General features: G+C 38.8%; 1 protein-coding gene and 1 pseudogene across 3 annotated transcripts; one reads left to right on the top strand and one right to left on the bottom strand.

Annotated features, from left to right (window-relative positions):
* The first annotated feature begins 24,892 nt into the window (after nt 1–24,892).
* Nucleotides 24,893–65,796, top strand: DNAJC10 (DnaJ heat shock protein family (Hsp40) member C10). Of its 2 annotated transcripts, XM_081095728.1 has the most exons (24): nt 24,893–25,256; nt 25,484–25,813; nt 26,760–27,108; nt 28,935–29,100; nt 31,422–31,472; nt 34,242–34,324; nt 34,562–34,693; nt 35,674–35,767; nt 36,862–36,939; nt 39,223–39,266; nt 39,767–39,904; nt 44,184–44,273; nt 44,853–44,966; nt 45,426–45,540; nt 47,868–47,995; nt 48,279–48,395; nt 50,265–50,366; nt 54,136–54,291; nt 55,501–55,634; nt 56,983–57,036; nt 57,308–57,455; nt 58,701–58,820; nt 62,261–62,365; nt 63,490–65,796. In XM_081095728.1, exons 3-24 carry the CDS (start codon nt 26,905–26,907, stop codon nt 63,499–63,501), a joined length of 2,385 nt encoding a protein of 794 aa, XP_080951854.1. In that variant the 5' UTR covers nt 24,893–25,256; nt 25,484–25,813; nt 26,760–26,904; the 3' UTR covers nt 63,502–65,796. The 2 variants fall into 2 exon arrangements, with proteins under 2 accessions (XP_080951854.1, XP_080951855.1); XM_081095729.1 differs by lacking the exon at nt 25,484–25,813 and having other exon boundaries at nt 25,121–25,256.
* Nucleotides 65,797–66,055: 259 nt separating this feature from the next.
* LOC308522574 (superoxide dismutase [Mn], mitochondrial-like) lies at nt 66,056–66,756 on the bottom strand (annotated as a pseudogene). Its single transcript has one exon. The product of its transcript is annotated as a superoxide dismutase [Mn], mitochondrial-like (transcript).
* Nucleotides 66,757–72,089: the final 5,333 nt, after the last annotated feature.

Raw genomic sequence — 72,089 nt, 5'->3', positions numbered from 1 at the left:
TAAACATCATAGCTAAGCCTGGCCGACCTTAACCACGCTCAGAACACTTACATTAGCCTTGTTAGGCAAACTAATTTTCTTGCCACTGCCCCGCATCACAAGAATATAATACTGCATGTTGCTAACCCAGGAAAAGATCAAAATTCAAACTTTGAAGTATAATATCTGCTGAGTGCATATTGCTTTCACATCATTATAAACTTTAAAACTCAGAAGTTGAACCACTGGAAGTCAGGGGCCATTTCTACATGCATTTTCTCCATCTTTGCTGGTGTAATTTGCCACTTTGCTCTGGTTGTTGTAACTTTTTAAAATGTTCTTCATGACATTTTCTTCATAACCACACACTTTATAACCCCTCCATCACTTCAGCCCCACCTTGACCTCTGCTTGCTAAACCTCTCCTCTAAACTGTTAGCGTATTTATTGTCCAGACTAATCTTTTTCCTGCTTAACAACATAATTACCAAATTACTCAAACACTTTGTGTTTCTCTCGTATTCCTAACTAGTTGTGTTCTGAGTCCATGCTAAGTATATAATAGGTATTTTTAAAATACTGGCTAATTGATTATGGTTAGTATAAGAGCCTTTGTCTTCATCATTATCTGTTGATGGAGAAAATACACATTAAAAGCTGCTTTTATTACTGCTTTTATATAAACTTGTAATGTATTTAACTAAATAGCTTATACATTTGAAAATAATTTTGCACATGAGTGCAGAAGACACAAATTTGGACTGTCAACACGTAACTCCGAAAGAGTTAATATTCACACAAATTGTAACTCATATTAAAGCCAGTTATTAAACACTTTCCAACCAACAATAGCAAAAACAGAGTTTATAAAACAAAGAGGAGACTAAGTTGGAAAAACAAAACACAGACTGAGAGCAGGGCACTTGTTGCACTTTCCTTTGTGGAAGATGATTGGCTGGAGGCCATTGGCAGGCAGCCCTGGAACCCGTTGACAATTTATTAGTAAAATCTATTTTAGTTTCTTCTGGATTCACTGAGAAACCTTGGGAGTTTAGCTGACGGCATTCCTGACAGGCTGCCTCTGTGTGATGTCTGCCAGATCTTTCTGTTAACACATCCACTTTATTTTTTTTAATTTATCTTTATTGTTCAAAGTATTACAGCTGTCCCCCTCCAGACCTTCACCACATTGTCTGTGTCCATGGTTATTGTCTGTGTCCATGGTTATGCATATATGCATATAAGTCAACACATCACTTTCATAAAACTAAATTTGCACCATTTGTCCCCTCAAAATTTCTCAATTCCAGAGGCAATTCAATTTTCACTCTACTTTGTAATGATGATTTTATGGCCCCTCAACTCTTGCTAACCCCAAATTTGGAATCCCCATTCTAAAGCATTGTCCATTTCATCTTCCAATGTCTATTTCCAGTTGTTATCAACTGACTTGCAAAGTTGTCATCCTGCTACTCACAGCACTCCAGGATTGACTTTTAGAAAACATCAGAGTAATTTCCCCAGAGTCAAACAAATAACAGTAGGACAGAAAAAGAATCATAATAACTCATATAATAGCATTGGGATTCAGTTGCTACCAAATATTAATAAAGATATACCATTTTATAATTAGCTACATGCCATTTTAGACATATCATTGTCTAACCCAATATGAAAGCTTCTATAGTTCTGGTTATTCCAGATTTATGTCTTCACAAATGTATTAGGCTGAGCTTAAAATTTCAAGTTTTGACATATCTTTATCTAAACATGTAAGAGTTATTAAAAATTAATCAGAACATGTAAAGTTAGTATCAAGATGTGTAAGTGTTGAGAGACACCTCTCTGTGGGTCGCTCATGTTTCTGCACTTCCTGTGAGCCGAGGCACCCACTGTCTGCTGTTGTAGACTATCTTTTCAAGGATATTTGTATAGCGAACAGCTTAGGTAAACAGAGATAATGTGTCATATGGAGCGAAGAGCAGGTATCGGTATCCTTGTTGTCTATTATAAAAGATTCAGGGTTTCTCTCCCATAACACAGCCCACTATGGACGCAGTTATTATCTAGGCTCAGTCTCATTTCACTGTGGGAACAGAAACTCAGAGAAGCCATACAGAAGTGCTGATATTCTGGCCACCACTACTGCTGTGGTTAAAAACTTGTCCTTTATCTGTGATTTTAAAATTGTCCTTTATCTCTGATGTAAAAGTGCCTTCTGACAGCATTCATGAGACTAAATTATTAGCTTGTCAACAGGGCAAATTTTCAGATCCTGAAAATTTATTGAGAATAAGAAATATTAGACTACTTAAGTCGCTATATTGATTCCTAATAGGTTACAATAAGTAATCTACATTTTTCTACAAATGGAAGTTGTTACCAAATATGTCATTGTAATAAAAGCACTCTTTTCCATAAAATGCTTTGATGGCAAAGTTTGTCAAAGGTAAGAGCAGACAAATGACATAGAGTTACCATATATATTATAAACTAAAATTTAAAACTTAATAAAAACATTTCCATAATTGTAGGAGTATTCAAGAGAACATTTTATATCAATCACATTATTTATTTACATGGCTTGCCTTAAAAAGATCAATACATTTCATTACATTTCTGTATCCATTTACATTAAAAATAGAATGAAGTGTCCTTTGTAAGAAATTTATAAGATTTCAGAATTGGAAGGGATATGTAAGAGATCTAGTATAAATTTCTACTTTTATGAGGTCAGGAAGCCCAAAGAGATAAGTAACATGACCCAGATTTTTTTTACTATAGTCTACCTTCTACCTATCTAGATTTAGACTATAACATGCTAAAATTTTTAAACAATAAAAAAATGATAAGAGAATAGTATTTCAGAAAATGTGTCACAAAAATATTTATCTTTAGTAATTATCTGTTGTATCTTAACTAGAGGCCCGGGGCACGAAATTCATGCACTTGGGAGGGAGGGTCCCTCAGCCCAGATTGCAAGAGGGCGCAGGCCAGGCCAAGGGACCCCACCAGTGCACGATCGGGGCCAGGGAGGGATGCGGGAGGTTGGCCAGCTGGGAGGGACCGTGGGAGGGCTCCAGGGCGTGTCTGGCCCATCTCGCTCAGTCCTGATCAGCCAGACCCCAGCAGCAAGCTAACCTACTGGTCAGAGCGTCTGCCCCCTGGTGGTCAGTGCACATCATAGCGACTGGTCAGTCAACTGTCTGCCCCCTAGTGGTCAGTGCAAGTCTTAGTGAGCGGTTGAGTGGCCTTCGCATATCATTAGCATATTACACTTTGGTTGAACGGACAAACGGACACAGCATATTAGGCTTTTATTATATAGGATAAAGTTTCATTCATGAACACAGGGTGGGCAAAAGCAGGTTTTCAGTTGTTCTTATAAAAATAATACAATAATCCTATACAATAAAAACCTAATATGCTACGTGTCCCACTGATCGACCATTTGACCTGTCGCTGTGACACACACTGACCACCAGGGGGCAGACACTCCAACCGGTAGGTTAGCTTGCCTCTGGGATCCAGCTGATAGGGCTGGGCAAGATGGGCGGAACACGCCCTGGAGCCTTCCCACGGTCGCTCCCCAGCCCCGATTGTGCACCAGTGGGGTCCCTAGGCCTGGCCTGCCCCCTTTCACAATCCGGGACCCCTCGGGGGATGTCAGAGAGCCGGTTTCGGCCCAATCCCTGCAGGCCAGGCTGATTCCCACCAGTGCATGAATCCATGCACTGGGCCTCTAGTTAATAAATAATAGCACATGTAGCCCTGACCAGTTTGGCTCAGTGGATGGAGCGTCGGCCTGCAGACTGAAGGGCCCCAGGTTCGATTCTGGTCAAGGGCATGTACTTTGGTTGCGGGCACATCCCCGGTGGGAGGTGTGCAGGAGGCAGCTGATCGATGTTTCTCTCTCATCAATGTGACTAACTCTCTATCCCTCTCCCTTCCTCTCTGTAAAAAAATCAATAAAAATATTTTTTTAAAAATAATAGCACATGTATAAACTCTTTCACATACTCGCAACTGTAGTCCTACTTTTGCTCACCCTTATACTCCCCACCCACCCTATTTCCACACCCAAATTTGTCCATAATCCATTTAGAATCACCACCTCTCATCATGGTAAAACTGGAAACAGATTCAGTGGTAGATTCAAAGAAGTTCTATTTTCACAACTATTTATTAAAAATTCAAGAAGCCTGCTTTCTAGTTACTATATTTTCTTCTGTACAACCTTAACAGCCTATTTCATCAAACAATGCTCAGTTAGACCCAGGAATTCTCTTCTCCTTCCTAATAAGGGTTACTAATAAAGGTTTAATTACTCATTAAAATGGTAATAGATAGAAACTTGCTTTTAATATATTACAGCCTAAAAGCCAGGAGCTCATATAAGTGGTAAATACTGGAACCATTCTTTTTTAAAGCAAGAGCTACCCGAGAAAAATTGCTGTCACTGCTATTTCACATGTATTGGAAGCATTACGTCTAATGCCATACAGAAAAGGCCTTTAAGGCATGTGAATTGGAAAAGGCCCTAGAAGCTTTCTCTTGCTTAATAACAGAAGAATTATGTCATCTGATGTGATGTATACCTGAAACTCCAAGAAAATCAATGGAACAACAACCACACACAATAACTCAGGTAGCAGGATATAGAAATCAATAGACTTTATCAAAACAACCACCATTTAAATGATATAATGGAAACTAAGATCCCATTTACCATAGCAACAAAAAAACATATGAAATGCTAGAAATATACTTAGTAAGAAATGTAAATATCTTTATGAGAAAAAAATCATTAAAACACTTCTGAAAAGCACAAATATAATAGCCTTGAGCAATGGAAGGCATTTTCTGCAGATATTTCATCAATATTATAAAGATGTCAGTTCTTTCTGTATTAATTCATTAATTTAATGTGACTCCATTTAAATCATCAACATCTTTTCCTAGAGTTCATAAAATTGATTCAAAAGTCCACATGGAAAAACAAGAAAGCAAAGTAGGACAGGAAAACTCTGAAATATAGGAACTATGGGTTGAGGGAGGTGAGTAGAAGGAAGAGGATTAGCTAGCTCTATTAGCTATTAAAATAGTATCAAGCCTTAATAATTAAAATTATGTGGCATTGGCATATGGGTAGTCAGACTAGCCATGAAACAAAATTGGATGTTCAGAAATAGGAACGGCACATACAGAAATTTAATAAAAAATAAAAGCAGTATTTCAAATCACCAGAAAATATGTATAATTATTTCTGCTGTAATGGAATATTTATATTCCTAAAAGTCACTCCATTAGCCCGGCTGGCATGGCTCAGTGGTTGATTGTCAACCTATGAACTAGAAGGTCACTGTTCCATTCCCGGTCCGGGCACATACCTGGGTTGCCGGCTCAATCCCCAGTGTGGGGCGTGCAGGAGGCAGCTGATCAATGATTCTCTCTCATCGTTGATGTTTCTAGCTCGCTCTCTCTCCCACTCTCCTTTTCTGAAATCAATAAAAAAAAATTTTTAAATCACCCCATTAAAGCAAAATTGCCCAATAAAAATCACAAGACTTATAGGAAAAATAGGCTAGGGTTTAAAATTTAAAAACTTCATCAATAACACATTAAAAATGGAAATCTAATTTTTAAAAGTATAGCACAGTTTGATACATGCTAAATGGTTAAGAAATACTTAACATAATAAATTTGGCACTTAACCTTAAAAAAGACCTGAAGTTTGCTCATGGAAGTTGATTTAGGAAGGATTGCAGCCTGTGACTCAATATGAAATAGGTAGAAAAAGGTTGCTGGACTGGACTGGACTGGACTTTAATATGGAGCAAAAGCTGTAGGCAGTAGCCTTTATTCTCTCCCTGCTGAAGACAAGATTGGATTTAAATGGCAAGATGGACAGAGATAGGATCTTGGAGGGGAACCCGCTTAATTTTACATTATCAATAAAACTCTCCACAACCTCCATCCTCCCGTGGGGGCCTCAGGAAATTCTTTTCCTGACAGCACCCCAGGAACCCCACTTCCACCAGTAATACCTGGGGTCTGGCACATCTGAGTTTGAATGTTTATTCAGCCCCTGGTCACTTAGTTATGTGACCTTAAGAAATTGTAGACCATATCTGAACTTCAGGTTCCCTACCCGTAAGTATGGCTCTGATCTTCATAATAATCTTTTTAAAGGCTATTTGTGATAACTTGAGGAAGGATTTCCCTTTCTCGTGTTTCCGTGAGGGCCCCACCCCCCTAGAGCACTCCCCAGGAGAGGAGGACTGGTTGGTCTGACTGGGTTCATGGAGAGGCAGCTCTCCAGTAGCCTGTGTTGACCAAAAGGCAAGGACTGCATGGCCGTGTGGACAGGAGATTGCCTCGTGTCCTCTGGAGCCTACTCTTACATAGCGAACACCGGTAAACACACTCTGTAAACCTACGCTCACACAGTGAACACCTGTGTTTTTAATCCTTATGTGATAAGCAGATCAAAAGGGCATGCTAATCAACTCTGGCTGCTCACCTGTAAGCAGGTAGATATGACAGACAGATGGATTCCGAAGTCTAGGTTTAGAAGGAATTTGGAGACATTTCACCTCCTCAATCCAACTTTACCAGTCATATGGCTGAAATGTTGAGCCCTGTTAAACTCATGTCTCTTGTGCTGTATTTTATTGACCAGAATCTTGGAGGGGAAAAGGCATGAGTGGTACAACTGAGGCAACAACCCTACTATGTAACTCCATCACTGTGCCTGAAGCCAAGTAGGCACTCAACAAGTATTCGTTCCTCTCCCCTTCCTTAAGGAATTTATCAAGTTGAAAATATGTTCAGTTTTCTGTTAAGCTTCTCCTTTACATCAGAAGAGCAGCAAAGAAGGTCCACATTTTCTCCTGGTAGCAGCTGCTAAATGGTTTACAACTCTCATATACAGGAGTACCCCCCCCCCCATTGAGATTTCTATAATATAACGCCTCGGGATAATCTTCAGGCACCAGATTGTAGGGCACCAGTTAGGTTTTTATCCGGAGAAAGTGGTTCTTTGACTCCTACTAAAAATGCCTTGAGGGAACATACCTTATACCCTAAAAACAGGGTGGGCAAAAGTAGGTTTACAGTTCATATGGAAAAATACATGCAGATTATGTTTATTACGATGGCTTTATTAACTCAAAAGAATGTCAGAGTAAAACTGTAAGCCTACTTTTACCCACCCCTGTATACCTAGAACTCTAAAATTCAACTCTGGAGAATCTATCTTAAAGTAAGAAATGTAAAACAGCAAAAGGTTTTATGCAGAACGATACACCAGCATTATTTATATCAGCAAAGCGAAATCTGGAAACAACTTAAAAATCTGGAAATAACAATGGCATGATTACTTAAATTGTGCTAAATCTATTTAGTGAAATATTATACACTATATTATTATTAAATATGTTTATAAAGATGTTAAAACATTTAAAATATATTATAATTTTGAAAAGGAAGAGCAGATTAAAAATATTTCAGTATCTTTACAGATTTGTAAAAACGGAATGATACACAGAAAAGTGCTAGTAGTAATTATATTTGGGTGGCAGATATGAGGTTTTTTTTCTTCTTCTCCTCTTTGTACCTATTCTTACCAAGAAAAATATATATACTTTTTTAAAGCCCAGAAACATTTGAATGCAGTGAGCACTTAACATACCCTGTCACCAAGGCAAAAAGATAAAACTGTCTAGTTATGACTTCATTTCCCCTTTAAGACTGCTAATGTTCATTTCAAACTGATTTCATCTCTAAATATACTCATGTGGGAGAACACGAGAACACAGTGTATTTGGCCATGAGACCTCTAGTTTCCAAGGAATGACTACAGACACTTGGCAGTACTTGTCAACTAACAGGAGGATCAGGCAGTAATCTGTTTCAATATTCTTAAATATTAGAGACAGGCTGCATGTCTATGTCTATCCCTGACAGTCCTTTATGAGTAATAATGTTGGCATCTTGACCCCTGTTTGACTCAACTCTCCACCCCACCATCAACCGTCACAAAGGAAACCAGGCTAGGAATTACATGCATCAGGATAACTAACGCTTCTAGATAAACTCTGTACTAAATAGCTCACTGTCTACTATCAGGAGGCAATTCACTCTATTTCTTTTCCTGGTGATGAAGTAGGTACAATCTACTAATTGTGTTAGGTTGAAAGGTGTTGCCTTTTGGTAGATACACCAAATTTCAGGAGCATACTTTTCTTGATTTTTAGTTTTAGAAAATTGTGTGTGTGTGGTTCGTGTTGTTTTTTGTATTGTAAAAGACAAACAAGCAAGCAAACGTTTGCTTGCTTGTTTGTCTTATATTACCACTTGTGAATGCTTATTATGTACCAAGTTTTTTAAAAACATGGTCTTTTTCAAAACAACCCTCTGAGATCATCATATGACTATTTTACAGAATATAAGAAAGCTTCATTGATTTGTCCAAGTCTAAAATGGCATAGTGGGATTCGAACCCAGGTCCGTCTCACTCTCCTGTGATCCCTGCTCTTGACCATGGTTTTCAGGCTGCTGAACACTGCTGGTCATCTAGTCCTGTTTTTTCCCTAAATAAATAAATAGGCAAGACCTTATTCTCCAATTTTCCATTCTCATGAGGAAAACCACTTTCTCTTTGCCTCTGCCATTATATCACTCTTCTTGACAACACAAATACTTTCATAGTAGGTCACATCTCCCAAGAGTAAAAATTAGTGGTTTCCTCTAGGGTCGGCTGCATTATGAGTACACTTTACTCTCGTGGTTTAACTATCTCCAAAATACAACACATGGCAAATTATTCTGGGGATTTTCCCATTTAAAAAATGTAATCCTTGAAATGCATATTCTTATTGGTTTTCATTAAGGAAAATATCTCTTTCCTGACATGAAGACTTTGTTTTCTTCCTGCCCTGTTTAGTTATATTTTATTTCATCTTAAATCTTAATGTCTGCTTACTTTTTAATATTTCATTTATATTTATTTATATTTTATTTATGTATCTCATTTATATGTCAAAGTTATATGTGAACTTCTTTTGTTTGTTTGCTTGCTCTGTTTCATTTTATTTTATCTTTATAGAACAATGGAAAGAACAATGAATACTGTGCAGCTGTTAAAAAAAAAAAAAGGATCTCTTCCTTTGAGATAGCATGGAGGGAACTGGAGAGTATTTTACTAAGTGAAATAAGCCAGTCAGAGAAAGACAAGTATCACATGATTTCACTTATAGGTGGAATATAATTAACGAAATAAACTGATGAACAAAACAGATCCAGAGACATGGAAGCATGGAAGAGAACAAGGAATCTCAGAGGAAAGGGGGAGAGGGAAGAGATTAACCAAAGAATCTATATGAATATATGCATAACCCATGGACACAGACAATAGTGTGGTAGGAATAGAAACAATCAAAAAATTCAAACACTTGGGGGCTGAATAGTATGCTATTAAACAATGATTGGATTACCAGAGAGATAAAAAAAAATCCTGGAAATGAATGACAATGAAAACACAACAATCCAAAACCTATGGAACACAGTGAAAACAGTCGTGAGAGGGAAGTTCATAGCATTACAGGCCTATCTCAAAAAAAAAAAACACACAAGAAAAACTGGTAATAAATTATCTAACTCTACATCTTAAAGAACTAGAAAGAGAGCAACAAGAAAAGCCCAGAGTGAGCAGAAGAAAGGAGATAATAAAGATCAGGGCAGAAATAAATGGAATAGAGACCAAAACAAAAAAATACAAAAGATCAATGAAACCAAGAGCTGGTTCTTTGAAAGGATAAACAAGATTGACGAACCTCTAGTCAGGCTCACCAAGAAGCAAAGAGAGAGGCCCTAAATAAACAAAATCAGAAATGAAAGAGGCAAAACTACAACAGACCCCACAGAAATACAAAAGATTGTAAAAAAAAAAAAAAAAAAAAAAAAAAAAAGAGGACTATGAACAACTCTACTCCAACAAACTAAACAACCTAGAAGAAATGGACATATTCCTAGAAAAATACGACCTTCCAAAACTCAATCAAGAAGAATCAAAAAAAATCTCAACAGGCCAATAACTAAGGAGGAAATTGAAGCAGCCATCAAAAAGCTTCCAGCAAAACAAAGCCCAGTGCCAGCTGGCTTCACAGGAGAGTTTTACCAAACATTCAAAGAAGAACTATCCTTCTCAGACAATTCCAAAAAAGTCAAGAGGAAGGCACACTTCCAAGCTCCTTCTATGAAACCAGCATTACCCTAATCCAGCGTAACTCAACTTGTGGGTTACAACCCCTTTGGGGGGTCAAACAACCCTTTCACAGGGTCGCTAAGACCATCGGAAAACACATATATAATTACATATTGCTTTTGTGATTAATCACTATGCTTTATGTTTAATTTGTAACATTGAAAATACATCCTGCATTATCAGATATTTACATTACGATTCATAACAGTAGCAAAATTACAGTTATGAAGTAGCAACAAAAATAATTTTATGGTTGGGGGTCACCACAACATGCGGAACTATATTAAAGGGTCGCAGCATTAGGAAGGTTGAGAACCACTGCCCTAATCCCAAAAACAGATAAAGACAACACAATGAAAGAGAATTACAGGCCAATATCCCTGACGAACATAGATGCTAAAATCCTCAACAAAAATTCTAGCAAATCGGATCTAGCATTACATTAGAAAGATCATACACCATGACCAAGTGGGATTTATTCCAGGGATGCAAGGCTTGTACAATATCCACAAATCAATAAATGTGATACATCACATAAACAAACTGAGAGACAAAAATCACATAGTCATATCAACTGATGGAGAAATGCATTTGACAAAATCCAGCACTCTTTCCTGATAAAAACTCAGCAAAGTGGGAATAGAGGGATCATACCTCAGCATAATAAAAGCCGTATGTGACAACCCTACAGCCAACATTATACTCAATGGGCAAAAACTAAAACCATTTCCCCTAAGAACAGGAACAAGAGAGGGATGCCCACTTTCACCACTCCCGTTCGATATAGTACTGGAAGTGCTAGCCATAGTGATCAGACAAGAAGAAGAAATAAAAGGCATCCAAATTGTAAAAGAAGAAGTAAAATTGTCATTATTCACAGATGACATGATATTGGACATAGAAAACCCCAAAGACTCCATCAAAAAACTACTAGAATAAATGAATTTGGCAATATAGCAGGATACAAAATTAAACACCCAGAAATCTATGGCTTTTTTATACACCAATAATGAACTCACAGAAAGAGAAACTAAAAAAAACAATCCCATTTACCATTGCAACAAAAAATTAAAATACCTAGGAATAAATTTAACCAAGGAGGTAAAGGACCTGTACTCAGAAAATTACAGAACCATGAAAAAAAAGATAGAGGAAGACATAAGCAAATGGAAGAACATACCATGTTCATAGAATCAACATCATTAAAATGTCCATACTACCCAAAGCAATCTATAGATTCAATGTCCATACTACCAAAAGCAATCCCCATTAAAATACCAATGGCATACTTCAAAGACCTAGAACAAACTCTCCAAAAATTCATCTGGAATTTTTTAAAAAAGACCCAGTAATCTTAAGAAAGAAGAACAAAGTTGGAGGGATCACAATACCAGATATCAAGCTATGCTACAAAGCCCTATTCTCAAAACTGCCTGGTACTGGCACAAGAACAGACATATAGACCAATGGAACAGAACAGAGAACCCAGAGATCAACCCAAGCCATTATGCTCAATTAATATCTGACAAAGGAGGCAAGAGCATACAATGGAGTCAAGACAGTCTCTTCAATAAACGGTGTTGGGAAAATTGGACAGATACATGCAAAAAAATGAAACTAGATCACCAACTTATACCATACACAAAAATAAACTCAAAATGGTTAAAGGATTTAAATGTAAGACGGGAAACCATAAAAATCCGAGAAGAAGCCATAGGCAGCAAAATAGCAGACATTTGTCATAGCAATATCTTTACGAATACAGCTCCTAGGGCAATGGAAACTAAGGAGAAAATAAACAAATGGGACTACATCAAAATAAAAAGCTGCTGCACAGCAAAAGAAACCATCAACAAAACAACAAGAAAGCCCACTGCATGGGAGAACATATTTGCCAATGCTATTAAACCCAGATAAGGGTTTAATCTCCAACATTTACAGGGAACTCATACAACTTAACAAAAGGAAGATAAACAATCCAATCAAAAAATGGGCAAAGGACTTAAATAGACACTTTATGAAAGAAGACATACAGAAGGCCAAGAGACATATGAAAACATGCTCAAAGTCACTAATCATCTGAGAGATGCAAATCAAAACAACACCTGTCAGAATGGCTATCATCAACAAATCAACAAATGACTAGTGCTGGAGAGGATGCAGAGAAAAAGGAACCCTCTTGCACTGCTGGTGGGAATGCAGACTGGTGCAGCCACTGTGGATAACAGTATAGTGTTTCCTCAAAAAATTAAAAATGGAACTTCCATTGGACCCAGTAATCCCACTTCTAGGAATATATCCCAAGAAAACAGAAAAACCAATCAGAAAGTATATATGCACCCCTGTGTTCATAGCAGCACAACTTACAATAGCTAAGATTTGGAAGCAAGCCTAAGGGCCCATCAGCAGATGAATGGATCAGAAAACTATGAAATACTACACTGCTGTAAAAAGGAAGGAATTCTTACCATTTGCAACAGCATAGATGGAACTGCAGAGCATTATGCTAAGTGAAATAAGCCGGTCAGAGAAAGATAAATATCACATGATCTCACTCATTTGTGGAATATAATGAACAACATAAACTGATGAACAAAAATAGAACCAGAGTCATAGAAGCATGGAATAAACTGTCCAACCTATGAGGGAAGGCGGGTGGTGAGGGGGTAAGAGATCAACCAAGGGACTTGTATGCATGCATATAAGCATAACCAATGGACACAGACATGGGACGGGGAGGGCATGTGCTAGGGGGTGGCGGCAGCCGGGGAGAAGTCAATGGGGGGAAAAGGAGACTTACGTAATACTTTAAACGATAAAGAATTTAAAAAATTTTTAAAATAGTGTGGTAGGCCTGGGGGGGTGGGGGCAGGTGGCACGGGTGCAGGGTGAAAGGGGTCAATGTGGGCGGGGCGGGGGGGGGGTTGGAGGAGACATCTGTAATACTTTCAACAATTAATGTCTGTTTACTTTTAAACCTATGTCCAAATGACTGAGAGTGCTAGATTTGTCCGAAGCTACCTACTGGTTTTACTCTCTTGTGATTCTAGGCCAGTTTTCAAAGACATGACAGAGGAGCTGTGATCTCTCAAGTGTGATCAAAGAACAGGACATTTATTCCAACAAAAGTAACTCACTGAGAAAATGCTAATGAGACCAATTTTAACCATTGTTTAGGTGATTATTGCATTTTATGTGAACACTCTTTTAAAGAATATAAATAAGTAATAAGAAAGACTCGGTTAAATTTGGGCTCTAGTATCTAGGTTCCTCTAAAGAAACCAATATAGATTTGAATTTAAAATTATGAGAGAAACCTTAGCATATGTGATAAGTAATAATTTATGCATGTAAGTATTTATTGGATACACACAATATAAAAAGCACTGTGCTACTTTTGGTGAAGGATACAAGTCTGCACTCTAGTGAGGAGTAAGAGAAATGTTTATAAGGTTATAGGTGATGCACCACATCAAATATGTGCAATGAACTAGCAGATAGGATCAGAGAAAATAAAGATAGACTGTCTTATTTTTCATAATTATAAAAACTATTTTAAAATATATATTTTTGAATAAGAAAATATGTACATAATATTAAATTAGAACAATACTTTTAAAAGCTACTTTCTTAGTTATTTAGATCTCTCTTAACTCATATGCATATTAATAATTTTTGTCTGAAGTCAATCTAACTCTATTAGCAAAGTGGCTGGTAGAGTTCTCTCACCACTGTTGATGTGACTGGTAAAAATTCAAGTCTTTCCTGTTAGAAATAAAATGAGTAAATGGGTAATAGTTAAAATGTAACAGTTCAGATTTGCGTGAATTATTCACTTTCTTCCTTGTGATCTTTCAGATAGAAAAAACACACAAAGTACTTTCTAAAAAAATAACCATTACCTTTTAAAAATTCAAGTTATAATTGCAAATAGAAATGAAAGTTAATGATATGAAACTGTTCATGTATTTTAAATTGATTGCTAAAGTATATTTGAACCAACCAAATTGTTCTGGAGAGACTAATGAAAGCAAGATAGAATATCTTTTTGGGGAGGGAGTGTGGGTAAGAATTTCAAGATATATGTTTCATGTTAAATTAAAAATCCTACTTGGGATTTGATCTTTCTTTCTAATGACTCTTCAGTCCCCAGTAGCAATTTATTTTTGAGTTCCTCTTATATTAATTCCAACTTTACATTCTGGAAAAAAACAAGCCTATCTTCACACATTAATTTTCACAGCTCTTGAAAGGTCAGTGACTCTCCATGCTAAAAGATACCTGAGTATAATGCTTTTATCAACAGAGGGAACAGTTAGAAATTCTGATTCTAATCAGGAAGCAGGAATGATCTCAGAGAAAAGAGAAAGAACCATAAAACAACTAACTAGCACTCAACTCTTGGGTTGGGTCAGATGTATGCCTCCATTCTACATAAATGTATTTATTAAACATCTGTTATGGTCCAGACCTCCCTAAAGAAGAAATATCACAATAGGCATTAAAAGGCACCTCTTGCTCATGTGGCCTGGGAGCTAATCAAGCCAGGCAGGGAATCCCAGCTCTGCCAACTAGCTGCATGGTCTTGACCAAATCACTTGTCTTCTTTGAACCTTGGTTTCCTCATCCATAAAATGAGTCAGGATTAAGAAAATAAAAAAAACATAAAGTAGCTAATAGAATGTCTGACATATATTACAGACCATCATTAATGATAAGGTTCTAGGTCTGGTCAGTTCTTTTGCCTTGGTTATCTATATATACAAAAGCCTAAGCGACCGTTATACCAGTTGATCAGTCACTATGACGCACACTGACCACCAAGGGGCAGACGCTCAACGCAGGAGCTGCCCCTCATGGTTCCTCCCCATGGCCGGCTGCCCCAATGGGCCCTGATCACCGGCCAGGCCCTGGGACCCCACCTGTGCAGGAATTTGTGTACCCGGCCTCTAGTATGAATATAAGGACTATAGGAAAAAATACTATCAGTTCTAAAACCTCGGTTCTTTAAAGCTCACTGTTCCTATTCTTTTTTTTTAATATATTTTATTGATTTTTTACAGAGAGGAAGGGAGAGAGATAGTTAGAAACATCGATGAGAGAGAAACATCGATCAGCTGCCTCCTGCACATCCCCCACTGGGGAAGTGCCTGCAACCCAGGTACATGCCCTTGACCAGAATCAAACCTGGGACCTTTCAGTCCGCAGGCCGACGCTCTATCTGCTGAGTCAAACCGGCTTTGGCTCACTGTTCCTATTCTTATCTCCTTATACCTCTCCATGCAATTTTGTCTCCCAAGTCACCAAGGACTCATAAAATTTAGGAACCAAGGTAATTGATCTGGCAGAATTGATACCTGGGGTTGGAGGAGGTGACAGTGCAAAGAGCAGGGAGGCATAGGATATATGAATTAAAAATGGAGTTGACCATAGCTAAGATTTGGAAACAGCCTAAGGGCCCATCAGCAGGTGAGTGGATTAAAAAACTGTGGTACATCTACACAATGGAATACTACGCTGCGGTAAAAAAGAAAAGAAAAAGGAATTCTTACCATTTGCAACAGCATGGATGGACCTGGAGAGCATTATGCTAAGTGAGATAAGCCCGTCAGAGAAAGGGTCCTGGGATCCTTTTTTAAAATAATGAATCCATTAAATAAGAACACATATTTATGAAAAGTTTCCTAAAAATTGATAAGACAATAGGATTTTACATTTATGCACATTTCTTTAATGTCCAGCTTTACAAAAAAGGGCTAGATTTTCATATTTTATTTCTATATTTAATCTGTGATATGACACATCATGTACTCTCTGGAAAACTTCACTGTACACTTGTGAAAGAATGAGAGTGAACAAAATAATGTCTTATTGTTGTGAAAATAGTTTATAAAACAATTAGCATCTCATTATTAGTATGAAAATAGTTTTGACATAATGGATAGTTGGAAAGAGTTTAGGGGCTCCCGAAAGTCCCTAGCCAGTTTGGCTCAGTGGATAGAGCGTCGGCCTACAGACGAAGGGTCCTGGGATCAATTCCCATCAAGGGCACGTAGTACCTCGGTTGCAGGCTCCTCCCTGCTCCGGGCCCTGTTCAGGGTGCCTGCAGGAGGCAACCAATCGATGTGTTTCTCGCACATCGATATTTCTCTCTGTCTTTCCCTCTCTCTTCCACTCTTTCTGAAAATCAATGGGGGGAAAAATACATCCTCGAGTGAGGATTAGGAAAAAAAAGTACATTCAGTTTTGTTTGATGTTTTTAAATGTTGAGGCGGGAAAAGAAATAACCCCTGGCAACAGCATTTAATAAAGCAATTTCTTTCGGTATATAGTAGTCCCCCCTTGTCTGGGGGGGATACATTTCCAAGACCACGAGTGGATGCCTGAAACCTCAGAAAGTTCTGAAGCGTGTGTGTGTGTGTGTGTGTGTTTTCCTGTGTATACATACCTATGATAAAGTTTAATTTACAAGTTAGAAACAGGAAGGGATTAACAATAATAATTAATAATAGAAAAATTGTAAAAAATATATACTGTAATAAAAGTTACGGAAATGTGCTCTCTCACTCTCAAAATATCTTATTGTACTGAACCCACACCTCTGTGATGATATCCTGCCCATGGCATGAGGTGAAGTGAGGTGGAATTTATTTAATATTTTCAAACTGAAGTTGACCATGGGTAACTGAAACTGTGGAAAATGATATTGTAGAGTAGGAGGAGTACTGGAAAGCAAATTCACCAAGGAGGGAGTCACATAACTTGAACCTGGTTACAATGAGTAATACATTCCAAGGCAGTGAAAATAAACTTTTCTGATTAAAAAAGACAAAGAAGCAGCAAGACTTAAAACACACACACACACACACACACACACACACACACACACACACCATCCATGTTCTTTGTTTTCTTGTTCTGGCCACAAAAATTTAAAGGGCACATGGCTGGTAGAACAAGCAGAAGTTGCAAAAAACAAATAGTGGTTCTCTCTTACCTACAAAGAGCCTGGTTAATTACAGAGACCAATTTCATTTTGGCAACTTAAGAAAGCCGGTGCCCTCAAAGCATTTGATCTCAGACAGGTAGTTACCAAGGGTATAAGAGAGTAAACATTGGTTTAAATGACCCCCAGGGTTTATAGTATCAGGAGTAAGAGAAAATCCAGGTTTCTCCTTAAAGCAGAATAAGGAAACCCAAAGGTAAATTTGGCAGTAAAAATAGTAGCTGATACTGTAGCAATTAGTATGTGTCAGGCTCTGTTCCTAAGCATCTTTTCTGACAATGAACCAATGTCACTTCTACAATGGTTCGCTTACTTTCTCACAATTGTTTGAGGGAAGCACTAGTCTATTCCCTTTGTTAGGTCTAAATCCCCCATTGACCAAAGAAGAATTACAAGGGAAATTAGAAAATATTGTGAACTGAATAAGAATAAAAATACAAGGTATCAAAGTTTATGGGATGCCACTAAAATGGTTCTTAGAAAGAAACTGGTGGAGGAGGAGGGAACAAGATGGTGACAAAGGAGGCTCCTGAACTTTCCTCTTGCCATCAATGCACCAAATGTGCAGCCATGCACGGAGCAATTCCCTCTGAAAGAGATCCAGACCCTAGCTCAGTGACTCCTGCACACGGGCAAATGAGAGAGTGCCACAAGACTGGTAGGAAACGCTGAGACACAGCCTCACCAAAAATCCCTCCCTAGCACAGTACCAAACAATCAGGAAAGAACCCCCCAGCTTCTAGCTTCTTTCTGACAAGTGAAGGGTTAGACCTCACATCTAGCAACTCAACTTTTAAGACTCCCACCCAAGGGACAGGCCCCCAAGACACCTGGCTCTTGAGGGCCAAAAAGGTTAGTGTCCATGACACCCATGGGACTGTGGTGAACAAAGAAGCAGTTCCTAAAGGGTGCATGGACACGGGCCACAGCTATCCTCCCAGGGTTCAGCAGTGGTTCTCAACCTTCCTAATGCTGCGGCCCTTTAATCCAGTTCCTCATGTTGTGGTGACCCCCAACCATAAAATTATTTTCGTTGCTACTTCATCACTGTAATTTTGCTACTGTTATGAATCGTAATGTAAATATCTGATATGCAGGATGTATTTTCATTGTTACAAATTGAACATAATTAAAGCATAGTGATTAATCACAAAAACAATATGTAATTATATATGTGTTTTCCGATGGTCTTAGGCGACCCCTGTGAAAGGGTCGTTCGACCCCCAAAGGGGTCGTGACCCACAGGTTGAGAACCACTGGTCTAAAGCCTCATCTTTTCTGGCTGCTGCCTGAAAAATGGGACCCCTAACTGCCTGGCTGTGAGAGCAAGCATGGCTTGCACTTGCCACGGTTGTCCCCCAGGGCTCAACATAGAAGAAACAGGCAGCCATGGCCAGTGTGTCTCAGTGGGTTGGGCATTATCCCGTGCACCAAAAGATTGCTGGTTCATTTCCTGGTTAGGACACATGCCTGGGTTGAGGGCTCTATCCCTGGTAAGGGCCATGCAGGAGGCAGCAGATCAATGTTTCACTCTCACATTGATGTTTGTCTTTCTCTCTCTCTCTCTCTCTCTCTCTCTCTCTCTCTCTCTCTCTCTCTCCCTCTTTCTTTCTCTCTAAAACCAATAAAAATATTTTTAAAAAAGAAGGAACAGGCAAAAACATTCATCTCCCAGTTTTTCCCTGAACAAGGTCTCATTGCACACTTTACAAGCAGCTGCCTGAGGATCGGCTTCTAATTTAACATGCATCTAGAGGCCGGTTGCAATCCTCCAAAGAGACTGGGAAACCAATGGGCACATCCCTGCTTTCTCCATCTGGCTTATTCCAACAATACAATCACACCCTCAGTGTCTCCCTGAAAGAAACTTACACAACTAAAACGCCAACTTTTATAGATGCCACCCAAATGCCAGGGCCCCAAATCACCTAGTTCTGATAGCCAACAGGGCTTGATCCGTCATTTCAGAATTCTACCAACATTGAGATCCTTAAACACTCAGCTGTAGCTGATTTCCATGGAGCTCAGCAAAAGGCCCAGTCCCTTCTGAGAGGACAACCTACAAGGAATCAGACTCAGACACCTTTATTCTAAAATTTTACCCTGATTTATTCCTTTGTATATTTTCATCATACATATTTGAAGTCATTTTCATATAAAAAGGACTTCATATAAAGTCCTTTTCCATTTCCTCTCATGTAAGATCTTCCCTGTATTGTATCCACTACAGGCCCGGTGCATGAAATTTGTGCACTTGTGGGATGGGGGGTGTCCCTCAGCCCAGCCTGCACTCTCTCCAATATGGCACCCCCCCCCCCAGGGGATCGTGCCTAAATCGGCAAACATCCCTCTCACAATCCAGGACTGCTGGCTCCCAACCGCTCACCTACCTGCCTGCCTGCCTGCCTGATTGCCCCTAACCACTCCCCTGCCAGCCTGATCAATGCCTAACTGCTCCCCTGCTGGCCTGATTGCCCCCAACTGCCCTCCCCTGGCAGCCTCATCACCCCCAACTGCCCTCCCCTGCCAGCCTGGTCCCCCACAACTGCCCTCCCCTGCCAGCCTGGTCGCCCCTAACTGCCCTCCCCTGCAGGCCTGGTCCCCCGCAACTGCCCTCCTCCCCTGCAGACCCGGTTGCCCCCAACTGTCCTCCCCTGCTGGCCTGATCACCCCTAACTGCCCTCCCCCACTGGCCATCTTGTGGTGGCCATCTTTGACCACATGGGGGTAGCCATCTTGTGTGAGGGTGTTGTGGTCAATTTGCATATTACCTCTTTATTATATAGGATTGGCTCAGTCACAAAATATGTTCTTTTTTTTTTTTTTTAATATATTTTATTGATTTTTTACAGAGAGGAAAGGAGAGGGATAGAGAGTTAGAAACATCGATGAGAGAGAAACAGCAATCAGCCGCCTCCTGCACACCCCCTACTGGGGATGTGCCCGCAACCCAGGTACATGCCCTTGACCGGAATCGAACCTGGGACCTTTCAGTCCGCAGGCCGACACTCTATCCACTGAGCCAAACCGGTTTCGGCAAAATATGTTCTTGATTGACAAGAATGGCTCACTATGCCTGAACTCTAAAAAAAATGTGATTTGTGCTAAACATCTACTTTCCTTTGGAGAGTCTAGAATTTTGGTGCCTGCCAAGCAGAGGATGCCTACATATCTTGCTCCCAGTAAGACATGTTCCCTAATAAATTAGTCACTTGTTCACTAATAAATTACCTTGTACACAACCCTGTACACGTATTGTTAAAACTCCAGCATGAGTTGTGTTTCCTGTGTGACTCCACTGGGAGAGGATACTTATAAGCTTCCACCTGATTTCCTCCAGATTCTGTCCACACACCTTTTCCCTTTGCTGCCTTTGTTTCAAATTCTTTCCCTGTAATAAAGCGTAGCCATCAGTACAATTATAGTCTTAGTCTGATGGGCCATTCTAGTAAGTCATCAAATCATGATTGTAGGGACAGTGGGCACAGGGGTCAACCTGTATAGCTACCCTAAATGCAATGCCTCAACCAACCAACATCTCTAATTTCGTCATTCCTGTGTCATTTTGTTCTTAAAAACAACTAGAGCCATCCTCACATTTTGCAGCATTCTTCTTTGGGCTTTGCTCAGTGATTTTGTTTGTCAATTCAACACTTTGTCTTCCATATTTCAGGGTTTCCTCAAATTTCTGGTCCGAGGCTACTTGTTATTCTGGCACATTTTATCAATTAGTAATCTGATCTCCTGGTCTTCTGTTGTTTATCAAGTAAAATGGAAAGAAAAAATATTTCACTAGGACTGTCAATCCATACTTGCTTTGTGTTTGCTATCAATTCATCTTAGCAAATATTTATGTAGGAATTAGTGCCAAAAAAAAAAAACTAAAGTGTTAATTACCACGTAACATTTTTAGTGAAATGTAGTGTCAAAATAATTGGAATGTAAGGAAATAAGCACAAAAGAAAGGTCAGTCACAGCTGGAGGCAGACCTGCTTATTGGAGATAAAAATATAAAATTACAATTATCATAGAAATATGAACAACTACAAATTCAACTGAATTCAACACATATGTTGAATGCCAAGTCCACTAGTTAGTGCTGTAGGTGATTTTAAAACATCAATCAATTTGTCTTTACAAATTAGGTCTGACCTAATAAAATATTACAATTTATCCCCCAAATCAAGCTATGTGATGGGTTATTTTGTTATTAAAAACTCTGTGACAATAACACCTTACTTAGCTTAAATAAATGCTATCAAAAAGTACTTCAATGGCCCTGATCGGTTTGGCTCAGTGGATAGAGCGTCGGCCTGGGGACTGAGGGGTCCCAGGTTCGATTCCAGTCAGGGGCATGTACCTGGGTTGCGGGCACATCCCCAGTGGTGGGTGTGCAGGAGGCAGCTGATCGATGTTTCTCTCTCATTGATGTTTCTAACTCTCTATCCCTCTCCCTTCCTCTCTGTAAAAAATCAATAAAAATATAATAATAAAAGTACTTCAATGAACTGATTGTGGCGTTTCCTTATGGACTCCACATCTGCCCAGGTTGGAATCCAACTTCTACCATTACTAACTGCAATGTTGGGCTAGTAGCTTAACCATTCTTAGCCTCAGATTTCTCATCTCTAAAATTGACATAATAAATGCACTTACTTCATAGAGTTGTTATGACAATTAAAAATTAGGATAAGTAACATGCTTGATATAATACCTGGGAATATATGTAAGTTTCACTTATTATGCTTCTCATTATCATTTCACACTGGCTAAGAAAACAGAAAACAGGTTATATTCCATTTCAATCATTTAGATTTGAGTGTCTTTGGGCAAGTCATACTCATCAACCTTCCTGGACCTGTTTCCTCCCCTATGAGTTTAAGGAACTTTAAAGTTTCTACCTGGTTCTACCATTCCAAGTCTGTTAAGGAAGTCTTTATTTAGAAACACCCATAATGTTCTTTCATTCTACTTTGAGCACTTCAGCTCAAAATTGAGTCCCTATGAAATATATTGTTTAAATCACTCATTCAACATATTACTGTATATTTCTACATGTGAATGGGTGTGTTCTCCACGTCCTCCCCCCTGAGGCCAGACAATAAGGATTTTTAGGAACAAAGAACGATTCTTTCCTCTCTGCATATAATAAATACTGAGTCTTCAGTTTTATTGTAATGCATGTATTGAATAGACGCCAAGCACTGCCCTAACTAGGCATTGATGGAAAAGTAAATAAAATTCGATTGGGGGGGGGGGGGGGGCACGGGGGAAGGTTAGGGGGTAGACAGGTTTCATCAAAGGGACAATGGCCTCTGCCAGCACAGGACAATTCAGTTCCTCCCCACATGCCTCTGGTGCTTTTCAAGCTGCTGCACCTGTGCTGGAACTCAGAGGGAGGGAGTCAGAGTGACTGGGATTCCAGCAGCTGTCTGTCTTCCTCAGCCTCACTGGTTTTTAGAGCCAGAAGTTGTGGGGACTTCTCTTCCTAGCTCTGGAACCCTGGATGGGGGGCCTGGTGTGGGGCTGAGGAAGACAAAAATCCCTCCTGATTTTTATCTGCACACATGGGTGTGGGACCAGCACGTTCTGCATCTCCGCCTCCCCCCCCAACCCCCCGCCACACACACACACACACACACACACACACACACACACACACACGTCTTGATATGGCTTCTTCCTTAATTCCCTAGTGTAGGACTTCCATTCAGCAAGGTTTCAGGTGGTTCTGAATGATGGTTGTTCTGTAGTTTAGTTTTAATTTTGATGTGATTGTGGGAGGAGGCGAGTACCACATTTACCTACATCACCATCTTGACCAGAAGACTTCAGAGGAATGTGTTTGTTTGAAATGGCCCAAATTATAATAACAGAAAATAAGGTCTCATTGTATCATTGTACTTTGAAGCAGATCTTTAATGCACCCAATATTTAGAGTATTGCAAAGCAAAAAAAAAAAAAAAATATTCCTAATCTCAAAGAATTCATTACAGTAGACAAACCAATGAAATGTAATTATATTATGGTATGATAAATGTGATAAGAGAAAATGGTGTGATCAAATCTGTTTGAATGGCTTACAGAAAATCATTTTCAGAAAAAACATGAACTGGGTCTGGAAAGATGAGTAGCAATTCTCCAGCTGGAACTAAAAATGAAACAAAGAAGTCCCTTTGTTATAACATATTTCATGCAGTGTATCAAGTTTTGAATTATTATACTGAGGCTGGCAAGGCTTTGATTTCCCTGAACCAAGTGGACATTCCTAATGTCAAGTATCTGAAGTAGGAATGTGCTTTCAAATATCTTTCTGTTCCCCAGGATGACCAATTCCTCACCAAATCCTATACATATTACCTCCTATTTGTTCTCTTCATTTCTCTGTACATGAACTAACGCCACCCTAGTCCAAGCTCATCATCTATCACCTGGTCCATTACAATGGTCTAATAGCCAGTTTTCTGATATTTGCTACTGCCCTCCCACAGTAGCTTAAATAGGAACCTATATATATAAAAGGCTAATATGCAAAGTGTCCCATCAGGAGTACAACCAGGAGACCCGGAGTTCGATCGCTAGCAATGACGGGCGCTGACCACCAGGGGGCGGCGTGGAACAAAGGAAGGCCCTGGTCAGCAGCCAGAAGGCCCTGATCGGCCCTGATCTCCAACCGGGCCTAGGAACCCTACCGTGCACGAATTTCGTGCACTGAGCCTCTAGTTTAAAAATAATCATAACCCTCCCTCATCCTGAATAATTCAAACCAAAAGCCATTAGGTGGGTGGGCAGTGTCAGAGTCCAACCAAGGCGAGGAGTGTGCCCACATTGGGCAGAGGTAAGGGATGGGGGGGAGGGCAGTGAGTGAGCGTGACTTCATGTTGGAGCCTTTTCATGGTGTCCCTGTGGGAAGGCAGCTTGACATAGATTGGAACCTGAGTGAAGAGCAGCCCAATCTAAAATGTAGGATGAAGAGGGCAGCTGCACAGGAAAGCGGCTAGCACCAGCGGTGGGAGATTGGTTACATATGGGGGAATTGAAAGTTAAGTACATAGAAAGCAAGAATAATGGGAACAGATTTCTCGTTGTCAGGGAAAAGAGCTACACATGAAGGGAGAAAACTGGAATGACTTCTGTGACATTATATTGGAACTGGAAGTTTTGGTGTAAACTCATAGTTTCATATATATGCAAATATGAACCTGTGTATGTGTGAGTGTTAATGTACATATATTCCCTCCCTGCTTTCCTTTTATTTCAAGGGGAAAAAAGAAGGGGCGGGGGGGGGGGGCGGAGAGAGAAATGTCAGTTTGTTCCACTTACTTATGCATTCATTGGTTGATTTTCCCATGTGCCCTGACCAGGGATTGAACCCTCAACCTTGGTGTACAGGGGCAACGCTCTAACCAACTGAGCAACCCGGCCAGGATCCAAGCTTTCCCCTTTTTTTGCAAAATTTCCCTTCTGCCCACCAACCAACAGAACAATCCTCTGTAGCCCTGCCTTCCCTTTAAGAACTGGATCACCGGAAAATCGCCAGCCCCGGGGCCCTTTGGGTTTCCCCGTCACCATAGCAACAGGCGCCGGAAGGGGCGGGCTTCGCTGGCCTGCGTCGGGCCCCCGGCAGCGCCGGTCCCAGAAGTGCGGGGGGAGGCGTGGACTTTGCGGTTAGAGCGTGTCCCTCAGCTCCGGGTTGGAACCGGAGCCGGATTCCGCGCAGACCGCCACGTCAACCTAAACATACGCCGCCCTCCCTACCCGGCCGCTGCCGCCGCCGCCGCCGCCCCAGGCCTGTGCGGGTCCGCCCAGGCCGAGCGGTCCACGCCTTTCCCACAGTGCCCCGCGCCAGGCCCCGCCCCGCTCGCGCTGGAGACCGGCGTGCGGAGCCGACCGGAGGTGGCTGTCGCTGCTGCCCGGGCGGCTCAACCTCCCCATCCCGAGCGCGGCGGCCCGGCGGCCCGAGAGTGCGCGCTTCCCTCCCGCCCGCACCGCGGCGCTCGGCCGGTAGGATCAGCCGAGGGGGAGGCGGAGTGGGGAGGAGCTGTGGCGGCGACCCCGCAGCCCCGAGGTGGGCACAGGCTGGAGCCGGCGGCGCGCGGGCCCGCTGGGAGGGAGGGCGGGACGGCCGTGCGCCTGGACTCGAGCCTTGGTCGCTCGGCGGCCGGTTCGTTGTGTGCTTGCTCCTTCCTTCCCATTACACACAGCGCCTTGCTCCCCGCCTCTTGCTCCAGGTCCTCCCTTTCGCTCGGCTACTCGGGCTCCTTTCTGCCCGTTCTGGCCCGAGACCTCGCCCACCAGCATCCGAGGACCGTCCTGTCGCCCGTTGTCTCCACCTCCCGCTCCTCGCCTGCCGTCCGAGCGGCAGCTGCGGGAGGGTCCGGGTGCACTTACCTGCCGCCTCCACCTGCGCCGCCGCCCCGCGCGGAGCCCGCCGTCACACCCCTGCTGGACCTGCCGGGCTCGGGCCGCGCGAGCGGCGTTTGAGAATATGCTCTGTTTCTTCCTAGTCGTTGTGGTCTAGTGTGGATATTTGTTCACATACATCGCTGTCTTTTGCAAAGGTGCTTTTGGGTGGCATGAAAGGGAGGGGTTAGAAGTGATTCACAGGTCAGGACCACAGTTTTAAATGGACATTTAGGGTTAAATGAAGAAAGAACCCGAGGATGCGTGGGAAGGTTAGCTTTTTCTAAGCATGATGAGGTCTTTGGGAGGAACGTGTACAAGTGTAAATGGTGTCTGACCTTATTTTCCCCCTACACCAGGGAGCATGTCTAAGTAACTGACTCCCTTCTTTTTCTATTTGTGCTTCTACCAAACGTAAGCTTTGCAATAAAGTCACACGGTTAGCTTGTAGTTATTCTTCTTCTACTTTTATGAAATAGTCTCCGTTTCTATGTAATGTAAGCACCTTCTGAGAAAACTCGGGAGAAGACGGCCTCCTATGGAAGTTGTCTATTAGAACAATAAAAATTCGCTGCCATATTTGGAAGTGTTGTATAACAAAACAGACCCCCTGGAAGGTACCTGTCCTTTCTGGTCCCCACCCCCCAAAGGATATTCCGCACAAGTGAAATCTGATTAAAATGAAAACTGGGTAGCGTTAAAGAGGTGAAGCAGTAGCCAAAAAGGAAGTGGTATTACAAAAGGGCAAGGCTTAGAGCAGGGGAGAAAAAGGAAGGAACAGTCCCCCCCGCCCCCCCCCCTTGTTTGCTGCTGCTGAACAGAACAATTTGCTGAGCTTATAAAATGTTCTGGCTAGCCACAACCACGCACTAGCTTTCACCGTGTACCTGCCATCTCTTGGGTGATTTCACAAATCTGCATACCTGGATGTGGAAGCAGCGAAAGGGGCCCCAAAATAAGAGAGCCCGGGGCACTCACTCTGATTCACTATTTAATGGAGATTGTATTGCTGACCATGTTATTTAATAAGTAGTATTATTGCTGGGTTTGGGGTGTTTTGTTTTGTTTTTAATGTATTTTAACTACTTGGTTTCCTCTCTTTAGATTAACATTTGGGAGACAATTTTGTGATCTTTGAGTCACCCGTGGAGTAATGTGGACAGAAGTTCTCAACCTTGCATGTTACATCACCCGGAACCAGCGGTGTATATTAATGTTCACTTAAATCAGAGCTTGTATAAGAAAAAGAATGGGAGTCTGGTTAAATAGAGATGACTATGTCGGAGACTTGAAAAGGGTCGTTCTCTGCTTTCTAATAGTGTCTATGGCCGTTGTAGTGGACGCAGATCAGGATTTTTACAGTTTACTTGGAGTATCCAAAACTGCAAGCAGTAGAGAAATAAGACAAGCTTTCAAGAAGTTAGCATTGAAGCTTCATCCTGATAAAAACCCGGTAGGTAAAAATTTCTTTTTAAACGTATCTCATTAGTGCATGTTAGTAACTTTGAGTCTCTACTTAAATTAGTTTAAAGAATATGTGCTCAAAATGCTTAAGAACATTCACATGTCAAAAATTGTAATTCAACTTAAGTATTAAAAACATAATAAGCAAAAGTGTCTGTTTAGAACAATATAAAGACATGTCAGTACCAATACTGCAATTACCTCTTAATTTGAAAACTAAATTTCCAACAGTTCTACAGATGTTAATCCCAACGCAGGCAATGTCTGTGAAGTAGTTTTCTTAGTAAAGTAGGTTAAGATCAAGTATTTTAAAGCAGTAAAAAAAATTATTTTCTTAGAAGTTAGAGAGTATGTCTTGGTAAAAATGGCATGCTATTAATAGCATGCTATTACTATTTCACTATTTTCTCCCATGCACAAGTTTAAGACCAGAGTCAGAAAGTATTTTAAGTAAAACGTGAGAACAGCCAAATCGAGTTAATTCTAATCATAAATATTTGATTATGTGTCCCATAATGTAATCTTTCAAAACTGAATTAATTTTAATTCTTTTGATATGTTTATAATTCACCTAATTAATTTTTTATTGAGATTTGATCATCAAGGAGAAAGATAGGTTCTAATTTTCTACTTTCTAGATAGAATTTTTTAAAAGATTATTTTATTTTGATTGCATTAAGCTGAGCACTAGAATCAGTATTTTTCTAAAACTCTCATTACTTGGTAATCTTTCCCCAGAATCTATATTCTGCTGTTTTAACATTTTTATTGATTTTTAGATAGAGACAAAGGGAGAGGGAAAGAAACATCTATCAGCTGCTTCCTGTACACCCCACCTGGGGATCAGTCTGAAAGCCAATCCTGGCATGTGCCCTGACAGGGAGTCAAACGTGACTTCCCAGAGCGCAGGCTAATGCTAAATCCACGGAGCTGCCCTGACCAGTTGGCTCAGTGGCTAGAGCGTCGGCCTGCGGACTCAAGGGTCTCAGGTTCGGTTCCAGTCAAGGGCATGTACCTTGGTTGTGGGCACATCCCCAGTAGGGGGTGTGCAGGAGGCAGCTGATCAATGTTTCTCTCTCATCGATGTTTCTAACTTTCTATCCCTCTCCCTTCCTCTCTGTAAAAAATCAACAAAATATATTTTTTTAAAAAATCCACTGAGCCACACTGGCTGGGCTGTATTCTATTTATAGGATTTTTCTTTTTCTTTGAAATTTCAGAATTCGATTTATTTTGTTTCCATATGAAAAATGGTGGACCTACAACTAAGTATTATTTGGATGAAAGCATTCTTCAAAAACCAATTGAACCAGTAACAAATAAGGACTATTTCCAATCCAGTTTTAAGTTGTTATTCTGATATTAGTTTTTATTTACTAGTAATTATCTGATGGATTGGGGCACATACTTTTTATTTAGTTAATATATTAGTTTTGCCTCAAATAGCAAAGTAACCTACAAATTTCTTTGTAATTGTTTTAGGGGCAACAGATAATGCTTAACAAATACAAAGGCTTTTCAAGGGTTCATAAGTTGCCCTTTTCTCAGTTGCATTTCTTAGAAGGAATCACATTGTATAAACACATCTATCAATCAGACTTTTGAGGCATCAGTTCTCATTTTTTTAAGATTGCCGTTCTTTAAAAATCCTTTTTTATTTCAACGCATGATAGCTCACTTCATATTGTTCTACTGCTCCTGACTTGGATATCTATTCTCCCCAAAATCTCAGGATTAAATTAAATCAAAATACAGGTTCTGAAGATACTTGATTATGTATCTGAAATAAATGTTATATCTAATGTTTTTTAATAGAATAACCCAAATGCACATAGTGATTTTTTAAAAATAAATAGAGCGTATGAAGTACTCAAAGATGAAGATCTTCGAAAAAAGTATGACAAATACGGAGAAAAGGGACTTGCAGATAATCAAGAAGGAGGCCAGTATGAAAGCTGGAATTATTATCGTTATGATTTTGGTAAGATGATATACCTTATGAAATGATTGTTATTTATTTGGATAAATTCAGAAAATTAATTTTGTTTCACCACTTAGCTTATGTAGTTAATACGTTTCACCTTGACTCTTTTTAATGTAACATAAGAGTGTTATTCAAAAGGAAAATCAGGTGGTAGCTATTATCTGAACAGATATGAAGGTATTTGGGTCATAATCTTGTTAAATGCTTGTAAAATAAGGTTTGCTGTTTAATTTAAAAATACTTACATTAGAAGTTAAATATTGAAGCTTTTCAAGATTTTTACAGCATTATATTTTCCAAGAAAAGCTAGTTTCTTTTAAGTTTAATAGTGGTCACTTCAGTAGAAATGCCATCTTTAATAATTGTTTACAGTGTTGATAGGAATAAGAAATAAGGTAAGAGCAGAGATGGTAAACAAGTTTAAAAAATCAAGGGAAAGCGCAGCTGGCATGACCCAGTGGTTGAGTGTCGACCTATGAACCAGGGGGTCACAGTTTGATTCCTGGTCATACATAGCACATGCCTGGTTGTGGGCTCAATCCCCAACTAGGGGTGTATAGGAGGCAGGCAGTCAGTGACTCTCTCATCATTGATGTTTCTCTCCCTCTCCATTCCTCTCTGAAATCAATAAAAATATGTATTTTTTAAAAATCAAGGGAAAGGGAGAGTAAGCAGGTATCACGGCAAGAGGGAGCATTCAAGTACCTAATGTCTCTTAGATCAGCGGTTCTCAACCTGTGGGTCACTACCCCTTTGGTGGTTGAACGACCCTTTCACAGGGGTCGCCTAAGACCATCCTGCATATCAGATATTTACATTACGATTCATAACAGTAGCAACATTACAGTTATGAAGTAGCAACGAAAATAATTTTATGGTTGGGTCATAACATGAGGAACTTTATTTAAAGGGCCAGAAGGTTGAGAACCACTGTCTTAGGTCATTAATTAACCTCAAATGTAGGCTAAGAATTGAAGTATGCCTTTATATTCAACTAAAATATTTTCAATTTATAGCTATTATATATGTTTCTTAAGTGTCTTTTTTAAGTATTATTTTCAGGTATATTCACTACAGCATGATAGCTATTTCAGGTGTTAGCAATTCACATTTCACAGTCTAAATCTAGCCTGCCACCTATTTTTGTAAAGTTTTATTGGATACAGGCATACCTCATCTCATTGGGATTCACAGGTCTTGCATTTTTTACAAATTGAAAGCAAGACCCTCCACCAGCAAAAAGATTACAACTACCTTTGATACTACCTTCATTGTGGTGGTCTGGAGCCAAACTGCAATTTTCTGAGTTATGCCCAAACAGTTATGTTCATTTATTTACATATTGTCTATGGCTGCTTTCACACTTGAGTAGTTGTGACAGAAATTATATTTCCCACAAAGCCTGAAATAGTTACTAACTGGTCTCTAGAGAAAAAGTTTGCTGAACCTTGATCTATATTCATCACTAATATTATTTGGATGTTTCATAATAGTAATGAGAAATTTTCACATTGGTTTTAATTATTATGGTAAATAAAATTTATATTTACTTAATAAGTTTGTCTCTACCTCTGTAAGTATTTTAATTATAAAACTTTAAGCCATAGAATATAATTTTAAATGATGCCACTTATTAAAAACATGATTGAAAAATAAATGAGGTCTGTAGTCTAGTTAACAGTAATGTACCAGTGCTAATTTCCTGGTTTGGATATTGTTCTAAAACTATGTAACATATCACCTAGGGCAGTGGTTGGCAAACTCATTAGTCAACAGAGCCAAATACAACAATTGAAATTTCTTTTGAGAGCCAAATTTTTTTTAAACTTAAACTATATAGGTAGGTACATTGTTATTAACTTAATTAGGGTACTCCTAAGGCTTAGGAAGAGCCACACTCAAGGGGCCAAAGAGCCGCATGTGGCTCATGAGCCACAGTTTGCCAACCACGGACCTAGGGGAAGCTTGGGGAAAAGGTAAATGAGAGTCTGTACAACTATTTCAAAAGAAAAAGTTTAAAAAAACATAGTAGGAATTTTTTTGAAGATAAAATTTTGTGAATATTAGGAATCCCACAAACACACACACCTATGACAATCCATATCAGAAACTAGTATCTCGATCATTCTTTAAAGGTACCAGCAGCGGTTTTGTGTACTCTAGGTCTCCCTCTTAGTTTGTCGCATATTTTTCAACTTCGAGGTTTAGTGATCTGATTTTGATGATTAAAACAAGAGTAAATAACCTATTTTAAATGTGGCAATTTACTTTTATGATGAAGTTTTAATTTTATAATTTTTATGGACTTTTAAAATTAGGTATTTATGATGATGATCCTGAAATCATAACATTGGATAGAAGAGAATTTGGTAAGTTTATGGGTATACAGTTATCATCAACTTTCCTTCCATTGTCTTAATGAACTTTAATGACTTCCCTGTGCAGTAGCTACAATTATTCCTCACATTTTACAGCATCACATGAATTGAAATCTTGGAAGGGGTACTAAGCAATATCCTCAACATCTATGCATGTGTGTTTGTGTCTGATTGGCACATTTGAAATTATAATGAACCAAGATCATTCCTTTTTCTACATCATTATTTTCCACATTACTAAAATATTTTTACAACGTTTCAGATTATGGTAAGTGAAAAAAAGCCTAAAACAAAATTTTATATGCAGTGCAGTACAAATCATGCAAAAGGTCAAAGAACAGCTGATAAAATTCTAAATTATACACCTTGTCTATAATGTATGGGTTAACTGTTCTTCCCATAGGCTTGTGTGTTTTGTAATTGAAATGTAGGTGAATACTGAGTCTTAACACATGTTACTAATTAACCTGAATCAGTTACACATACTTAGAATAGTATGTATGTTTTCATGTTACTATACTTCCTATAATTAAGAAACTTTATTTAAAAATTCACTGATTTTGATGTGAAATTATATGGAAACTTTAGCCAAAAGCAAATTGTCTTCACCTTTTTATCTTAAATGTTACATTGTTAAAATTTTTAAATGAATAAATTTTGTTGACTTATATAAGATTATTTTATCTACACTAATAAAAGAGAAACATGCAAATTGGTGTCACTCCGCTACGGCCACCAGCCAATCAGAGCAACTATGCAAATTAACCCAACAAAGATGGCGGTTAATTTGCATACACAGGCACTGAGCGAAGACTGAAGACGGCGGTGGCCATGGAGCTGGAGCGAGCAGGAGGCTTGGGTTGCTCCCAGCAACAGAGGAAGCCAAGCTTCCCGCCAGCCCTGGACTCCGCTCAAGGAGTAGCTGGGGGTCTGGGTCGCCGGGGACAACCCAGGCTTCCAGCCTGCCCTGGGCTCTGCTCAAGGAGGGGCTGGGGGCCTGGGCTCCACTTGAGGAGCTGGAAAAATAAAGAGAAGGAGGGGCTGGGAGCAGCCAGAGTGGAGAAGCCAATCCTCGCTGCTGCGGCTGGACCAAAGGCCTGGGTCCCGGGTGCTAGAGGAAAACCCGTGCCAGCAGCCAGGGGAAGGAAGGCCTATTGTGTGAATCTTCGTGTAACGGGCCACTAGTCCTTTATAATAAAAGCCTAATATGCTAAGTGTCCAGTCATCCAGTTGACCGTTCAACCAATCAAAGCGTAATATGCTAATGATACGCTAAGGCTGCCCAACTCTTTGCTATGACGTGCACTAACCACCAGGTGGCAGATGCTCCGACCGGTAGGTTAGCTTGCTGCTGGGGTCCGGCTGATCAGGACTGAGCAAGATGGGCCGGACAAGCCCTGAAGCCCTCCCACAGTCCCTCCTGCTGGCCAACCACCCGCATCCCACCCCAACGCCGATCATGCCTGAGTGGGGTCCCTCGGCCTGGCCTGTGCCCTCTTGCAATCTGGGACCCCTCAGGAGATGTCAGAGAGCTGGTTTTGGCCTGACAGTGGAACAGCCAGTCGCTATGACTCACACTCACCACCAGGGGGCAGACACTCAATGTAGGAGCTGCCCCCTGGTGGTCAGTGTGCTCCCACAGGGAGTGCTGTTCAGCCAGAAGCTGGGCTCACGGCTGGCAAGCGCAGCAGCGGTGGCGGGAGCCTTTCCTTCCACTGCCGCAGCGCTAAGGATGACCGACTGACGGCTAAGGCCTGCTCCCTGTGGCTTAGGCCCTAAGCCAGCGGTTCTCAACCTGTGGGTCGTGACCCCTGAAAATACATCCTGCATATCAGATATTTACATTACGATTCATAACAGTAGCAAAATTACAGTTATGAAGTAGCAACAAAAATAATTTTATGGTTGGGGGTCACCACAACATGAGGAACTGTATTAAAGGGTCACGGCATTAGGAAGGTTGAGAACCACACCCATCAGACATCCCCCGAGAGCTCCTGGACTGCGAGAGGGAGCAGGCCAGGCTGAGGGCCCCCTTCCCCCTCCCCCCCCCCCCCAGTGGACAAATTTTGTACAATGGGCCTCCAGTAGATTATAATGTATAATGTATTGTTGGCTAGACATTATGTGGTGTTCAGTTTATTATTTTACAAAATAGGTATTTCTGTTTTGAATTGTTAAAAGTGTTATAGGTATTTATGTCTTGAATTGTTAAAAATCTTGATACTTTTCAAATAATGCAGTTTTCCAAGGGAAATGTCTTAAGGCAAAGATTAAATTGAATCCCAGAGTCCTTATTACATTGTATAGGCCTCTTATTTCATTCTTTCAGAATTTGAAATAACTGTCAGAATTGATTGACTCCATGTTTAACTTACGCTGCAGATAGTAGAAGAACTTAAATCTCAGCTCAGTCTCTTACTGTTTTTTTTTCTTCATTTCTCTCATCCACACAAACTCTTCCATGAGCTTTGGCTGTTGCTGCCTTTCTTTTTACAGCTTCATGGTGAGATGGTATTAAGCAGTTTAAGGCTGCTGCTTGTATAAGTATGGGCTTCGAAGAGTTTCTTTAAAAAGGTATTATTTGACAGTTGAAGTACATTTTTTTTATAGAAAATTTTGCACAGAAAATTATTGATAAAGGCAGTACGAAAGGTGTATGACTTTTTTTCTTTCTGATCACAACAAAATTTTTTTAACCAAACTATGCACAAACCTCAGCAAATAGTTCTAAGTTATTTTGGTTTCATGTACTTTTAGATGCTGCTGTTAATTCTGGAGAACTGTGGTTTGTGAACTTTTACTCTGCAGGATGTTCACACTGTCATGATTTAGCTCCCACAGTACGTATTTTTTACATCCTGATTATTAAAGTTTTATTATTTCTAATTTATCTGTTATTTGAGTTTTTTAATATATTGGGATTTTCCTATTAACAGCAATTATAGCTATCAGTAATAATTATGTATTTTCACATATTTATGGTTTATTTGCTAAAAATAGTCTTTAAGTATGTATAGCTTGAAGAATGTTCAAGGGAAGTGTTCAGAGAAATACTTATGTTTCCTTTTTTCTCATAGTGGAGAGACTTTGCTAAAGAAGTGGATGGATTACTTCGAATTGGAGCCGTTAACTGTGGCGATGATAGAATGCTTTGCCGAATGAAAGGAGTGAACAGTTATCCCAGCCTCTTCATATTTAGGTCTGGAATGGTAAGGGATAAAGTTAGCAGTTTTTAAATTTGGGGAACTTTATGATAAAGAAAATACTAGAGAAAACACAAGATGAGAATTAGTAGAATGCTTTGGTATTTACGTTTTACTTTAGGTACTAACTCATCTCTAGTCATAATAAACATTTTTAGTATTACGAATACTTTTAGATGCCTTTACAGTTCACCTTGGAATAATAACATAGAGGTTAGTGGCGCCTATAGAAAAATGCATAGCCCTGCCGCTGTGGCTCAGTGGTTGAGTGCCGACCTATGAACTAGAGGTCATGGTTTGATTCCTGGTTAGGGTACATGCCCATCCCCAGTAGGAGATGTGCAGGAGGCAGCTGGTCAATGATTCTCATCATTGATGTTTCTCTCTCCCTCTCCCTTCCTCTCTGATACCAATAAAAAAAACAAAATTTTTTTTTTAAATGTGTGTAACTCAAGTGAGCGCTCATTGCATGCACGGATTCCCAATCTCCAATTGACCCTTCACAGGAGTTTGAACTGCAGACAGTTAAAAACTAAGTGGACCAATTGAAAAATTCCAAGTATAAGTGGACCCGTGCAGTTCAACCCACATCATTCAATGGTCAAATGATGACTTTCAAAATTAAATGATTGCCGATTTGTTTCTGTCTTAAAGAACATAGTATAACCAATATGCGCATATTCTACTTTATAGTTTACAAAGTATTTTCAGGTATTGTCTCATTGAAGATAAAATTTTGATGTCCCTTTTTTCCCAGTTTTAAGTGATAAAACTGAAACAAAAATTATGAATAGTATTATTAAAATGTCTTCCTTGAAATCTATACAATCAAGATTTTCAGTATATTATTTGGAAATACATTGTACATTTAAGGGGCAGATCTTACTGTATTTTTCAAAATAATGTAGAATCAAAAGTATTATTTTTAGTGGTGTTTTTAAAAGAAAAAGTAAAATATGTTTCCCTTTTTATTAAAAAACCAATAGGCTGCAGTGAAATACCATGGTGACAGATCAAAGGACAGTTTGGTGAGCTTCGCCATGCAGCATGTCAGAAGCTCAGTGACAGAACTGTGGGCAGGTAATTTTATTTTCTTAATTTGCTTGATTTTTAAGGCTCCTTTGAAATTTATATTTTGTTTTTCAGTGGCAGTATTAATATTTTGGTCATCATATTGAAATTTTAAAATACTTTTTTGATGCTTTTCGAAGGGAATTGTGTCTTTTGTTCTGACCACTACTAAATAGTAGGCATTTAACAAATGAATTATATGTGTACAGAAACAAAACAATTAAAATATGGGAAATAGATATGAGGTGGGACTAGAGGAAAAGGCAAATTTCAAAGTGCAACTAAATATTTAGCAAACCAAGTGTTTTATTGCTTTCATAAGTATACTATATCTGGCAGTAAATTCATGCCTATCCAGTTTAATTTTAAAGTTTAAAAACTCTTCTGATATTAGGCTTTTAATTCTTCAATGTCTTTAGATGGGCTATTTTAACTACTCTGTATTACCCATGAAATGATGGTGTTCACATCTAAAGGGTATTCATTGAATACCATTTATTGTCTCTGAAACTATGTTCAATACTAGGGCTGTAGTAATAAAATAAATAGCCCCTGCCTTCAAGGCTGCTGCTTGTACATTTCTTATTTTAGCAAGAGACACTAGTAAACCATTAAAATTCAGCATAGTAACTATTATGGTAAAGGTAAGCTTATGGAAGCATGAAGGATAAGGAAACTCAGGTAGGGAATGGGAAAAGGTTAGTAAATACTTCTGGAATGAGGTCAGACCCAATCTGTCATGAAAATGAAGAGGAAGCCTTAAAGGCTCATTGTGTTATTTGGGGAACTGGCAGTATTTCATGACTCTAACAGAAGGATATGTAATGCATTAGTGGCTTGGGGAGAAATATGGCTGGCTGCAAGGGTAGATCTTACCAATTTGAGTTTCCTAATGAAATAATGAATTTAGATTTTATGTGATGGAAAAAAAAAATGGAAAGCTGGTGAATGAATTTTACATACTCAAAAGGATTTTTAGAAATTCCTGACTACTAAGAGTGGATTGGAAGAGGGTGAAATTAGGAGAGAAAAAAAAAAATTTAGAAAACTGTTTTCATTATCAAGTAACAAGTGATCAGAAATTTGCTTTATTTTCTTTTAAGGAAATTTTGTTAACGCAATACAAACTGCTTTTGCCTCTGGTATTGGCTGGCTGATAACATTCTGTTCCGAAGGAGGAGGTAATTTATTCATTATTTTGTTATGAAGAGACCATGACATACAATTTTTAATGACAATATTTTTTACTTTTTCAGCTTTATTAAGATATAATTAAATAGCATTGTGTAACTTGAAGGGGTCAACATGTTGATTTGATACTCTTCCAAAATGATTACCACCATAGCATTAGCTACCATCTCCATCCTGTCAAATAATTGCCATTTCTTTTTTGTAGTGAGAACATTTAAGATGTACTCTCTTAGCAACTTTTAAGCATATAATATACTATTATTAGCTATAATCACTATATGTTGTACATTAGATCCCCAGGACTTGCTAATCTTTTTTTTTTTTTTTTAATATATTTTATTGATTTTTTACAGAGAGGAAGGGAGAGAGATAGTCAGAAACATCGATGAGAGAGAAACAGCGATCAGCTGCCTCCTGCACATCTCCCACTGGGGATGTGCCCGCAACCCAGGTACATGCCCTTGACCAGAATCGAACCTGGGACCCTTCAGTCCGCAGGCGGACGCTCTGTCCACTGGCTAAGGACTTGCTAATCTTATAACTGGAAGTATGTATCCTTAGGCTAGGTGACCATCTTGAGTAAGCTACTATAATTGATTGTTCAGTACTCCAAACTACAATTTATATACAAGGTTATAACTTTTTACTTAATAAATATTTTTCTTTCTATTATTTTTCACATAGGAGGTTTTAAAATTATTAATTTTTTAAAGTATCGTTTATGGTTTCTGTTCAATGGGCAAGTTTTTCAGCCTAATTATATTCACAGTAAATGGTATGTTCAGATAGTCACAGATGTACATATTTATCAGTTTGCAAAAGCAGTCATTTACAGATACAGTCCTCCCAAAATAATTTTTGGAGTTATTGGCATTGCCTCATACTTATGCATATAAATATGTATACATGTTTACCTCAAAACATTATATATATTTTTTTAAAAAATATATTATATTGATTTTTTACAGAGAAGAAGGGAGAGGGATAGAGAGCTAGAAACATCGATGAGAGAGAAACATCGATCAGCTGCCTTCTGCATGCCCCCCAGTGGGGATGTGCCTGCAACCAAGGTACATGCCCTTGACCGGAATCGAACCTGGGACCCTTGAGTTCGCAGGCCGACGCTCCATCCACTGAGCCAAACCGGTTCGGCAAAACATTATATATTTGAAGATGACAACTTTCTATTTCTAGGAACCTTTCCCTCAGTAGGTTAAGTTGAAAATACCCTACCTGTCAAACCACGAACTATAAACTGTATTTAAGCAATGTGATTGCTTACATATTGGTCCCAGTATTACAGAATATTCTAATTCAGCCTAGCTGGCATGGCTCAGTGGGAGCATCGACTTATGAACCAGGAGGTCACAGTTCAATTCCGGGTCAGGGCACATGCCCAGGTTGCTGGCTTGATCCCCAGTAGGGGGTATGCAGGAGGCAGCCAATCAATCTCTCATCATTGATGTTTCTATCTCTTTCTCCCTCTCCCTTTCTCTCTGGAATCAATAAAAATATTTTAAAAGAAAGAAATATTCTAATTCATTAATATCTTTTCATATGTTTTTATCCCAACATGAATCTTTTCCTGAAACTTCACCTCACAGCCTTTATGCTGCCATGTTGAGGAGATATTGCCTTGAAAATAAAATCACCCTTAAATTTAATCTATCCTTGAGGAGTTTATTCATTTTGGCCTAATGCACAAATTTTTGTCCATTTACACATGAAAAAACTTTTGAAACTAGAGATTTTACATATCTCTCTAGGCTCTGTGATGCTACAGCTCCCTTTCTTCAAAGTTATCTCATTTAGTGTTAGTATTCATATTTACAGAACTTTTATAAAAATAATGAAGAGGCTATTTTATCTTATTTTAAGGATCTTTTGCATATTTTTATCAAAAAGAATTCATTACATGTTATTTCTCCAAAATTGTGAGATATCTTAGATAAAGGGGATTATTGATCAGAGAAATTTGAGAGTAAGATCCTAAAGGAATGCTTGAGAGAAAATTACTCATTTTCTCTTTAGCTGGAAATCCTGGGATTCTAAGGGGAAGGAATAAAAGAATTAGTGAGTGAGTGAGAGAGGTAATGTGTTGTGTGTGGAGAATGAGACTTTGACCACAGTAGTTACCTAGTAAATAAAGATTTCAGTATTTACCAGTAGAGCTCAAATGATTGTCTTAGAATCAGCATGATAGCTTCGTGAAAAGGCAAATGAAAGTATACACTCAGTAGAACTGAAATTGCTTGCTATTGTTTTCGTTCCAGATTGTTTGACTTCACAGACACGTCTCAGGCTTAGTGGCATGTTGGTAAGCATCAATTATTTTCTAAGACTACTAGTATATAGCCATGTAAAAAAAACACACACAAAAAAAAAACACCACACACATATACACATTTAAAAAAAGATTTCAGATATTGTCTTTGGTAGTTTTTTGAACATTTAACTTGCTTATTTGTAATCTTTCTTACTTTCTGATAAATGTAGTCATAGTTGTAGGTTTCTAATAATGAACTGTGTTCAGTAAATTTTGGCATGTGGTGCTTTCATTGTCATTCACTGCTAAGTATTCTTTAATTTAATTATGAAGTCCTTTTTAACCAAAGAGTTATATATTAGTGTTTTTGTCATTTCCAAACTTTATTGTTTTGTTTGTTATTTTTGTTATTTAGTTAGCTCTCATCATATAATGGTTGGGGAGTAGTCTTTGTTTTTGATACTTTGTTGTTGAAGCTCCCTTTGGGGGGAAACTTGGTCTTCCACTTGCAACAGGACCTATGTTTTCATTGTTGTTTCTTTCTATTTTAGGATGGTCTTGTTAATGTGGGATGGATGGACTGTGCCACGCAGGCCAACCTTTGTACAAGTTTGGATATAACAACAAGTTCTACTGCCTATTTTCCTCCTGGAGCCACTTTAAATAACAAAGAGAAAAGCAATGTTTTGGTATGAATCATTTTCATTTCTTTGAATGCACACACTTAAATATGTTTTTTTAATCAAAGAGTAAGAAAATGAATCAGTTTATATCATCTGAATGTGGAACATTTAATAATCTAGAACAAATTTAATTTCTGGGATTCTGTTTAATACATTATTTAGTTTGTAAAGTCTGCTATAAGAATTATTTTTAACTGGCATAAACTATTATACTTTCAAACCTCAAAGGTATGGAATACATTTTTAGGTTAAATGAGTTTCATTAGTTTCCTTTATTTGTATGTTTTCTGATGTTAAAATACAGATCATTGGTCGGTTTGACTGAAACCCGGTATCTATTTTTTTTTTAAGCACACTGTTAGATTCTGGTATAAACTCAGTGTGGAGATCTGCTGGTATGGTTCACCTCCCTAATTTTAGGAATGAGGAAACTGAGTGTCAAGCTAGTTATCAAGGAGTTGGGATAAACAGTGGGATATCAGACAAGTTTCTAAGGAACTCCAAAAGAAAAGAAAGACTCTAAGAAGAACAAACTTCCTTTAGTTTTCTGTAAAAATTTTTTTTTATGTTGATAAACAGACATATTCATTACAGAAATTCATATATAGTAAAGAAATGCTTAAAGAAAGGTGCAAAATTTACTGAAACCGAATCACCAATAGACCAGCACCATCATATTTTGGTAAATATCCTTCCAGAACTCTGCGTAGGTGTGCATACTATTAGGACTTGGTTTTATCTGTGGCCTAGGTCTCTGCCCTCCACTCCAGACTGCATTCTACTACCTATTCAACATCCCTCCTGGGATATTAATTAAGGTCTCAAACTTGGATATCTGCAACTATACTCCTGATAGTCCATAATAAATCTGCTCTACCCACAGTTTTCCCCATCTCAGTTGATGAACTATAAATGTAATATACATGCCATGCACACAAACACAGGTGGGCAAAAGTAGGTTTACAGTTGTAATGCAAATAATACCAAATAATATTAAGAGTAAACAAGTTGTGACTTGTTTTGCATAGTCACAACTGTAAACCTAGTTTTGCCCACCCCTGTGTATATATAATCATTATCAACAACCCCTGAATACTAATTCATTGGCTAAAGGTGACATACTTAGATTAATCATTACTCTCTTAATAGATATTTAAGTTGTTTCTACTTTTGATGATTATAAGCAGTGTAATGAACAATCTTATTCATCTTTTTGTTCTTCTTCAATTATCTGTTTAGAATGAGATAGCTGCGGCAAGTTAAATTCCATTCATGTTGCCAAACTGCCCTACAGAAATTTGTTTAACTCTGTGCCATCATTTCATGACATTTGCCTATACCCTGGCCAACAGTTAATATAGGGTCTTACCTTTAGTCACATGCAACTTCATATTTTAGTGAGCCTTTGGGATTTTTTATATAAACTGCAAGCTCAGAATCAATCTTAGAAAACATAAATAAGTCATACTGGAAATGTAATAACCAGGAGTGATGGATTAAAGTCCTTATCCCTCCTAAAAGCATTTACGTTTTAAAAAATATAAGACACTATGCCAGCTAAATATGTCTGGAAGGTGAAATTTAGACTGGACAGTATCCTCTTATATATACAACTACCAAGTTTTACACCGAGACAGACAGGTTTATAATGAGTTTCTAGTGTATTCTTCACTTATATATTTACTAGAGGCCCACTGCACGAAATTCGTGCCTGGGTAGGGTCCCTAATAGCTGCCAGCCGCTGGCTGGGGCCTTCCTTCATTCTGCGCCGCCCCCTGGTGGTCCACGCATGTCATGGCAAGCGATGGAACTCCCAGTCGGTCAAACTCCCAAGGGGACACTTTCCATATTAGTCTTTTATATATATACTAGAGGCCTGGTGCATAAAATTAGTGTATGTGGGGGGTTCCCTCAGCCCAGCCTGCACCCTCTCCAATCTAGGATCTCTCTTGCAATCCGGGACTGCTGGCTCCTAACCGCTCTCGTGCCTGCCTGATCACCCCTAACCCCTCTGCCTGATTGCCCCTAACTGCCTCTGCCTGCCAGCCTCATCGCCCCTACCTTGCCCCCCTGCTGGCCTCATCGCCCCTAACCACCTCTGCCTCGGACCCCGGCCTAAGCCGCAGTCTGGCCTACCTCTGCAGGAGGCAACCTGGGGGATCAGGGGAAGGCATTGCCCTAATTACCCGCTTCTGCTGCTCTGCCGGCCTGAGCCTGGGCCCTTTGCAGCCGTGCCTTGGCCCTCACAGCTACTGCGGTTTTGTCTGGAAGGTTGTCCAGAAGACATCTGCCCTAATTAGCATATTACCCTTTTACTGGTATAGACTTAGGGGCCCAGTGCATGAATTTATGCACCTTGAAAGGAACTGTGGGCCACCAGGCTGCGGTGGGCACAGGGGCGGGTCTCAGCCCATCCTCTGCACCCCCGCCCAGTCCCTCCAGTCGCTGCCCCCAGTCCCCTGTCTGTCGTCAGCCCCTCTCCTGCCACCGCTGCTAACAGCACTGGCCCTGCTCGCACCCACTGATGGTGCGGAGCCATTGGGGCCAGCGCCAGCAGTGGGTGCGAGCAGGGCCGGCACTGTAAGCAGGTGCAAGTGGTGGCTGCTGCCCTGATCGCCCCTCAGGAGCAGGGGGAAGTGGAGAAACCCTCAGTGGCGATTGGGGCCAGCAGCTACCACCTGCATCCGCTGACGTCGCTGAGCGATCAAGGACATTGCTGAGCGATCGAGACCAGCTCTGGGTGCCAGCAGCGGGTGCGAGCGGTGGCTCTAGCGCCGGCAGTGGGTGTGAGCGGGGCCAGTGCCGGTGGAGGTGTGACTGCCGGGCAGGACCGCAGCACATGGGAGCAAAGAATTTTCAGTAACCACCAGAGGCTTGCCCCGATGACAGTGACTGGCGCCCCACCTTGGTCTGGCACCCCTGCTCACCTGCTCCACCATCCCACGACGGCCGATGCCCACCATGTTCCGCGCGCATGCCCCCTGGTGGTCAGTGCACATCACAGCAACTGGTTGTTTGGTTGTTCTGCCGTTTAGTCTATTTGCATATTAGGGTTTTATATATATATATAGATAAGATAAGCTGCTATAGGAGTATTTTTAGCAAAATCTTCATAATGAATGTGACTAAAGTGAATAAGCTGTAGTACAGAGGCATGAAAGAATTCTGTTTTGACCTCTTAAGGCCTTTGGTAACAAAATATTTCATAGAGAGCTTTAAGAATATTTATGCTATAGATCAAAAAAAACAGAAAAACAAATTTCCAGGGGGAAAAACTGACTTTGCTGTTCTTATTCCCATTGTTTCTATCCATTGTTTCATATCAAGCACAATTAAGCTGTGAATACAGTGGTAGTTCTTACAAGTTTTAATGGAGTTTTAGATCTTTCAAGTAGTATTTGAATTGTCAAACATGGATGGTTTTTAATTAAATATATATTAAACTGTTTTTTCAACCCATATACATTTTCTTGATATAACCACTGCTGCACTCTTTGTAGTAATAGCTGCTTCATTGAGAATTAGACCACCAGATAGTTCTGTGAGAAAAATATGCTGAGGATGAAATATGGGCAGAAGTAAAGGTGATGTGTTAGAAGGGAGGTGTGCCTTCTTCAGTTATTTGTTTGTGTTTTAAATGAGACCTAGATGTAAAACATATTAAAAATAAGACCTTTACCAGTATAGTTTATTCTGCAAAACTCATAGGTAGTTTGGTTTTTGGACATTATTTCTGAAAACCTCTATAGTAAGGTGCCTTTTCATTTTCTAGTTATAAGTTCTTATCTTAATTCCTATTAATTATTGGTTGGGGTATGAAGTGTCTTGGGTCATCAAATACTCTAGTGTTTTAACAATTCTTAAATAATGGGTAAAGCATTGTCATTCTGTGTGAAACATGGTTAGCATTAACATTGAACTGAACGTAAGATAGCACTTTCCTCGTGATGCAGTCACTCCAGTGTGTTGTGAGGATTATTGTAGGACACACAGAACAGTTAATAGGCAATTCCAGGTAACGAAACACCTAATAAGGAAATTTGTTTTACATCACTTTTTTAAAAAACAGCCCAGTTATACAATTTTTAATAATTGCCAAAATATGATAATACTTTTTTTTTGGGGGGGGGGGGAATTAAAATTTAGAATAAATAGCTTGAAAACTATTTAACTTCTGTGACTTTTTTCCTTAAAAGTTCTTCTGTGGAAACAACAACAACAAAAAAGACACTAAAGTAAATGGATATTGACTTAAAAAAATTACAATATAATTCTCTTATTCTAGTTTCTTAATTCATTGGATGCTAAAGAAATATATTTGGAAATAATGCATAATCTTCCAGATTTTGAACTACTTTCAGCAGACACACTAGAGGTAATATTTTTATAATGATAAATAATGTTGCTAACATTTTAAGTCTTAATATTTTAGCCAACATTTGGTTTATTCATCACTAGAGAGAAAGTAGCAGTTTCAAAGGATTATATATCAGTCAATTTTAGGTTAAACTCTAATTGACAGAGCTGCTGGTGGTATGGGGAGGATCTGTAGTTTTGTAAAACGTAACCAGGCCTAAAGGGCTTCAGGAATGTCATAAAAGCAAGATTTTGATCACAAAGCCGCTTTGGATCTAATGGGAAACTTTGTTCTTGATTACAGAACTATTTATATTTTTCAATGAGTAATTAAGCAGCTTCAGAAATATTTATAGTAGAATTAGTTGTCTACTTTAATATTTTATAATGTAGTGACTTTTATCCTTCTGTAATTTTATATAATTGATTTACAGAGCATTATCCCAAATAAACTACAAAATAAGAATATGGATGTGCCTGAATTTTTGACATTATTTTAGGATTATTAAAATTAACTCTAAGAGAATAAAAAGAAAGATTAGAACTCAGAATTTCCTGTCTTTCACATTTCTTTTTAACTTTTTTAATCACTTTTAAGGATCGTTTGGCTCATCATCGATGGCTCTTATTTTTTCATTTTGGAAAAAATGGAAATTCAAATGATCCTGAGTTGAAGAAACTAAAGACTCTACTTAAAAATGAACATATTCAAGTAAGAAAAATGTATTCTGCCCAACTCTCTGCTACTATGCTTTCTTATTAATACATAAAGTTACATTTTAAATAACTAGTTTTCTTCTACAATGTATGAAAATGTCAATCTTTTTCTTTATTATCTGCTTCTGGGGTCTCACATGAAAAGGTTTCTTTCTCCCCCACCCCAAGATTATATAAATATTCTTTACATTTTTAGAAGGGTGGCTTTCTTAAACAACTTTATATTATCTTGGAGATTTCTTCTCAGGTTTCTTAACTTTCTAGGAGCTTTTGTTTTTAAATTGCGTTTTAGTGTTAAATGTAAATTAATTATTTCTATCTCTTGTATTTATAACCTATTAACTTCTGTTTAGAAACTGTTGTTAGAGCAATGTCATTTTGTGGTTACCCTTATGAATACTTGATTGGATAAGATTTCATTTTCATCTAATTAAACCTTCTCTTTCTGCTTTAGATTGGCAAGTTTGACTGTTCCTCTGCACCAGATATCTGTAGTAATCTGTATGTTTTTCAACCATGTCTAGCAGTATTTAAAGGACAAGGAACCAAAGAATATGAAATTCATCATGGTAAGGAGAAAAAATGTATCTTCATTTTCAAATAGTACAGGCATACTTCAGAGATATTGTGGGTTGGGTTCCAGATCACCACAATAAAACGAATCGTAATCTTATTGACTGGTGAAGTTTCTTGCCTTCATTTTTAAAAAATGCAACATCTGTGCCTGGCCAGCATGGCTCAGTGGTTGAGCATAGACCTATCCCAAATAGCATTATCCCAAATAAACTACAAAATAAGAATATGGATGTGCCTGAATTTTTGACATGATTTTGAAGTAATGGTTATGATTATTAAAATTAGACCTATGCTCAACCACTGATCCAGGAGGTCACGGTTCGATTCCCGGTCAGGGCACATGCCTGGGTTGCGGCCTTAAATCCCCAGTGTGGGGTGTGCAAGAGGCAGCCAATCGATGATTCTCTCTCATCATTAATGTTTCTATCTCCCTTTTCTCTGAAATCAATAAATTAATATATATACTTTTAAAACAACATCTGTGATGTGCATTAAAGCAAAGCACAATAAAACAAGGTTTGACTATAATTTTTAATTTTACTTTTTACCTTATATTATATGGACATATGTATAAATAATTTGCTCTTATTTATTAATAAATTTGTTTCTTGTAAGGAAAAACATTTTTATATTTAGTTATTTTATATTCTTAACTCTTGATCAGTGTTTCAGCAAGAACTGTGGTGACATATTAGGCTAGGGAGGAATTTAAGGATCTTGCTTGTTGACCAAAGTAGCACCTATAGTGTTCATTCCAGTTTGCCAAATGTAGCATCTCAACCATTATGAGTAATTTTCAGACATTCTTTTAGATGTTTCCTCCACTAGACTACCAAGCATCTCCATTAACTGCTTTGTCATCTTCCTTGAATTTATAATCACATTTCTACATTACAGCTTGTTAGGGATTGCAACTCTGCATTCATGTAAGCAAAGTTCCAGTTCCGAGGGTTTGGGATGCATCATAGTCTCTCTCCTGAAAAGGTGAAATGTAGCAAGAGTCAAGTGAACTACTACCTATCACAGTAAATAACAGATATTAACATTGTGCCTGTTAAGCCCTGTGTTAGGTGTTAGGAATGCAAAGTTGTAAGACATGGACTTGACTCTCAAGAATCTTAAAATATCTAGTACAGGTGAGAGGAAGGAGATCTATAAGCAAACATGAAAACCAATGTAATAGCCATTATGTATAAATTAATAAAATCAAAGAGACTTTTGCACAGTATAAGTCAGGAGGTGATATTTGAATTCAGGTGACATTGCATGCTCAGTTTCCCAAAGCAAATACAGAAGAATGAGAAGTGAGTTCCTTTAGGCCATAGGAACTATGTGAACAAAGGCTTGCTTGGCAAGGTAATTCCAATAGTAACGACTGTTTATTCTGTACTTTTTCGAAGGCAAACATTTTTCTAAAGGTTTTGCATACTTTGGTATTTCCATTTTGTATCTTCACCACAGTCCTGCAAGGGAGAAAATTGAGGCTCAGAAAGGCTAAGTAACTTTGCCAATGACAAAAACCAGTAACTGGTCAAGTAGATTTTGTATCCAAATATATCTGACTCCAAAGTCTAGGCTTACAGTTCAGTAAATGCTACCTCCTTCAAGTGACCAGGAATGACCAGGTTATATATTGGAGTTCTGTTCTTTTTTTACCTCTGAAATATTTCTGACTCCTCTTCATTTCTGTGCTTGCTGCCTTATTTCAGATCCATCGTGTACTGAATCATCCTCTGATACAGTTTTCCATCTCATAGCCTTTCTTTTTTATTGTTGGTTTTTTGTTCTATTTGCATTTATTGCCCTAGAACATCTAGGAACATTCTCATGTCACTTTTCTGGCTTGACTGCTGATTTCTTTTAAAATAAAGTTCAGATTTCTTAGCATAAGAGCAATGACTTTATCTGTTTTGCTCACCACTCTATCTCCAGCACCTAGAATGGTGTCTGGTGTATAGTAGGAACTCAGTATATAGTTATTAACGGTATACATTCACAATCTGCCTCTGATGGCTCTTTCAGCCTCATCTCTACCCTTCCAAATAATTATAGCTCCAGCTACTTGTGGATCTGTGAAAATATGATGCTCTTTCACTCCTCTGTGCCTTCATATGAAATTTTTCTTCCTCCTGCATTGTAATCATTCCTTCTTGCCCCTCTAAATACAGAGGTGGCCAAAAGTAGGTTTATACTTGTGAGTACACAAAATAGAGTTTATTCTTATATTATTATTTATTAATATATTACTTTCCATACATATATGTTTTTATAGATAAAGGCAGAATATGGATTTTAACTTTTCTCTTACTCAATTTCAAAGGAAAGAAGATTCTCTATGATATACTTGCCTTTGCCAAAGAAAGTGTTCATTCTCATGTTACCACACTTGGACCTCAAAATTTTCCTGCCAATGACAAAGAACCATGGCTTGTTGATTTTTTTGCCCCTGTAAGTTTTTATCTGTCAAAATTCAATATTGTCAGATTTTCTCTTGTTACAGCAAAAAGGCATTTTCTAGATAACCTTGAACCATGGGTACAGTTTGGCTACAACCACATATTGTATCTAAGAGAGAACTGATGTACTTTCCTCTAAGGATTAAGCATATACAAGCATAAGATTCACAACTAAGTGTGGTTTGTCTTACTTATATTGCTTGTTGCAAAAATTATGTGGGTTTTGTTGTACATTTTATTTGGCTCAGTGCTTATGAATATTTTTTCTTTTGTAGTGGTGTCCACCATGTCGAGCTTTATTGCCAGAGTTACGAAAAGCATCAAAGCATCTTTATGGTCAGCTTAAATTTGGTACACTAGATTGTACAGTTCATGAGGGACTTTGTAACATGGTAAGGCAAAGTATTAAAAGTGTTTTCTAATTAATCTGATATTAAAATAACTTTTTCAAAAATACATCTACATTTAGAGTGTAACAAATATTTTAAACCAATAATTTCAATAAATTATGATGGATTAAAATATGATAATATATGTAGTTAAGTGTAGATATAGTCTTATTTATTAAACTCAGGAAAATATTTAGTTGACTTGATAAAATATTTGATTTTTCAATTATTTAAGATCTTCATATTTTTTTAACTTAATATTTCCTTTTGGAGGTCTATAGCTTTTTTCTTTGGCTTTCCTTGTAATTGTATAGCTAATAGAAGGAAATTAAAATGAATGCGATATGGGGTTAATTAATATTCACTCTTCAGTTTTAAGAAGTACTAGAAATTATATACCTCATGATGAAAGTATGCAATGCCCCCTATAAAATATTCTTGGAAAAATTTTAAATCAAATCGTCAGCTCTATTAGTGTATTGAAGAACAGGTTAAGTGACAACATGGGCGTGCAATTTGCAAATCCCAGCATGTAGAGGACTTTATAGACAAACAACCAGTTTATTGGACACAGTTATTAAAAGGGGAGAAGATTAAAGACTTAGAAGACATGCCATTCAAATGTAAGTAGTCTTCCTGGGGATGCAGTTTAAACAGTCCGACTGCAAAAACAGCAAATTGGGAGAATTTGACCTCTGATAGGATACCTAATTATTTTCAGGAATTGTTAATTTTTAGATATGAAAATGATAGTGTGGTTATATTTGGGGGAAATACATGTATTTAATATACTGAAATATTTATGAATGAAATGATAAGTTATCTGGAATTATCTTTAAAATAACCTTGGGATAGGGTAGAGTGGAAGAAGTACAGTGGGGCCTTGACTTACGAGTGTCCCGACTAACGAGTGTATAAAGGAATTAAGAATAGCCATGGCCCTGGCCACAGTGGCTCAGTGGTTGAGTGTTGATTCATGAACCAAGACAGCACAGTTTGATTCCTGGTCAGGGCAAATGCTTAGGTTTTGGCCTTTATCCCCAGTAGGGATCATGCAGAAGGCAGGCGATCAGTGCTTCTCTCTCCTCAATGCTTCTGTCTCCATCCCTCTCCCTTCCCTCTCTAAAAAATCAATGAAAACATATTTTTTAAAAAAAGCGATGAGTAAATGATTGCTGTAGTCCCGAGAGTACATGAGACTTTATTGTTCTCTTTTTGTGTGTATTTTAAGTCAAAATTCATAAAAACTCAAACTTTTTTAAAAAGATAAGTGGAAGTGAATATAGGATGAAATGTTTATGGCATCTGTGTGAGGACTAATTTCTCCACACACAAAAACTAAATATAAAAATCGATGAATATGAACGAATTTGACTACGTTAAATGTAAAAACTATTACCAAAGAGACACTATAAAGTTAAGGGAACAGGCTGCACATATAACTGACAAAGCCTTATAGTCCAGAATATTTAAAGACTATAAATTAATTTTTTAAAAAAATTTTGAAAAAAAGTTTACAGACATATCGCAAAAGAGGAAATACAACAAACGTAGAAAATGTTCAACTTAAACTAAGTTCAAGGGAGTAAAAAGGGACCAAGCTCAATTATCCATGATCACTTCCCTGCATTTCATGCTTATGGGTTTTATGTCTTATGTAGTATCTGTAAGTAAGGGTTAGGTATTCATCAGTACAACTGTGAATCCAATTCTTTTGCAAATTTTGTCCAGGCTAAAATTTTTCAGTCACTAGAAATTTAGCAATGGGTCTTCTAAATCCTGTTACTTAAATAAAGACAAACTGGTTATAAATTTGAAACAAATAGGTTAAATGTATAAAATCATGTTTAATTTGTCTTCTCATTCTATCAGTATAACATTCAGGCTTATCCAACTACAGTGGTGTTCAACCAGTCCAATGTTCATGAATATGAAGGCCATCACTCTGCTGAACAGATCTTGGAGTTCATAGAGGTATTTAAGTTAAGTTAATTCTGTAGTATTATAAATTATAGAGGTAATGTAAGTTATTTTAAGTTCGTGGCTGTAAATCCTTCTGTGTGTGTGTACTCTTTGTATAAATATTTAATCATCTATACTAATAAAAGGGTAATATGCTAATTAGACCGGGAGACCTTCCTGACAAAGCCATGGGGGCAGGGCCGAGGCAGAGGCAATTAGGGGCAATCAGACCAGGAGGGGAGGGCAGTTGGGGGTGATCAGGCCTGCGGCAGGGGAGGGGGTGCAGTTGAGGCGAGCAGGCCGGCGGGGGGAGGGAGGCAATTGGGGGCAAGCAGGCCGGCAGGGGAGGGCATTTGGGGGCAAGCAGGCCAGCCAGGGGGAGGCCGTTGGGGGCAAGCAGACCGACAGTGGGGGGCAGTTGGGGACAATCAGGCCAGCAGTTGGGGGGGGGGCCATTGGGGGCAAGCAGGCCAGCTGGGGTGGGGGCAGTTGGGGGCAAGCAGGCCAGCAGGCAGAGTGGTTAGGGGCGATCAGGCAGGCAGGCAGTTGAGCAGTTAGGAGCCAGAGGTCCCAGATTGCGAGAGGGATCCCCACAGGGATCGGGCCTAAACTGGCAGTCAGACATCCCCTGAGGGGTCCCCAATTGGAGAGGATGCAGGCCAGGCTGAGGGACACCCTCCTCCTCTCCCCTCCCCTTCCTGTGCATGAATTTCGTGCACCGGGCCACTAGTGTTTAATAACAGGATTTATTCTTCTCATACCAACACATTATTTTCTGGCAAGAAAATGAATTTCTTATATTTTTCTAATGTTTTACTCCTATTATGTACTTACTATAAACTCTAATAATAAGTCTGTGTTTTATTTATTATCTAGTTCAGTGCCTTGTACTTAGTGGGCACAATTATTTCTTGAATACATTGAAATTATATTTTCACATAAAGCTTTGCCCCACCCCCTCTCCATGTTGTCTCAGCTAGAACCACCATGGCTTCTTTTAGGTCCATCCATATAGATGAGGTAGGAGTAAACTCAGTATCATCCAAGAAATGTGTGGGTGAGTAAGGGCAGTCTAGCCCAACCCCCAATGGAGGGCCTCTTTCAAGCCTGGGCAGCTGTGCCACTCCCATTATCAGCACAGCAGTACCCTATATCTATAGCATCTCCTTTTTTTTCCACTAATACTAATTGACTAAAATAGTTAAATAGGGGTTTCTTAAGAATGAAAAATTTTAGCGTATTATTTATGTAGTGACCATTCTGTGTCCTTTTCTCTCCCTCCTCCTCAGGAATAATAGTTTTTGGTTTTGTGTTGTTTTGATTTTTGAGGTTTCCCCAGTGAAGCTAACATCTTCATTAATATAAAACTTTGTTAAAATAGCATTTGGAGCGAGTGATCTGTAGGGAATAGACAAATAGATTTTCCGTTAATTAAAGGGCCGTTTTCAAACCAATCATTGGTTCCAAAACAGAACTACATCTTATGTAGACAATAGAGCAGCCGTGGGCAAACTACAGCCCACGGGCCGGATCCGGCCTGTTTGAAATGAATAAAACTAAAAAAAAAAAAAAGACCGTACCCTTTTATGTAATGATGTTTACTTTGAATTTATATTAGTTCACACAAACACTCCGTCCATGCTTTTGTTCCGGCCCTCCGGTCCAGTTTAAGAACCCATTGTGGCCCTCGAGTCAAAAAGTTTGCCCACCCCTGCGCTAGAGGCACAGCACGTGAAATCATGCAAGACCAAGAATAGGCATATAGATCAATGGAATAGAATAGAGAGCCCAGAAATCGGCCCGAACCAATATGCTCAATTAATATTTGACAAAGGAGGCAAGAACATACAATGGAGCCAAGATAGTCTCTTCAATAAATGGTGTTGGGAAAATTGGACAGATATATGCAAGAATATGAAACTAGACCACCAACTTACACCATACACAAAAATAAACTCTAAATGGATAAAGGACTTAAATGTACGACAGGAAACCATAAAAATTCTAGAAGAATCCAAAGGCAACAAAATCTCAGACATATGCCGAAGCAATTTCTTCACTGATACAGCTCCTAGGGCACTTGAAACTAAAGAGAAAATGAACAAATGGGACTACATCAAAATAAAAAGCTTCTGCACAGCAAAAGAAACCATCAACAAAACAACGAGAAAACCCACTGTGTGGGAAAACATATTTGCCAATGTCATATCTGATAAGGGCCTAATCTCCAAAATCTATAGGGAACTCATACAACTTAACAAAAGGAAGATAAACAATCCAATCAAAAAATGGGCAAAGGACCTAAATAGACACCTTTCAAAAGAGGACATTCAGAAAGCCAAGAGACATATGAAAACATGCTCAAAGTCACTAATCATCCGAGAGATGCAAATCAAAACAACAATGAGGTACCATCTCACACCTGTCAGACTGGCTATCATCAACAAATCAGCAAACGACAAGTGCTGGAGAGGATGTGGAGAAAAAGGAACACTTGTGCACTGCTGGTGGGAATGCAGACTGGTGCAGCCACTATGGAAGACAGTATGGAGTTTCCTTAAAAAACTGAAAATGGAACTCCCATTTGACCCTGTGATCCCACTTCTAGGAATATATCCCAAGAAACCAGAAACACCAATCAGAAAAGATATATGCACCCCTATGTTCATAGCAGCACAATTCACCATAGCTAAGATTTGGAAACAGCCTAAGTGCCCATCAGTAGATGAATGGATTAGAAAACTGTGGTACATCTACACGATGGAATACTATGCTGCTCTAAAAAGGAAGGAACTCTTACCATTTGCAACGTCATGGATGGAACTGGAGAGCATTATGCTAAGTGAAATAAGCCAGTCAATGAAGGAAAAATACCACATGATCTCACTCATTCATGGATAATAGAGACCATTATAAACTTTTGAACAATAATAGATTCAGAGGCAGAGCTGCCTCAAACAGATTGTCAAACTGCAGTGGGAAGGCCGGGGAGGGTTGGGGGGCAGGAGGTAGGGGGGTAAGAGATCAACTAAAGGACTTGTATGCATGCGTATAAGCATAACCAATGGACATAAGACACTGGGGGATAGGGGAGGCTGGGGGACTGTCTAGGGCGGGGGGATAAAATGGACACATATGTAATACCCTTTGTAATACTTTAAGCAATAAAAAAATTAAAAAAAAAAAAAAAAAATCATGCAAGACCCAAACCTGCTGTGCCGGCAAGACCCCAGATCTGCCCCGAGCAAACCGCAGGCCCCGCCTCCACCGCGCCAGCCCCGTGCGAGCCCCAGCCTGGAGAGGTGCTCTCTGCACCTCCCGGTGAATGGTGGTGTGGTCATTCCGCCGTTATGGCATCATGGCCGCAGGCCTTTTATGATATAGATCTGGGGCAGCTCTTGAAAATCTTGCCTCATCTGCTCATAATCTTAAAGTTGCCTATTTATTTTAATGATACATAGAAATAGGAACAAAATATATCTTAATTTAAGAAGACAAAGGTCAGAGGGGGGGAGAAAAGGAGAACATATGTACTACTCTTTGTAATACTTTAAGCAATAAAATAAAATTTTTAAAAAACGGATAGGAAATAATCCAAACTTCATAAAAAGTTTGGGATCATTTCTTCCTTTTTAAATTAATTCACTATAAATACTCTTTAAATATCCTTAAGTATCTTTTTATTCAAAAACAAATTTTTCTAAATGACTGATACCAACAATTTGCCAAGAATATATGAACAACTCTATATCTGTTATAATGAAAGTTGTGTTGTCTTTAGGATCTTATGAATCCTTCAGTGATCTCCCTGTCACCCACCACTTTCAATGAACTAGTTAAACAAAGAAAACATGATGAAGTCTGGATGGTTGATTTCTATTCTCCATGGTGTCATCCATGTCAAGTTTTAATGCCAGAATGGAAAAGAATGGCCCGGGTATAGTAAAATCGTTTATCTTTAATGTAAACATTTACTAAGAACGTCTATTTAACAGAATTATTTTGAAACTAGCATGAGTAAACCCACCTCTAGATTATAACTTAACAGTTCTGATCACACCACTTGGATTTCAACTCAGCTTCTGTCTGGTATATGAATGGTATAGAATAATTTACCTTTTTTTGTGTTACACTTCATATTGTATTTGACCAAATTTCTGCCAAAGTCAACCCAAAGGTCTCCTTTATTTTACTTTTAGAGCTCAAATATAGTTTCTTCACAATATTGTAGGACTTAAAAATAGCTTTGACCTATAATACTATTTGGATTTTTTAAATTTCATACAAATAGACATAGTGTTATATAAATTATGAAAGATTGGGAAAAATAGATTTAAATACCAGAATGGAAAATACAGTAACTACTTTATTTCTAAGATAAAACATGAACAAACCTGAGTTAAAGTGATTTCTGGTATCTGAACATTTGAGATAATACAACTTTGTGTCCTTTTCATTAAAATTTTTAAATTTAACTATGAGTCCATGTGCTGACCACAGCCCATGTCTCCATTTGAAAAAATAACTCTGAAATTCCATTGCCAAGACCTGTATTCGTTCTTGGTTTCTAATTCTTTGAATTTTAGAAAAAATTTCATTTTCCCACCCTGGCCTGTTTGGCTCAGTGGATATAGTGTTGGCCTGCAGACTGAAGAGTCGCAGGTTCGATTCCAGTCAAGTGCATGTACTCCAGTTGCAGGCTCCTTCCTGGCCAGACCTAATCAGGGCATGTACAGGAGGAAACCAGTCGATGTGTTTCTCTCACATCAATATTTCTGTTTTTCCCTCTCTGTTCCACTCTCTCTAAAAATCAATGGAAAAACATTCTTGAGTGAGGATTAAAAAAATACATTGTTTTTAGAAAAAAATTAATTTTCTCTGTATAATAGGTGAATGAAATCAATTGTTTAATATGCAATAATTGTAGTGAGTTCTTAACTACAAAATTAAATTTTCAGTTTATTACTCTAAATGTTCTATTATATTTAAGCCCTTACTTTTTTATTTGATGAAAATCACTGATAAATAATATAATAATTGTCTCACAGTGGTAGTTTCTCTATGCAAATATATATAAAGTAGTTGTGGAGGTTATTTTTTTCTAATCACTTTGATATATTTGTCTCCTCTTTTTTTTCTTTTCCAGACATTAACTGGACTAATCAATGTGGGCAGCATAGACTGCCAACAGTATCATTCTTTTTGTGCTGAAGAAAATGTTCGAAGATACCCTGAGATAAGATTTTTCCCCCCAAAATCAAATAAAGCTTATCAATATCAGTAAGTATTATCTAAAATTTTAAGGCACTTACTATAATCATTTATACAGTTAACACTTAAAAGTTATTCTAACTAAATAAAAGTTAACCCAACAAGTATTTTTTGGGAACTCACCATGCTTAAGATAGTGTGCTAATGAGAACTTCAGAAAATGAAAAGAGAACGGAACAGTTACACTGTTCATGAAGCTGACAATCTAGTAAAGAAGAAATAAGGAGAGAAAGAACTAACCTTTATTAAGTCCCTGGTTACTTTCAGGTACTATACTAGATCTTTGCTCGTATTATCTCCACTAGTCCTCACATATACCCTGAAAAAACAAACCAAAGTTATTACCCTTCCTATACTATTACTTATCAGATAAGTAAACAGATTCAAAGACCTTAGATTAATTTAGGTAACAGCTGCTAAGGTTTAAGGTTGGAACTTGAAACCAGGTCTCTCTCATTGTCCATGTTTTCACAACACCACATGGTTTTTCAGATAGAAAACTGGAAAACACAAGGCAAAATATAATAAATATTATTTAAGAAGTAAAAATGAACCATGGATTTCAAAGGAGGAAGGAATCACAACTATGAGAAAAATCATGAAATACTGCATTTGTGAAGTGGCTCTTACAAATGGGTATGAATTTTACAGACAGTAGTAACTGGAGTAAAGGTTCAGAAACTGAAGCCTTGGACATGTTCACTTTTGTCACTGCCATGGGTTTGTAGGTGTCCAGCAAGCAGCTACACATTCAGGTCTGTCTGGAACACAAAAAGACATTAAGACTAGTGAAAAATGTATTTGGGAAGCCATGTAAGTAGTGTTTATAGCTAGGTGTATCTGAGAAGAGAGATGCTAGATAAAGTCATTGGACTAAACTTATCTTTAAACTAGAGGCCTGGTGTATGAAATTCATGTACTTGGGGGCAAAGTGGGGAGTCCCCCAGCCCAGCCTGTGCCCTCTCACAATCTGGGAGCCCTCGGGGATGTCTGACTGATAGTTTAGGCCCACTTCCCACAGGGAGCAGGTCTAAGCCTGCAGTTGGACATCCTTAGCGCTGCTGCGGAGGCGGGAGAGGTTCCCACCACCTCCGCTGTGCTTGCCAGCTGTGAGCCGGCTTCTGGCTGAGCGGTGCTCCCCCTGTGGGAGCACACTGACCACCAGAGGGCAGCTCCTGCATTGAGCGTCTGCCCCCTGGTGGTCAGTGTGCATCATCACCACTGGTTGTTCTGCCATTTGGTCGATTTGCATGTTAGCCTTTTGTTGTATAGGATTTCTACAATGAGATAGTTTTCTGAACATATCCAATAATTAAAAATTCTATTTACAACTGACATATATTTTTCTTTTTTTCAGTAGTTACAATGGTTGGAATAGGGATGCCTATTCCCTAAGAATTTGGGGTCTAGGGTGAGTAACTAAAATATATATTATTGTACAAAATGGATTTAATATTATTTACCTTCCTCTTACGTCTATAATTAAATTTACTGTGAGTTGTTTAAAATTCTAGCATTTTAAAGCACTTAGTAAAAAATTATAACTTACCAAAGATAAGGTTGTGGTTTATTACACTGTCATTCTTTAAAGTCACTTTAAACTTAAAAACTTTTGCAGCATTATATTTTAGAAGTTTGCTTTGGTTTTGTATAATGAAAAATAATTGTGATTTTTGCCTCAGATTTTTGCCTCAAGCATCCATAGATCTTACACCTCAGGCCTTCAGTGAAAAAGTTTTACAAGGGAAAAACCATTGGGTGGTTGACTTCTATGCTCCTTGGTGTGGACCTTGCCAAAATTTTGCCCCAGAGTTTGAGCTCTTGGCCAGGGTAAGTCTTGTCTACCTACTTAAATAAATTGTAATCACATGCATGTTTTAATAATTAGCTGAAACATTTTAAATACAATTTTTATTCTTTCTTAAAAGTTTCCTCTGAATTTTAAAAACCATTTCATTTCTACAACTATAATCTTTGCAGTAGGCTTCATTCTTTATTTAAAAAGTTAGCCAGCATCTCTACCTAATTGTTTTTGGGTCAGTGACTTTTTTTTTTTCTTCAACAAGAAACTAAGCATCTAACCCAGCCGTGGGCAAACTATGGCCCGCAGGCCGGATCCGGCCCATTTGAAATGAATAAAACTAAAAAAAAAAAAAAGACCGTACCTTTTTATGTAATGATGTTTACTTTGAATTTATATTAGTTCACACAAACACTTCATCCATGCTTTTGTTCCGGCCCTCCGGTCCAGTTTAAGAACCCATTGTGGCCCTCGAGTCAAAAAGTTTGCCCACCCCTGAACCACTGGGTCTTCAAATTCAAATTTAGGTGATAACTTCTATGATTATTAATACAAAAGCATATATCTGGCCCTGGCTAGGTTGCTCAATTAGTCAGAGCATTGTCCCAATATGCCAAGGTTGTAGGTTCAGTCTCTGGTCAGAGCACATTCAAGAATTCGCCAATAATGCATAAATAAGTGGGACAACAAATCAATGTTTTTCTCTCTCTTCCCCTCTTTAGATGACATCATCATCTACCTAACCTTAATAGCCAGAAGCCTCACTTCTGCTTGTTCCCTTTTTCCTTCAATTAATTCCTTCCCTGCAATTAAGAAAGGAATCCTTTTTTTGATCGGATGTGTACACGCTAGAGAAGTAAGAGATCTGATAGTGAGACAACTGGAGAGTGTAGCTGGAGTAGTCAGCCTTCCACAAGATGGGTGCTACCTCCGCACATGAGATCAGAGAAAGACGGGAAGGAGACCGGCTGGGATGTTTATGCTGTGACATACCGGTGTAGGTACCAAGAAGTTGAGGTCATTTAGAGCAAAGCTCAATTTTCTTGGTAAGGCAAAGAGAAATTATTGCTATTGGAGACGTGCTGGACAAATAGGAATGCAAAGCACCAGTAAGAATTTGGAAGCAATCTTATTTGAATGGGGAGAATTGAAATGTTTTAAATAACAAATCCTTAGGTTTATAAAGATTTGAAATTTTTAGTATCACATTTCTTTGTGGTTGCCAAAATACTTCATTCCAAAGAGAATGGTAAACCATATTTGTCTTTTTTCAGATGATTAAAGGAAAAGTGAAAGCTGGAAAAGTAGACTGTCAGGCCAATGCTCAAACATGCCAGAAAGCTGGTATCAGAGCCTATCCAACTGTTAAATTCTTTCCCTACGAAAGATCAAAGGTACGTACAGGTTTTTCCTCCATGTTCCTTTCCTTTAGCAGGCCAAGCTCAAAAGATTTTTTGTTTAGACTGAGTAATGCTCTTTTCTAGTTTCTTTTCCCTTTGTCATTATCTTATTGCATATTATTGAAACACGGTCCTTCCTTTTTATATATACACTAAATGATTTTAAAAGGTTTTGTGTCTCAAAATTGATATGATCTCCATTGCCTTAAAATTTTTACACTCATTAATAGGAAAATTACTCAAGAGACAAACCAAAATACTAATAATGGTTTTCTATGGGTGATAGAATTCAAGATAATTATTTACTTTCTGTGAAGTTTTATATTTCCTACTTTTATAGAATTAACATATAGTACCTTTATGATTAACTAGAGGCCCGGTGCATGAAATTCGGGCAGGGGGGGTCCCTCAGCCTGTCCTGCACCCTCTCCAATCTGGGACCCCTCAGGGGATGTCCGACTGCCCTGTAGGATCGGACCTAAACCAACAGTCAGACATCCCTCTCACAATCCAGAACTGCTAGCTCCTAACCACTCACATGCCTGCCTTCCTGATTGCCCCTAATCACTTCTACCTGCCAGCCTGATCGCTCCCAACTGCCCTCCCCTGCCAGCCATCTTGTGGCGGCACGAGGACCACCTAGGTTTTTATTAGTATAGATTTTTTTCCAGGAAAGGATAGTATACTATTGTAATACTTTTGAAATAACCAGAGTATTTATCTTATGGAATCTTTTTTTTTTTAATGTATTTTACTGATTTTTTACAGAGAGGAAGGGAGAGAGATAGAGAATTAGAAACATCGATGAGAGAGAAACATCGATCAGCTGCCTCCTGCACATCTCCTACTGGGGATGTGCCTGCAACCCAGGTACATGCCCTTGACCGGAGTCGAACCCGGGACCTTTCAGTCCGCAGGCCGACGCTCTATCCACCGAGCCAAACCGGTGTTGGCTATCTTATGGAATCTTTATTAATGAATGATTTAGGCTATAAAAGTTGGTGCGGCTCAAACCGGTTTGGCTCAGTGGATAGAGCGTCAGCCTGCGGACTGAAAGGTCCCAGGTTCGATTCCGGTCAAGGGCATGTACCTGGGTTGCGGGCACATCCCCAGTAGGAGATGTGCAGGAGGCAGCTGATTGATGTTTCTCTCTCATCGATGTTTCTAACTCTCTATCTCTCTCCCTTCTTCTCTGTAAAAAAATCAATAAAACATATTTAAAAAAAAAAAAAAAGATCATTTAAAAAAAAAAAAAGTTGGTGCGGTCATAATTCCTTTTTTATAGGTCTGTAACTTTTTTTTTCCCCCCGGCAAGAAACTAGACATCTAACCAATGGGTCTTAAAATTCAAATTCAGGTGATAACTTTTATGATTACTAATACAAAAGCATATGTCTGGCCCTAGCCAGGTTGCTCAATTGTTAGAATGTGGTAACAATATGCCAAGGTTGCAGGTTCAGTCTCTGGTTATGGCACGTACAAGAACAAGCCAATGAATGCATAAACAACAAATCAATGTTTGTTTTTCTCTCTCTTCCCCTCCCACCCCCTCCTTTCTCTAAAAAAATAAATAAATAAAAATTTTTAAGTATATGTGTATCAGCCAGTATAATTGCTAACTGAAAGTACTCATGACCTTTGCCGTCTTCCCAAGTAAAAGAATGACATTATTGGCACTAGAACTATGATAAAATATTTTCTTTTTACTATATTCATGTTTTCTGATAAAACATGAAATTAATAATTTCAAATATTTTAATATAAACTTTTTGAGAAAGAATATCTGATTAAGGTCTCATGTTATTTATTGGTAATTATAATACATTTTTAAATAGAGCTAAATATTTAAATAGATAAATTAAATGGTGAATTTCAGAAATCTAGAATTGTCAGACATTTAGATTTTTCAGCAAAGGATTTTGATTAGTCCAAGAGGCTGTTTTAAGAACAGCATAGGGTCAGCATAACTTGAGAGAGAAAACGTTTTATACCTGAGGCTGAATCTTCATTCCTTTGGAATCACTAGCTTTGCTTCCCAATTCTCAGAACAGCTGAGAAGTGGGTGACATCATGTCAAATGATGTTAGAGAAATATCAATAAAATGACCAATCATAGAAATGATCAGGCCATAGAGGGAGCTCTTTGAAAATATTGCCCGGCTTAGGTGGCTCAGTGGTTGAACAGCGACCTATGAACCAGGAGGTCACAGTTCCATTCCCGATCAGGGCACATGCTCCAGTTGCAGGCTTGATCCCCAGTGTAAGGCGTGTAGGAGGCAGCCAATCAATGATTCTCTCTCATCATTGATGTTTCTTTCTCTTTCTCTCTCCCTCTCTCTCTCCCTGAAAATAAGTAAAAAATATATATTTTTTGGAATATAATGAACAACATAAACTGATGAACAAAAATAGAACCAGAGACATAGAAGCATCGAATAGACTGTCCAACCTATGAGGGAAGGTGGGGGGTGAGGGGCTAAGAGATCTAAGGACTTGTATGCATGCATATGAGCACAACCAATGGACACAGACAATAGGCGGGTGAGGGCATGTGCTGTGGGGTGGGAGCGGCCGGGGAAAGGTCAATGGGGGAAAAAGGAGTCTCATGTAATACTTTTAACAATAAAGAATTTAAATTAACATATGTATATATGTGTGTGTGTGTGTGTGTATACACACACACACACATATACATATGTTAATTTAAATTCTTTATTGTTAAAAGAATTATACACACACACACACACATATTTAAAAAAAAGAAAATATGATGTTATCATATGTCTAAAGGAGTCCAGAGGACAGATTAGGACCCAGAATATCCCTGTCCAAACTGAAAGGCAGGGTTGGCATCCAGAAGTCCAGGCTAGAGGAAGAGGCCAAAGTAGAATGATGATTGGAATAAACAGAAATGCAAACCCAGATGGGCAGTTAAATGACGAAACAAAATCCTAACACATAATAGTGGGGTTCTCTCCAGGAGGAATGAAACAGGTGGCTCCAGATCCCAAGTGAGCAGAGTTGGTCATCTTCACCTGTCCCCTCCCAGCCAGCCGCCTTCCTGCTGTGGGCAGAGGAGAGCCAGGAGATAGGCATTGCTTTCCCAATGGTTAGTTAGTCATGGTTTTGTCTGTGTCAGAGATTGTATTAGATTAGAATGATTTTAGTCCTCTGGGCATATCTTTTCTTACACAGTTTAAATGTTTTCAGGCATTTGGAGTTAATGCATATTTCCCATGTTCTCATAACAGTATCAGTATTTATTTCAGGTGAGTAATGGGTTAACTGTGCTTTTGTAGCATTCTTTCCTTGAAGAAATTTGAGTTTCGAGCACTTAGAATTTTAAGGACTATTTTATTCAAGTTTCTGCGGTACAAATGTCATGTTTTGATTAGATACTTAAAAGATTATAAGAAAAGTGTTTTTAATTGTAGAGAAATATTGGGGGAGAGCAAATAGACTCCAGAGATGCAAAAGAGATTGCTGCTTTAATATATGAAAAATTGGAAAATCTCCAAAAACATGGACTGAGAAATAAGGTAAGGACTAAGTCTAGAGCTGACTGCGACCATTATCTGAAGTTACTCTTCCTGTATTTTATGTGTATGAGTAAGCCGGGAAAATGAAGCTTCAAAAACAGTAAGTAGTTGGAAATTCTTCTTTGGAAAATATGAGAATCAGAATGTAGCCTATAAACACTGAAATGCTTAGAAATTTGGACAAGTAAAATCACTTAAGAAATTATGGCTATAAATTATTTACATTTTGTTCAAATGTAAGTAAAGCAGTGACTTGTTAGGAAAGGAATACATATCCTGGAGCCTCCTGACAGACACATTTGGATAGCAAATACTCTTTTGTTCTTATTTAGTCGGGATGTGTTGGAACCCATGAACCTCCTGGCCTCTCCTGGATTTTTTAACCCATCAAGCAGTTGCGGCCTTTCTCCAGCTCTTCTTTGCAAGGGCTGTTTATTATTTTTCTTCTTTAAATCATGTCATTCTAGGACAGACTTAGACCAAACAGTCCATGAATGCTAGAGTGCCTTCTGAATGGAAGTTAATACACTCACAGGAGGGTTCTTGGATTCCTTTCCTATACAGTGAAAGGGCAGAAGAACAGCACAGCGTTGGGAAAGGGCTAGGGACATCTGGCTCCGTAGAATCATTAGAACTACAGACCCCAACATAGAAAGTCTGACAGCCTGCTTCGGGAATTATGTTTTCTCCAAATCTAACAGGAAAGAGATAGTTATGAATCTTTATTTTCTTGGTTTCAGTAAACAAAAATGTTTTTCTGATAGTTTGTTCAGCTGTTTTCTCAAGATGTTTTGTGACTTTCTCATTAAACATTTGAGATAGCAAACACTGTTACTCATAAATCAAATATCATAACTGAAATTAAGTTAAAGAGCACATCAAAATATGACTTCAAATGTGTAAAGCTATAATTGGTAGTATCGGCCTGGGTAAGAACTATGTGATACCCTTTCCTCTACCATTGTTATAGGTAGGAGAGGTTCTTATGTGGTGGGCTCATTAAATAAGAAATATAGAGTAATTATTTCTGAGAAGGTAAGTTTGGTTAGCTTATACTATTTTACCTTGTTTTTAATATAATCTCATGTTTGTTTTCTCTTTCAATTACTTTTATATTGTTGAAGGATGAACTTTAATGATAGTGAAGATGAAGAAAAAGTTGGAAATTCTGACAAATGACATCAGAAGATATCTTTTTAGACTGTTACTACATTCATGGTGGGAATAAGTGAGCATTATATTGGACTTGTAATTGCACTGTCTAAATTCTATACAACATTGGTATGAATGAAAGGTCTGCAATGTGCCAGGTCATAAATATTTTAGGCTTTGTAGACCATATGCAGTTCTTTGTCACATATGCTGTTTTGCTTTGTTTACAACTCTTTGAAAAATATAAAAACCACTCTTAACTGAGGGCCATCCACAAATAGACCACAAGTCACATTCAGCCATGAGCCATAGATTGCTGACTACTGGAAATGATGTTTGGGCTGGCTGGCTTGAACATGATTTTGCTCTGCTCGTGTATATGTCTAAGTGAACTCTATCACTTAATGTGTTGTGGCTCACCTGAAAAAAGAGAACTTGGTTTTCAATCACCTGTTCTTCTAAAAATTCTCTGAAATTGATTCTCTAATCATATATTTCATTTAAAAAAAAAGGTGATGTGGCAAAATAAACAGATACCCTATTTTCATGATGTATTATAGTGAAGTGATTCTTCATTCTTTTCTTTCTTAAAGGTTAAAGAATTAATTTTAATTTTCTACAGTTGAGAAAAATTTTTGTAACAGTGAGTAAGCAAATTCTATAGATTTCTACAGGATCCAGAAATACCTGAAAAAAAAAATATGTACAGCAATTAACAGGTCACTGTAGAGTATCCCAAACATATGGAGCACTTAGAGTTCTATATTTTAAAGATACGTGTTAATTTATTTTCTAAATATTTTTCATAAAGGTTTTCCCTGTGATACTAATTAACTTTTGAAGCATCTTTCTAATATTTATGTTTTTGCCTTTTGGGCTCTTTTGTTGTGTATCCTTTATTTCCATTTGCCTGTTTTTCTTCATAGTTGTTGTTTTTCACTATTGTCTATTCTTTTCATTTTTCAAACAGGAAAAATAACTGCAGTTTCACTATAACTCATACTGATAATGTGGTCGCTCCAGTTACTGATTGGAGGCTATCATGTTCAGATAAATATTGGCACAATGACAGGTTATTTTTGTAAGAAAAGTATGTAAATCTAAGAATGAGATCTTTTAGTTTCTCAGTTGTTCAGAATCAAATAATTATAATTCAGGGTATGTGCGATGGTAAAAATTCCAGTTGAGCAAACAAGAGGTCATTGAATTTAAAAAATAAGTTTTCCCAAAAACCTATTAGGATTATGCTTTATTATATTGGAAGAGATTTGTTTTTTTAAATATCATTTTACCTCCTTCCCCAAAATGTCCTCATATTTTATAGCTCCAATTGATAGAAAAATATATTTTTTTTATTTTCAAGTGTAACCCTATTCTTCATAGTCTCTCCCATGTTGTTTTTAGTGTATTCCTTAATTCCCTATCTTAGACCTCATTTTACACATGTAGGCTCATACAGAATAATTACCACTTTTAGCCTTAATTTACCACCATCTTTTTGAATTATGATCAGTAATGGCAAGTGCCTTTCATTTATTAAATTTTCAAAGCCTAGAAAATGTTTTGAATTGGCTTGTTTCTATAAGAAGCCTAAAATGGAATCCTAAAGAGGTCCTGGTAAATATTTACTGATTGCTGTGCCAGGTATATGAATGCCAATGTGCTGGACACTGAGGAGTGGACGAACGGCCCAGTGTGTGAGTCACAGTGCTGACGCTGAGTCCATAAACAAGGATGCAGGCACCTGTGTACTACTGCCTATAAGTATCATCCAAATTTAATTGAAAAACATCTTAAGCAGTAAATAAAATAGGAAAAATTATATATCCTGTAACTTGGCCTAAGCCTGTGCCTGTGGAATCAGCTGTAAAGCCAGCGCTGTCTGGGAGTCATGTTAAGTAATGTGAATCCTGCAGTCACGTCAGTAGCATTGGTATTTAAAAGACCGCTGACAGAATGAAAGGCTTTAATGGCCACATTCGTGCAGGAGAGGGCCTCTAAAGATGCCATTTCTCTCAGCAACCTTTGTTGTGTGCAGGTGGCCTCCGGTACCACCCCATTCATTTCTAGCAGACCAGAGTGCACCTGTCAGGCAGTTGGATTTGAAAATGAGATACGTTTAAATATGTGACGATGTGAAACCATTTTGAATGTCTGTTTTTGGTATTAATGATGCTTGCCTATCTCAGTTGTCCAGTTTTTAACATCTTTCATATCTTTTTTACTTAAAATATGTGATTAAGATAAAGGGAAAATAAAATGAAATTATTGTATAATGACTTTTATATTGTAAAAGTTTTCTTTAAATTGGTTCTTTTTTAGTTTTGTTTCCCTTGGGGGAAAGAAATTAATATTGTTAAACAACTAGGGTAAAAATCTAGATTATCTATAAATGCAATAGAACAGGATCAGAAAGGCTTCCATACAGGCCTCAGTAGTAAAGTGATGTGATACTTTTGAGGGCTTTATGATGATATAACCTCCTGGGTATTTTAGCTCTCTGAAGAAAATGTTTACTCAAATGTTTACTCTGCACTACTACAGAATCAGCCATAACGAGCTTTCTGTAATGCTGATATACTTTTTGCAAGCCATGTATCTCTCAGTTACATTTTCCCAGTTGATTACATTCCAAATAGCTTTCAGATAATCAGGTCTGACATTTTTATACTGAAAGTAATAAGCATGCTCCCGCACATCATTCCCCAAAAGTAGAATGAGATGAGACCTGTTCATTGAAGGGGATCCTGGTTAGAACAAGCAGCAATCTAGAAGCATCCTTGCTCCTTATGGAAACCAAGCCAGCTCCCACCTGAGTGAGCCTTGAACGCCAGCAGAAACAGCTAAATGCAGTGAAGGAACTAGTCATGTTGATGACTTCCAGCAATTCCCCTTTGGGTTCTCCACCACCACGAGGGCTCAGGTCTGACGAGAAAATGCTGGTTGATGTGGCCTCCACTGTTGAACTTCAGGCAGGCTGAAGAGGTATTTGAGTGGCATTGTCACCCTTCTCCGCGCCTCCCCGTGCTTGTCCTCGCCTCCCTGGTGTTCAGGTTGTTCACATGAGCATTGTGGTGCTTGCTGTGGTGCAGCTGCATGATCCGGGCGTTGGTGTGAGGTTCTGGGGCACCGTAGTCATAGGGCAAGTCCGGGGGGTGGTGTGCTGACAGCCCGGAGTGAACCAGTCGATTCTTTGTTTTCTGACAGCATTCAAAGCAGAAATTTTCTTTGCAGTACATTCATCAGAAAAGAAATACTGCATGGTTTCCTATGGCGCACATTTACAAAGCTGCTTATATATGAGAAAGTGTTTAATGAGGAAGTAGTATTTTTAAACCATTTTAACGGAAGTTTTGTATAATAATTAGTCTAGTTTTAATCTTTATGTCTACCAACAAACTCAGATAAAGGTCTTAAATTATACATATTCAGTGAAATAATACAAAGGTTAAATTAGCCCTGGCCGGTTTGGCTCAGGGGATAGAGCATCAGCCTACAGACTAAAGGATCCCAGGTTTAATTCCGGTCAAGAGCACAGGCCCAGGTTGCAGACTCATCCCCAGTAGGGGGTGTGCAGGAGGCAGCCAATCAATGATTATCTCTCATCATTGATGTTTCTCTCTCTCCCTCTGTCTTCCTCTCTGAAGTCAATAAAAATATTTTTAAAAAACAAAGGTTAAATTAACCTAATGTATATTAAATATTCTATAATACCTAAAGAAAATTTATTCTGAAGATGAAAAGGAAATAATATATCTGTAAGTATACACTTTACTCAGTGCCATAGAATAAAACTTAAATATACCCAAAATCTGGTGAATAAGCTTGTTTTCAAAATGAATAATAACAAAATTTAGGTCAACCACCAAGGTAAGTATAAATGTATTATATCTATATATATATCTATATATCTATGCCTATAGATGTATAGATATATATATAAAAGGTTAATAATATGCTAAGTGTTCAACCGGTCACTATGATGCTCACTGATCACCAGGGGGCAGACACTCCATGCAGGAGCTGCGGAGCTGCAGTGACTTGGCAGTGGCGGTTATCAGGAGATGCACCCCAAAACCAGAGAGGAGAGAGTCCAATTCCTTGTGGGGTGACGTGATTCCACCTTTGGTCTTGGGTTATGTTGTTGCTGGGGCACTGTCGGCCCCGAATCTGGTTTACTGCACACTTGCATTTGTGTTCCACATCCTGTATGACAGCAACTTTGCAGAATGCCCTCTCGCACTCCAGGACCCCTTGGGGGACGTAGGAGAGCCGGTTTTGGCCCCATCCCCACAGGCCAGGCCAAGGGACCCCACCTACCAGAGGGATCTCGTTCACTCCACAGACGCCTTTGGAGATACCACAGCACCATCACAGGTGCTGTCGGCAGGGGGAGGGACTGAGGGAAGTTGGCTCCAGGGCATGTTGGGCCATCTTGCCCAGTCCCGCCCCACCGGCCACCTTCTAATTAATTTCCTTTCAACGTACACAAATCCATGCACCGGGTCACTAGTGTAAATATAAATTTGTTAGGGACTCACTGGCTCAAGTCATTTCTTTTAATGCTTAACGGTGGGTTTGCACTCATACTATGACCCAATCCTCATATTAGATATATTTTGAGAGGTAACTAACCAAAATTATGGTTGGGGCTGATGCCAAACTGGCCAATATCAATAATGAATCCAAGACTGTATTATTTAGTAGCCTGCTGTTCTGATATTTAGTAATCATTCAAAAAGGTCTGTGCTAATGTCCACACACAAAAAATACATATGCCATATTAATTAACTACTGAAGAAGTGAAAAAAAGTTTTTTTTAAAAAGAATGAATAGGTTCTAGTATAAGATGGCAACGTAGGGGGTTCCTGAACTCGCCTCCTCTCATGAACACACAAAAACTACCTACATACAGAACAATTTTCTCTTAAAGGAGTGCAGAAACTAGAGTGACTACTGGGAACAAGAAAAAACCCACAATGAAATGGTTAGGAGAGACAGACACACAGGGTATTAAACCCACCTCTGGTGTAAAGACACAACTAGAACAAAATTCATGACTTCCAATTTCTCAGAGGAGCAAAGGTTTGAACCTCACATCTGGTGCCCCAACTTTCTGTGTGATAAGCCTATTTGCAATCTCCAGTGCTTCAACCCAAGGGGCTGGCTTTTAATTTAACACACATCTAGGAGCTGCCTGCAATGCTGTGCAGAGGGCACAGAGGGCAGCACTATCTCTGTGCTGTCCCTCTGCCTCGCTCCAGGTGGCTGTACTTTCCAGAAAAACTTTTGGACATACCTAGCACCCCAGCATCTGTGACCACCATACAGGGGACATCCTTTGATCACCTGGTGACCAAGTGGTGTTTAGATTTGCTGATCCCACAGGTCTGTAGCAAATAAAGACAGTTCTTAACTGGTTATCCCCCAGGGCTTGGTGCAGAGAGAGCAGACAGGAAGCACCCATCTCCCACTCTTCCCTGACAGCAGCATAGGTATATTTGCATACTTTAAAAGCTGCAGCCAGCCCTGGCCGGTTTGGCTCAGTGGATAGTGTGTCGGCCTGTGGACTGAAGGGTGGTGGGTTTGATTCCAGTCAGGGGCATATGCCAGGGTTGCAGGCTCGATCCCCAGTGGAGGGCGTGAAGTAGGTAGCCAATCAATGACTCCCTCTTATCATTGATGTTTCTATCTCTCCTCTGAAATCAATAAATTTACATTTTATATATATATGCAAGCTGCTGCCAGAGGGTATGGCTTCCAATCAGCTTGTATCTAGGTGCTGAGATCCTGCCCTTTGGAACAGTGGCAGGTTTTGGCACATCCTCAGCTACGGGGAGCCTATTAGAACAATGAAAGCTGCATGGACAATCACAAAGTTTGAGAGATAGCCAAGAACTACGTACGGTAGGGTTGAACAATAAAGTTCATCTCCTACACCACTCCTTCAAGACAGAAAAGTAGCCTGTTTTTGTTTGTTTGTTTTAATATATTTTATTGACTTTTTACAGAGAGAAAGGGAAAGGGATAGAGAGTTAGAAACATCGATGAGAGAGAAACATCAATCAACTGCCTCCTGCACACCTACTGGGGATGTGCCCGCAACTAAGGTACATGCCCGTGACCAGAATCAAACCTAGGACCTTTCAGTCCTCAGGCCGATGCTCCATCCACTGAGCCAAACCAATTAGGGCAGTCAGTGGTCGGCAAACTGTGGCTCACGAGCCACATGTGGCTCTTTGGCCCCTTGAGTGTGGCCACGAAGTTTCAATTGCACTGTATGTGCACACCCACACGTATTTTGTGGAAGAGCCACACTCAAGGGGCCGCAGTTTGCCGACCACTGGGTTAGGGCATCATGTTGTTTAATCTCAATATATGTGTGATTTTTCTAGTTTTCTTCTTGTAATTGATTTCTGACCATAATTGTGTGAAATTAGAAAAGATGCTTGATGTGATTTAAAACTTCTTAAATTTATTAACACTTGTTTTGTGCCCTAACATATAATCTATTTTAGAAAATCTCCCCTGTGCACTTGAGAAGAATGTATATTCTGCTGCTTTTGGAGGGAATATTTTGTGTCTCTTTCCCTTTGCGACAGCACAGAGGGACCTGGAGAGTATTACGCTAAGTGAAATAAGCTGACAGAGAAAGACAAATATCACGTGATCTTACTTATATGTAGAATCTAATCAACAAAATAAACTGACAGACAAAATAGGTCCAGAGACATGGATTTATAGAACAGGCTGACAGACCTCAGAGCAGGGGAAGGTGGGTGGGAAGAGATTATCCAAAGAACATGTATGCAAATACGCATAACCCATGGACACAGACAATAGTGTGGTGAAGGCCTGGGAAAGTGGGAACTGGGTGGAGAGGTGCAAAGAGGGGGAGGAATGGGGGATATCCGTAATATTGTCAACAATTCCACTTCAAGATATTTATCCAAAGAAATAAAAAACACCAATTCAAAAATATACATGCACTTCTATGTTCATTGTAGCATTATTTACTTACAACAGCCAAGATATGGAAGCAACCTAGGTGCCCATTGGTAGATGAATAAAGAAGATTTAGCGGTATACGTATAGAATGGAATATTAGCAATAAAAAAAATGAAATCTTGCCTTTTGCTCAGATACAGAGAACATTTTGATGGTTGTTAAATAGGGAGGGGTTGGGGGATGGGTGAAAAAAGGGAAGGAATTAAGATCTACAAGTGAGGGTTATAAAAACAGTCACGGGGTTGTAAAGTACAGCACAGGGTATATAGTCAATATAATAATTATGTAAGTTATGTAAATGTCTAATCAGTATGTTGTACAGCTGAAAATAATATAATGATAAATGTCAGCTACAATTGAAAAGTAAATTTTGTTAATCCTTCAGTAATTCATTCTCTCTCAAGTCACCAAAAAATATAAGACTCAATAACATGGTATATCAAAAGGCTTAAATCTAAGTCACCCTGTCATGGCTTTAGAAAGATAATTTAATGTGCATTCACTATAATAAGTTTGAAATGCAGAAAAATACCTATTTTACTGCAGAGATTACATAAGTTTTAGATTTTATTTTGCTGATGTGTCTTATATAAACTTAGAAAAAGCCTAAATAATAAGAAATTTCCCAGTACAGGGCTGGGAAAAAGTAGGTTCACAGTTGTGAGTACATGAAACGAGAGGCCCGGTCACAAAAATTTGTGCACTCAGGGGGAAGGGGGTCCCTCAGCCCGGCCTGTGCCCTCTCGCAGTCTGGGACCCCTCAGGGGATGACCACCTGCTGGCTTAGGCCCGCTCCCCGGGGGATTGGGCCTAAGATGGCAATCAGACATCCCTCTGGCAGCCTGGCCAGTCTGGGTGAGGGGCTGAGAGCCGTTTTCAGGCTGGTGGTTGACTGAAGCTCCCAACCTCTCCTTTTTTGCTTTTTTTTTTATTCTGGGATTTATTTACCTTCTCTGGCTGTCACTGGAGCTGAGAGCCGGCTTAAGCTCTGAGGCTCGGCTCCAGCTCTGAAAGCAGGTATCTGGGTTTGTTTGGCTTCTATAATTGAAACACTGTTGCAGCTCCAGCTCTGAGGCCCAGCTGGCTGAAAGCAGGTTTCTGGGGTTTATTTAGCTTCTATAATTGCAACATTGTTTCTTAGAGTGCAGCTCAGAGGCCAGCAGCAGCAGGCAGGGAACCTTGGCTTCCTCCATCACTGGAGCAAGCAAGCCTCCTGTTTGCTTCAGCTGCCTGGCTTCCAGCCACCATCTTGGTTGGCAGTTAATTTGCATATCACTCTGATTAGCCAATGGGAAGTGTGCTGGAGGTACGGTTAATTACCATGTTTGTCTATTATTAGATTGGATTGTTTATGTATTTGTTTATTGTGTTATTTCTATTTTTATACAAACAACTGTTAACTTACTTTTGCCTACCCTTGTATTTACAGTTATCTTCTCTGAAGATAGAAGCCATGGCTTTCTTATTTTCTGCTCTGTTTTCAGAAGCTAGCACATACATGTACAGTATATATTCTAACTAAACTAGAAATATTGTACTATATTGTTAAACTTGTTTAGAATGA

Source organism: Myotis nattereri (assembly GCF_964212035.1).
Source record: "Myotis nattereri genome assembly, chromosome: 7".
NCBI classification, from domain to species: domain Eukaryota; kingdom Metazoa; phylum Chordata; class Mammalia; order Chiroptera; family Vespertilionidae; genus Myotis; species Myotis nattereri.
This window is presented reverse-complemented; position numbering and strand designations above follow the sequence as displayed.

Excerpts from the sequence above, each read along its gene's own strand:
- DNAJC10 (XM_081095728.1), top strand. The coding sequence starts at position 26,905 with ATGGGAGTCTGGTTAAATAGAGATGACTATGTCGGAGACTTGAAAAGG. Across the intron at positions 44,967-45,425 it reads TTAAAAATGAACATATTCAA|ATTGGCAAGTTTGACTGTTC; the intron begins GTAAGAAAAATG and ends TTTCTGCTTTAG. Across the intron at positions 54,292-55,500 it reads AATGGAAAAGAATGGCCCGG|ACATTAACTGGACTAATCAA; the intron begins GTATAGTAAAAT and ends TTTCTTTTCCAG.